General features: G+C 36.2%; 1 pseudogene; it reads left to right on the plus strand.

Annotated features, from left to right (window-relative positions):
• The first annotated feature begins 8773 nt into the window (after positions 1 to 8773).
• On the plus strand, positions 8774 to 38410 carry LOC101598800 (annotated as a pseudogene).
• Positions 38411 to 72089: the final 33679 nt, after the last annotated feature.

Raw genomic sequence — 72089 nt, forward strand, 5'->3', positions numbered from 1 at the left:
GTCCCTCTAACTCTTTACTTTCTCACCATTAATTCATGAATATGGAGTCTGTCTAAAGCCCACCTTTTGCACAGATTTATGATTCCAGTAAAATCTATATGAAAGATAGTCTCCAAAATTCATTCCATCCCCATCTCTTATCCATAAATGGGTTTCTCATTCTTCCAATAAGACATTAGATGTAAAACTTGTTTGACCACCACAATATGACTGAAGCAAAATCATGTCAGATCTAGTCTTAGCCCACAAATTTGGGCAACTTCTCCTTTGGCTTTCTTAGAACTCAGTCACCATGTCAAGAAATGCAAGCTAGTCTAAATGATGAGAGAACCCAGAGGACAAAAGTTGCATGCATAAGGAGTATGGGTCCTCAGCCAGTTACCAGCACCAGTGGCCTGACATCTGAAGGAATTCATTTTGAATGTCACAGCCCAGCTGATCGCACATTTGAGTGAAACCACAGGAGTCACTCCAAATGAAGTGTCAGTAAAGCAGAGCTGCTTGGCTAAATCCACAACTCTGCAGAGCTGTAAAAGTAATAAGGCACCATTATTTCAGATCACTAAATACTGAGATCATTATACAATAACAGATAACAAAGACAACAGAGTCTATTCATTCATAGACACAGGACTGAGGTGAGATTGTGGTAGAAATATCACCTGTGGCAACAAAGAGTCGATTGCCTGTGTCCTCATTAAAATCCCACCTCCTTGGGAGGAATAATCTTCAGGTTTTGTATAAGGTAAAGATTATTCACCAAAATTCACTGTGACAGTTCAGTTGATAAAGTCCACAGTGTCATCTCTTTTTCTTTCAAATACACACTTTATTTAATAGGTTTTATTTGACATCTGCATTATGAAAATTAAAGGATAAAATCTGAGTGACCTTTATTATTTTGCATGGAGCTGTTTCATCAGCTTATCTCAGTTTTTCAAAAGATCATCACCAGTTGTATTATGGGATCAGATAATAATGTATTAATATTTTCTTTGTAGACCCAGGGATTATCCACAAATCAGAACACATAAATATCATGAAAATAGAGTTTAGAACCATTTGTGAAGGAACTCAGATATATGGGAGCTATTCTTATACAGGCTTGTGGCTTCTCAGTGACTACAGCAGTTTATAGTATAAGTACAAGATGTATTCTCTTTTTTAAAATATTATTTATTTACTTATTTATTTATTTGAGAGAAAGTAAGAAAGAGAGAGGAATAGGCAGATAAAGAGAATGGGTGCACCAGGGCCTCCAGCCTCTGAAAATTAATGCCAGGTGCATGAGCCACCTTGTACATCTTGCTTATGTGGGTACTGGGAAATCAAACCTGGGTTCTCAGGCTTTCCACATAAGCACCTGAACTGCTAAACCATCTCTTCAGTGCAAAATGCAAACTCTTTTCATGTGAATCCCTGTTGAATAATGTCGTGTGGTGATGGTGATCCTGGTGAATAGGAAAAAAAAAAAAAATTCTCAGGCTGCCTGTATGGGTGTACAACTTCTAGCACTGTGAGAATGAAAATAAACTCTTGCATCTTTTGAAGCTTAAATTTCTCATGTGCAAATGGAAAAGAAGTGTCCTATCTCAGCTAGACAATTGTGTTTCTGTGAAAATCAATTTTAATACTGTTCAATGTGTGTGACCGGCAAAGGTCTTTATTTCAAAACTCTCTTAAATCTAATGTATATGCATTGTTCAATTTAATATAGCTACATATGATTTTCTTATTCACTTGATTATGAAAACTGTGTGCATGTGTGTGGGTCTGCACGTGCACTTGTGTGTGTGTGTGTGTGTGTGTGTGTGTGTGTGTGTGTGTGTGTGTCTTGATGGAACTGGTTGAACCCATGACCATTGATTGATTACTTGCTAGGATTTGGACTGTATTTTGTTTTATTTTACTCTGAATGTCAGCACTTTTAATAGCAGACTAGATTAATCTTTTGAGTATTGTAGGACTTAACTGGGGTTAGATGGCACGCAGAAGATTTTTCCATTTCCCTTACTCTTTCTCATATTTCTATGAAGTCTTGTTCCTCTATCAGTATGGCCTCTTCAGAGAGGTAGGGAGTGGCTCCCCATGTCCTGTATTTCCTTTTTGAGCTAAATAATGGGATATACCTACAGGAGATAGTAGAACGGGATGAGAAAGAGTTCCTGCCATTCCTCACTAGCAATAGTTGAATTCTTTTGAGTTTAATACTCCTAAGTTCCATCCTTTCTTTCTTAATTCTTGTTCTCACTATTCTCCAATACTAGCAGCCTCTTTTCTGTCATCTTATGGATGTTGAAGGCTTATCATTGACACAGATATTTAGCGTCTCACTAGCTCTTGTTTCTTCAAATATTTATATTTCTCTAACAAAAGTAAATACCTTCTTCATTTTAGATAATTTAATTTGAGTGTTCCATTGTGTTTTATTTTGTTTTGTGGATAGGTTCCTTAAAACTTCCAAACTTAGGCTCTTATCACATTTTAATGCTAAATCTATTTTGCTATCATGTTTTTTTTTTTCCTTTTTTTGGGTGGGGGGGGGGAAGTCAGCTGAAATCATTTTGTGGCTGGAGAAATAGCTTAGTGAAAAAAGTCACTTGCTTGCAAAGCTTGCAGACCCAGGATCAATTCCCCAGTATCCACATAAAGTAATATACATAAAGCAGCACATAAGTCTGGAGTTTATTTGTAGCAGGAAGATACCCTGGAGCACACATACTCTCTCTCCACCTCCTTGCAGAAAATAAATTAAAATATTTTAAAAACTAATAATTTCATTAAGGCAAAGCATATGCCCTGTTTGTAGAACACAAATGTGTAATGAAGAAATCAGATGACAATATTCACCTTTGAGAATGGATAGTGGTGTTTACCTCAAATGCTTGGTATGACTTGGGTGTAGAGATAACTGTAATAAAATATAATCTCAAGTATGATGAATTAACAATTTCACATTACTTCCAAATCAAATGGGGATCTTTGTAGTTATAACAAGAGTCAAACTCTATATACACACAAACAGACCCAAAGTGATAGGCTGTGAGGATTAATTACATGTTCTTTGATTCTACAGAGACATTAAATTTCCTTATATTTATTAGAACTATGTTTTGTATTTCCTTGAATCATGCTGGTGGTTTATTCAAAATATTAATTGTCTTCATAATTTTCCATATTCAGCAACACAATTAGAAATTTAGTAATTAGATTATGCTCATATAGGCATGCTGAAAATAAATAAAATGCATTTAGTTAGCTGCTGTGTTTGGTCTATAGATAGATAGATTGACAAGTAATAAACAGATGGTTAGCTGGCTAAACAGAGAAGATGGCAAAACAGTATATCTTCTCTTTGAATATCTTAAAATTCAAATGGCTTTTGATCAAAATCTTATTAATAAAAAAAGTAAGTATCCTATCTCAGCTATAAAGATTTTCAGACCACCACACTTCTGTTGCCATGGGTTATTCAATCAATGTTTTCTTTAGAAGATATAATTTTCAGCCTCTGAATCCCCACCCACCAATCCCCCAAATGCTCACTGAACATCATCTGAAGAAACACTTTATTGTGTTCCTTCTGTATCTCAGCTCTTTTCTTTTTGTTTGCATCTGAAATGGAGCAGACATCTTGTTTACCAGAGGCCATAGGAAAGTGAATTCACTTATTGATTGACATTATCAAGCAGGCAGACAGACACCGTAGCAGGTAAAATTGCTTTTTTTGTGTTGTCTGCCAAACTTTAGCAGAGAAAGTGATGTACTTTTCCAGGCAGGGCTACTATACACTCAGGTAATGGGTCTTTAAAATGTTACAAACATTAATGGTATTAGATCAATAATATTACTACCACAGGTAAAACACTACTACATATATTATTAAGATATTGCTCATAGTGAAGTGACTCAAAGGACTTTGAGAATGTATGAATAATTGCTATGCCATTAGTACAATAAAATGCTAATGGACGTCTTGTCATACAACATGCTGTGCATATTATTTCCTACAAGATTTCAGAGCTCCTTTGCTTTAATGCATGATACAGATACTCAATAACTTCATCACAGGCTCATCTTCCTTCTATATATCAATTACAAAGGCAAAAGGCAGCATTATTTCTGTGTTCATGCATTTATTTCATTTCTTTTTTTTTCAAAATATATCAATAAATAAAATCCAGACAAAATCATGGACTCATTTTAAATTATCATTTTTTCCCTAAATATAAAACATAGTAACTAAGTTACACTCATACTGATAGTATCTTCTGAATAGTGAGCATGAAATGTTAGCCCTAAAAAGCATTAAGTAAAGATATAGTCACAGGTTTCACTTATTAAATGATTTCAAAGATAAGTGAATGTGTTCTTCCAATGAGTTTAGTAAAATGAGAACTAATTGTATTCAATGAATGATCCTTGAGAGCTATTGTTTAAAATAACTTTGTCTTCATATATTCTATTTACAGAATATGTACACATAAATGAAGAGAAGAATATAGAGAACTAGATAGATGTAAGAGAGTGGATCATGGATTTCACATGCTGTCTTTCTCAACACCTTATATATCTCCCTATTCATTTTTAGTGCCTTAAACCTTTGCCTTTGGATTTGTCTTTATTTTTGTCTACTGCAATATGTCTTGTTGAAGAAACATTGAAAAACCTCAATGAAAGGAAAGAAAAACTGAAAGGCAAAAGAAAAAAAAATTGTGCAACAAAGGTAAAAAAGGAAGGATGAATAGAAAGGAAAGAGAAAGTAAAAGAACAACAAAAAAAAGAGGAAATCTGGAAAAACAAATATGTAGTTAAGATAAGGATAAAACAAGGTAACTTACCCATAAGAATGGGAACATAGGTAAGATATGGGTGAAAGTCTAGGGGGCATTAAGGAAGGATTTCTCACCCTAACATAATTTATTCTATTTGTAGCACAGCATTCCTGGAACCAATTTTAGCTTATGCAAAATATAGCTGTCTAATTGCTAACTGAGAGGGGAAAACACTTTTTTTCCTAGAATTTCTGATGATTTTCACTGGTTTATAAACTTGTCTCATCTTCATTTTAAAAGTTCAACCCTTTTGTCTTTCCTAGTAATTGGTGAATTTTGTATTAAAATAAGTTCCTATTATTTAAGTGTTCTTGATTTTGAAGCATATAATTCAAAAGAATGAACGATTGCATGAAGAAATTAAGAAATGATTTTGTTAAATTTCAGAGGTCTCATTTTATGAACTATTAATATGGAAAAATGTGTCATTTCTGACTAGTATCAGAGAAGAAAAATAGGAGCGTGAATGATTTGGTGGGGCAGGAATACCCATCTACACAAAGCTCTAGATATGCACGTGTGGGAGTGAGGGGGTATGCATGGACACTTATATACCACAGCATGTCTGTGAAGATCACAGGACTTCTTTGGGGTGGTCTGTGATCTTCCTCTGTCTTCCTGAGACTGGGTCCCTTGCTGGTGTAAGAACAACAGGCCAGCTGGCCCACCAACTACAGGTTTTTCTGGCTCTGCCTCCTGATGTCACAGTTAGTAAATTTAGGATGAAAGATACTTGCACCACTTTGCAACTGGGTTTACATGGCATTGGGGAAGCTGGCAATTGGGTTGGAGGGTATGGAGAACGAGCACATTTAACTGCTGAGCCATCCACCAGATGGTGCATGCTCTAGATTCTAGGAGTATTGCATGCATACAACACCCAAGTTAATAAAGAGGTGTTTATACATTACAAAGTGGAAATTTGGCCCAGCAAGGTGGCACACTCCTTTAATCCCAGCACTACAGGGGCAGAGGTAGGAGGATTGCCATGAGTATGAGGCCAACCTGAGATGACATAGTGAATCCCAAGTCAGCCTGGGCTGAAGTGAAACCCTACTTTGAAAAACTACAAAAGAAAAGTTGAAAATTGTAGTGGTAAGTGCAAACAGCTATGTCAAATCACAATGACATTTATGAAGTTTTAGGAGTAGATTGTAATGAAAGTTGTGTGCATGTGTGTATACACGCAAACAATTAAATATATATTTAGACATATACATATATATATATTTATATATAGCTAAATATATATTTAAACATATATGTTTATAAATAACTATATTTAAACAATATGTATGTGTGTATACATACATATATATATCTATAAGAGAGAGAGAGAGAGATAGGCAAAAAGAGAAAGAGAGAGAGAGAGAGAGAGAGAGAGAGAGAAGTTTGAGAGAGAAAAGTTTAAGAGAGCTAAACAGCTGAAATGACAAGGGCTACCAACACATCATATATATTTACATGCTCTGTGCTTACTAGAATATATCATGCTTGGAGGCATTTATAGAAATAGATGAGCATCAGACATTCTCTTCACATATCTGTTCGCCTTTCTATCTGTTATTATAGTTATGTATACCAGTTCAGTCCTTATCAAATTTGGAAGTGGAATACAATTTGATTACAATAAAATATATAAAAAAAATAGTCATTACCAAACCTGGATAAAGGATTTATATAGTAGATGGAAAAATGACTATGCTCATGAATTGTGGGTCAGAATTAGTAAGGGCACTTTTAAAGACACTGCCTGGAGATGCACAGGATGCCACACATATCTGGTGCACTTTTGTACTGGCTAGAGACCTGTCACTCCCATTTTCTCTTTCTCTCTCTCTCACTCCCTCTCTTTCCTTCATTCTGTACCTCTCTCAAATGAATAAATAAAATAAAATAGACACTGGCTAGAAGGCCAAAAGGAAGGAAAATAAGACATTATCAGAAATTAAAAGAAAACTTACAGTCATCAAGGGACTATCTTACAAAATGAATTACAGATTGAGTGATAAAAATTATGCTATCAAAGTATATGTTGTTCTCATGAGTACTGGGATGGGCCCAACAAACTAATAACAATGATGCTCAGAGCCAGTCTTTGTATATAAACTTTTACATTCAATTAAAAATCAGATGAGCATTAAATTTTGGGATGAATTAACAATTTATTTAAATATATATAAAAACACACTTCACATAACGTTTTGCTGAGCAGGAACTGAACCTACTGTGGTTGAGATTAAGCCACATGCCATCACACTTCTTCATATGTTCAATATATAGTGTACCTATCTTGATTCATATAAACAAAATTATCTGAATTTCTGCTGCTAAGTCATCTCTCTAGCCCTCAGGCTAATCCCATCAGCAGATTCTTTTTTTCTTGTGTGTGTGTGTGTGTGTGTGTGTGTGTGTGTGTGGTGTGGACTTGCATGTGCCACCGTGCTCATGTTGCACACGTACGAGGACAACTTTGGGTGTTGGTCCTCACCTAACACCTTGCTTGAGGTGCGGGCCTCTCATTGTTCACCATTGCATTTTCCAGGCTACCTGGCCAAAGAGCCACTGGGTGAATCTCCTCTCTCTGCTTATTTCCTTGTCATAGATATGCCCTCTTTAAAGATACTCATGCTTCATCATCCAACATTAAGTGGGTTCTGGGATCTGATCTCACATATTCATGCCCTAAGTTCTTTATCCTCTAAGCCATCTCCCAGCCTCTCAATTGAGGATTTAGTTTATGGACTAAAGACCAGGAATGTTTTCATATTTGTTCGAAAACAAATTTTATGTTATTGAGTAATAATTATATCTATATATTTCAACTTTAATATATTTTATAACAATACACATAGCTTATTTCTGGAGATCTATTCAGTATGCTATCTGGAGAATGGATATCTTCTCCTCTGTGTTCTCTACAAGGGGCTATTTTGGAGCCAATAATGCATTTAAGTGTTTGAAATTATTAAGTGTGTCCAGGGACAATTGCCAGTTCAAGCAATTGTTCTCTTTTTACTCTCTTCTAATGTTGATACTCATTACTTTAATTATTTTTGTAATTGATTTCTAAATTTTACAATTAGGTAATTCAATTAATGATTCCATTGTTAACTTCATGGTGGCTAAAGTATTTTTAAAACACCCTTTCAGTGTTGGTAAATGAACCCTACATTTGAATTTTTCTTAATTATTATGAATTTTTCCCAGAATACAGAAATTACCCTTGGGGAGTTTCTTGCTACTGTAGATAGCTTTGAAAGAACTCTGAGCATTGATCAAGTGGAACGGTTCTCCAGTGATTAAAGCATCAATAAAGGTAATTCTCAATTCCTCCTCTGTTGGGCAAAAAGGAAATCACAGATAATTATACACAAAGAGAGATCCTAAACATTAATTAGTTTCTTCTAAGTAGTTTTATATCTTGGGGTGGGGACTATCAGCCATGGTTTTCTTTTTGAAGCAAGAGTTTGATCAGTTCATTTCATTACTTACTTTTAGTGAATTGTTATTTCACCAAAGGTGAGGATGAAATGTTTAGTTGCCTTGTGAGTCTCTATCCACTGTGTTCCTTGTCCATGATTTTACGTTCATACCCTCTCTCCCTCTTTTCTGATAATAGTTCATAAAATAGGGAATATCCATTAGTGTTTCTTCCCATAAACCTCTATTTTACTGTTCTTATTGAAGGAGTTTATTTATCCTCTCATAGAGAAATCCATGAACATGCATATAATGTTAGAATGCTATCTTATTAATCTCAGAGAATTCTGAATACCACACTTAAAGCAATTAGTATTGTAACTTGACATATATATGTGTGACAATTTTATCAAAAGATGCTTCTCCCATAGGTCTGTGAACTTAAATTGGAATAATGCCCATTTCCATCTGTACTAATCAATGTGTTTTATGGATGTGATATAAAATGGTGAATTATGAGTATTCAAGAGAAGATGATGGGTGAATTGATGTGTGAGTACATGAGTGATCCAATGGTAAGTTTGCGCATTGCAGAAATGAAGTATAATAAATATATATGGATTGATCTAAAGGTTAAAACATGTGTTTTATGAAAGAATGCATCTGTGTTTGTGTTATGCCTCTTCAATTAAATTAGTCACACATATAACAAGGCTAATGGTATTTGGAACTATTTTCAGTTTATGAGTTAATTCATCATAGTATTTCAGTCATATTTAGTTAATTAATGAATAGCTATGAGCATATAATGTATTAATTTATTTATTCAAAATATACTGACCAAGTCCATATATGATAGCAGGCTCTATGCTGTTGGTTTTAAGCTCAACTCCTTAGAAGTAGTTTCATGACTTCACAAAGCCTTTCTGTTCCTATAGTAACTATAATGACATTTTATCGACAAGTAAAGACTCTCATAATGAACTGTATTTAGATCATAATGCAGAATGATTTTTGTTGTATACTCACATATATAGATGGAATAATATTTATTCTGCATTTTCTAATATTAAAATATTGTTATGTTCTAAGTTGTGGCATCTTGAGGCTTCAGAATAGACTTAAGATCAACAAACACAAGTGTATTACTACTGTCTCACAGTTAATGCTTGAATAATATTATTAGAAATTTACTTATTGATGCTAATACCTTTCTTCTAGCTCCCCTTCATTAAGCAACTGTACCTGGATTCTGTAGCCATTCACCAAAGAAAGAGAGAAGCTTAACACTAACAAAAAGCATTTTTAAAAGCTATTAAAAAATGACCAAGATTTAGACAGCAAAAATAGCAAACTATACATAGTGTAACAAATGTTCAGCTTAGAATCTGAGATAACTGATCTATTTAGTGCAAGAGAATCATATGGAAATAGGGTCACAGGATTTGCAGCCCATTTTGTAGGCTGCAACTTAACACTAGATAGAGACTCATTATATAACTGATATTTTATTCATTTAAACATGAAACGATTGTTCACATTACTTACAAACTAGGTATTTGGAAAAACTAATTATTATACATATAGATTTGTATATATGACAACATAAATAAAATTGTGTATATGTCAAAAGACAAATGATAAAAGTGATAAGTAGAATTTCAAACAGTGTTGAAAATGAGCTCAAGAATGGGAAATTTTGACTTACTTCCAGTCAAGATGGTATCTGCCTAAACAAACATCACCTAGTGGGGAAGGAAAGGCAAGATTGGTGGGGCTTTAGGGTCTGCAGGTACTAGCAGACCTCCAATGTGAGGGCATAGAGGAATAAAGTAGGAAATCAGCTGATTCCCATGCTTTCTGGTATCCTATCAGTACTGCAAACCCTCAAACAACCATCCCAGTCTCCATGCCAGCCACTATGCTGCAGAATAGGTTCACTCCAGCATTACTTGCAGGCTCCATGGATCCAGGCCAGCCACCTCACATTCCTCCCTCTCTTCCAAGCATGGATTTCCTCCCTTTCCCCACAACCCAGAACACTGTCCAATCCTACTGCCCAGCAGAGTCACCAGCCCACCCCATTCTATCCACCGCCCTGTTGCTGCATCACCAGACCCCACAGTCCCATCCCCTTCCAGCTTCATCACACCAGTGGACCCCACAGCATTACCACCACCCTACTACTTTATTGTGTCACTGGACCTTGCAGTCCTATCCCCCTCCTGCTTTTCTGCAATCCCATCCCCTGGCCCATGTCACAGGACTGTGCAGTCCCAACCTTACCCCTCCCCCACCCAACTGCAACACCAGACCACATTGTCCCATTCTCACAACCCCTGCCCAATTGGACCACCAGGCCATGCAGTCCCATACCCCAACCCACTGACCAATGAGCCCCTCCACCAGGTCTTTGGGTTCCCACCAGAGCTACATGGACTCTTGAGAAGACAGGCCCCTTTGCCATCAGATGTCTAAAGTAGTCAAAGATAAAAAGGGATTAATCACTGAAGACACTGAAGGGTAAACTACAGCTTCCTCCTGAAAGATTCCCACACTGAGATGGGTAGACCACAATGCAAAAGCAATAACATAAAAAATAAAATGAAGTAAGTCCAATAAGGTTGCTCAGTCCCACAATGGAAGTCCCTAATCAAAACCTAGAGAAAAGGACAGAATCAGAACCCCAAAATGAAGACACAGCTATGCACCCATGGCCAAACAATTACCAGAAGTTGTAGAAAATCAACAAAGGTCTAACAAATTTGTGATTGCTTTCCTAGCTAGATTAGATCTAACAGAAAAAAATAAAAAAGCAAGTCTTCCAAAGACAGTAAAGTGATCTGAAGGAGTGAGAGAAAGAGAAAGAGAAAGAAAAACAAACAACAACAACAACAAAAACTAGGACCTCTAAACTCAGATGGCTAAACTCAATAAAGACATAAATAAATACAAGGATGAATTCCAAGAAACATTAAGAAAATCAGAACATGGGCTGGAGAGATGGCTTAGCGGTTAAGCACTTGCCTGTGAAGCCTAAGGACCCCGGTTCGAGGCTTGATTCTCCAGGATCTATGTTAGCCAGATGCACAGGGGGCGCACGTGTCTGGAGTTCATTTGCAGTGGCTGGAAGCCCTGGCGTGCCCATTCTCACTCTCTCTCTCTCTCTATCTGCCTCTTTCTCTCTCTGTCACTCACAAATAAATAAATAAAAATGAACAAAAAAATTAAAAAAAAGAAAATCAGAACATGATGCGCAAAGGGAACTTGACAGAGGGATTGATACTATGCATAAAAAGGCAATAGAAAATACAAATCATATGGAAGACAGAGCTTCAGAACTGGAAAACAGAAGAAGCAGTTTATGAGTCCAAAAATTTTGAATACGTTAGATAGATAGATCATCCAATCATAAAATCAACAAGGAAGTAAGAGAGCTCAACAACACCATAGATCAATTAGACCTAATGGACATTTACAGAACATTCTACTCAAAATCTACAGAATACACATTCTTCTCAGAAGCCCATGGAACCTTTGCTAAAATAGATCATATACTGGTCCTCCATAAATCCTGCCTCCATATATTTAGGAAAATAGACATAATTTTCTGCATGATATCAGACCATAATGTTGTATTGCCAAAAATCAACAAGAGATGTACCAGGGACTCCATCAGCTCCTGGAGAATGAAAAATACACTTTTAAACACTAAAATGGGGAGTGGATGAAAATGAAATTGCAAAACTTCTAGAATTGAAGAATAATGAGAACACATTGTACCAACACTTATGGGACACAATTAAGGCAGTCCTTAGGGGAAAATTCACAGCACTAAATGACAAAGAGATCCCAAATCACCCTAACCAACCAACCTAAAAGCATTGAGAAAACAAGAAAATTCCAATCCAAAAAGCTCTGGATGGAAGGAAATAATCAAAATCAGAACAATTAATGAATTGGAAACTAAGAAAACAATTAATAAAATTGTTGAAACAAAGAGCTGGTTCTTTGAAAAACTAAACAAGGTACAGGGGACTTCTGGGTAAGATGACCACATAGGAGTCACACTAATCTACCCTAGGGAGGCATTTGAGCAAAACCCCAGCAAAATAAAATCTTCATCTGAAAAGTGAAGGCATATAGTTTTTGTTTGTTTGTTTGTTTCTGCCACAATAGAGATGCAGGAGACACTAAGATCAATCATAAAGGAGGAAATCAACCAGAATACTGCCAAGGAGCTTGCTGACCAGAGCCATGGGACTCACACAGATCTAAGCACCTACTCAGTGCTCAGCTGCAGGTAAATAGACCAAACAAGGGGATTTCCCAATCTCATCAGCCTCCTTGCAAAGTCAAGAAATCTGAAGGGGAGACAGGTGGACACAGTCAGGATGAGGAGCTGAGCAGTTCCACTTCAACTCCAGACTCCCTGTACCCTCCCATCCTCCAATTTACAGAACTATGACCCTCCTGAGAAAACATTCAGCTGTCAGCAGCAGCAGGGCATACAGCACAGATGATCAGAGCACCAGATTCACAGCACAACATGAAGGGATTGAGGTGGGCACTAGGGAGATTTGAAGCCAATCCCAAAGGTAATGAGGCTGACTGAAAAATAAAGCAGGTACATAGGCCTTCATGGGAAGTGCCAATCTCTCTTTCCACGTCATGTCAGGTTATGGATTACATATTCTTTGTCGCATTTACCATTTCCAATAAGCTGTATTTGAGGGTTTACTATTGTTGAATCTAATGCTTTCAGACTCTTAGGGCTTTTGTCTTTTTCTTCTGTCATTATTGGGGACAGGGTCTGATTCAGAACCAGACTGAACTAGATGGAATTCATTTCAGAGCAGAAATCTCAACCTCTCAGCTGACAAGGTTAAGGGTAGAGAACAACACACACCCTTAGGGATTGTGGCTTTGTAAAGTTTTCTGTTTGTTTCAATCCCCACACCTGCATACTCTGTGCTTGTTTTTATTGATTGTGTATATTGTTCATTTGAATTTTAGAAATTGCCAGTAATTTCAAGCCCACTAAAATACTTGAACAGCAGGCAAACTCAACATTTTGGATTACTTCTGTGGATGGATTGGAGTACAACAGCTCCACCTTAAACTGATACTCTGAAGGTGCATAAAGTTGGACTTCCAAGTCTAAAAACACCACAGATTATTAGAAAACCAAAGCATCAAATCAACTCAGGATGCAAAAATCACAACATTATAATACAAGATACATAATGCATCAAGACAATACAATCCAATAAAAAAATATAAATCCACCAGAAATGACCCTAATTAGACTCTTTTAGATAAAATGCCTGACAAAGATTTAGAAAAAAAAAAAAAGATTTTATTTATACTAAAAAAAATCAAAGAATAAATCAAAGGATTCAAAGAAGAAAACAAAGAAAACAAACAAGTCACATACAAAGCCCTTCAGAATAACAGCAAATTGCTCAGCACAAACTTTAAAAGCCAAAAGAGCTTGGAATGATATATCCAAGTTCTGAAATATAATAACTGCCAACCAAGATCACTTTATTCTTCAAATCTTTCTATCCAAATTGATGGAGAAAGAAGGACATTCCACAAAAAAAATAGGCTAAAGGAATTTATGACAACAAAGTCAGCTCTACAGAAAATACTTGAAGGAATCCTTCATGCAGAAGGGAAAACAAATCTTAACAAATACAGGAAAATTGAAATAATCCCCTGTACTCTATCTGAACACAATGGGATTAAACTATAACTCAGCAAGAAGAAAAACTACAGAGCATACAGAAATTCATGTATACTAAAGAGTAAACTACTGAATGGTGAATGAATCATTGAAGATATCAAAATGGAAATTAATAAATTCATAGAATCAAATGATGATGAGAACTAAACATACCCTAAACCTCTGGGACACATTGAAGGCAGTCCTAACAAAGAAATTTATAACTCTAAGTGCCTCTATTAGGAAATAAGAGGGTTCACAAGGAAACAATTTAATGTTTCACCTTAAGGACTTGGAAAAAGAAGAATAAGGCAAATCAAACATCAGTAGATGGGAAGAAATAATAAAGCTTAGGGTATAAATTTAAGTTAATTTAATTCTGAAATAGAAACCAAAAAATGCAATCCAAATAATCAGAGAAACAAAGAGTTGGTTCTTTGAAAGGATAAACAAGATTTATAAACCCTTAGAAACCTGACAAGAAGAAAGAGAGAAGAGACAAAAATTAATAACATTAGAGATGAAAAAGGCACCATTACAACAGGTACCAAAGAAATTTAGAAAATCATAAGGGCATACTTTAAGAAGACACAAACCTCTAAGTACACAAATATGAAAAAATGGATGATTTCCTTGGCTCATATGACTTATCAAAATTAAATCAAAATGAGATAAACCAATTCAATACATTTATTACAAGTATGGAGAGCCAAACGTTATATAACATCTCCCAACTAAAAAAAGTCCAGGCCCAGATGTATTCACTGGTGAATTTTACCAGACCATCATGGAAGAACAACACCACCGCTTCTCAAACTTTTCTAAAATGTAGAAAACGTAAGAATTCTACTGAACTCTTTTACAAAGCCAGTATCATACTGAAACAAAAACCAGATAAAGATAGAAAAAAAAAAAAAGAAAAGAAAATTACAGACCAATCTCCCTCATGAGAATAGATGCAAAATTTCTCAACAAAATATTAGCAAACAGACTACATGAACATATCAGAAAGATTATTTACCCCAACCAAGGAGGCTTTATCCCAGAGATGCAGGGATGGTTCAACATACAAAAATCAATTTTATAAATGGACTGAAGGACAAAAATCATATGATCATCTCAATAGATGGAGAAAAGTCTTTTGACAAAACCTAACATCTTTCATGGTAAAAGTTCTACAGAAACTGGTAATAGAAGGAACAAATCTCAAGATAACAAAGGCCATTTATGCCAAACCTACAGCCAATATAATACTAAATGGTGAAAAACTTGAAGCTTTCCCACTAAATTCAGGAACAAGACATGGATGTCCACTGTCCACACTTTTATGTAGTTTAGTACTAGAAGTCCTAGCTATAGCAATTGGCAAGAAAAACTCATAAAAAGGAAAACAAATTGGAAAGGAAGAGATAAAACTATCATTATTTTCACATGATATGATTCTATATATAAAGGACCCTAGGGACTCTGCCAGCAAACTGTTAGAGCTGACAAACACTTTTAGCAACATAGAAGGATACAAAGTAAACACCCAGACATCAAGGGCTTTCCTATATACTAACTACAAACATGTATAGAATGAAATCATGGAATCTCTCCCATTCACAATTGTCTCAAAAAACAATAATAAAGTATCTTGGAGTAAGCCTAACCAAGGAAGTGAAGGATCTCTACATTGAAAACTTTAAAACATGCAAGTGAGAAATAGCAGGAAAAAACAGGAAATGGAAAGATATCCCATGTTCTTAGATTGGAAGAATCAGTATTGTGAAAATGTCAATCTTACCAAAAGCAATCTACACATTTAATGCAATACCCAATAAAACTTCAAGGGCATTCTTCATAGAAATAGGAAAAAAAATCCTAAAATTTATTTGTAAGCACAAAGAAACCTCAAAGAGCCAAAACAATTTTGAGCAACAAAAATAAAGCTGGTGGTATCACCATATCTGATTTTAAGCTATATTACACAGCCATAGTAACAAAAACAGCATGGTACTGGCACAAAGACAGGCATGCAGATCAATGAAACAGAATAGGGGAACCAGATGTTAACCCAGGAAGCTACAACCATGTGAGTTTTGATAACAATATTCATTAGAGGAAAGTCAGCCTCTTCAACAGTGGTGCTGGGAAAACTAGATATCTATATGTAGAAAGATGAAAATAGATCTTTGTCTTTCTACATAAACAAAAATTTATCAGGAACATTAATATGAGACCTGAAATTCTAAAACATCTAGAGGAAAAGGTAGGGAAACCCTTCAACATATTGGCATAGGTAATGACTTTCTGAATATAACCCTAATTGTTCAGGAAATAAAGCCACTAAGCAACCACTGAGATTTCATAAAATTACAAAGCTTTTGTACAGCAAAGGATACTGTGAATATAGCAAAGAGAAACCCTACAGATTGGGAGAAAATCTTTGCCAGCTATACATTAGACATAGGATTAATATCTAGAATATACAAAGAACTCAAAAAAAAAATGAGAACAATAAGAAATCAATCAACCCAATTAAAATATGGGCTATGGAATTAAATAAAGAGTTCTCATCAGAAGAAATACACATGGTATATGAGCATCTTCTACATTCTTAGCAACCAGCAAAATGCAAATTAAATTCCATTTCACTCCTGTCAGAATGGCTCTCAATCAAGAAAACAAGTAACAATAAATGTTGGTGAGGATAAGGAAAAAGAGAAAACCTTCTACATTTTTGGTGGAAATTTAATCTGTTAAGGCCATTGGGGAAATCAGTGTGGAGGTTCTTGAGACACCTAAAAGTAGGTTTACCATGTGATCCAGCTACAGCAGTTGTAGGCATATATCCTAAAAATTCTTCTCACTTCCTTGGAGATACTTGCACAGCCATGTTTGCTGATGCTCTATTCACAATAGCTAGGGAATGGAAGCAGTGTTGATGTCCCTGAACATATGAATGGGTAATAAAGATGTGGTACAACTACACAATGGAGATCTATTCAGTGGTAAAGAAAAATGAAATTATGTAATTTTATGGGAAATGAATGGATCTGGAAATGATTATACCAAGTGAGGTAACTCAGGCCCAGAAAAGCCAAATGTCACATGTTCTTTTTCATATGTGGATCCTGGCTACAAATGTTTAGGCTTGTGTATGAGTTGGAAACAAAAAATTGATATCAGAGGCCAGTAAGATATAGAAAAGGCTATAAGAGAAGAGGGGGGAGAAGGAAGGACTGAAGGATATGGTATTGCATATATGTAAATTGACGAACAGATTACAGGGAGTGGAATGGCCTAAGTGAGGCCAGAGAGAGATTGAGTAAGAAAAGTTTGGGGGCAGGGTCAATAAAAATTCAAGATATTCAGAATAAGGCATATGAAAGCTGGTTCTGAACTGAAAACATTCTCCCTATAGTCTAGCCAACTGTAAGCTGGTAAAAGCTGCACTGCATGCATCCCTATGGGAGACAGAACTCATTAGTGGTGAAAACAGAGGACATTTATTTGTAAGCACAGAGAGAAAGAAGAGAGACAGAGAGAAAATGGACATATGAGGGCATATAGCCACTCCAAAAGTACTACAGATGCATGTCTTTGTGCATCCTGGGGAATCAAAGCTGGTTCCTTTGGCTTTACAGGTTAATGCCTTAACCGCTAAGCCATTTCTCCAGTCCTAGGCCAGCAAGCTAGAAAGGAGATATAAAAGTAATATAAATGGAGGGAAGGGGAATTCTATAGTATGGTATTGTATATATGTAAGTAGAAGAACAGATTAATGGGGGTGAAAATGCCTAAGTGAGGTCAGGGGAGGAGATTGAGTAAAGGAAAGGTAGAGGAGGGCTAATCAAAAACTAAGAGGATATAAATAAGTTATATGAAACCTACTTTTTTGGACAATGGAACACACAGGAGCCATAGATTGTTACTAGAAAATTTTCAGTGGCCGGAATGGGATACCTTCCAGGGAGTTGTTGGCCAGGGTGGTCCTTGATGCTTCCCAAACATTACAAGCCATTGCTGAGGCCCTCGGTTTCCCACCAGGAATAGATAGTAAGACCCTACTGCTGAAGATTCCACATACTTGGGCTGCAAGGTCATTGAGAAATCCTTCTGAAACTGAGCTGAAAACCCAACCATGTAGACCAGCTGACAGAAAGCTGGAAAAAGCCACACTACATGCAGTTGAATGGGAGAGATATATCACCAATGAAGATACCCAACAATGGACACCACAAGCCTTATATTTGGCCAGCCAGGCCAAATGAGCCAAAGAGTGCAATGGTGGCATGTCTGTTATGGGGGAAAAAAAAAACACAAAACAAAACAAAACAAAACAAAAAACAACAAAACTCCCTAATTTGACTGGAGGCCCAGTCCATGGGAGGGAATACATCTCTGATACTGAAAACCTACAACAGGGGTACTCATGAGCCCTAGGGTGTAACATCTGCTGCTGTCTAGCTTAATGTGTATACTATGCTCACCAAACTGCTAGTAAGTACTTCTCTTAATGTTCATGCCCATATATTAATGCTACTCTCACTTTTTTCAGATGGCAGTGACCTTGGGATGGCTCAGAAGGCACCATAGTGCTGAGAAGTGACAGAGGAGTGCTGAGCACTGAAAGGTCTCTATCACACCTTCCATGGATCAGGGTCCATTGTGGAAGAAGTGGCAGAAAGATTGTAAGAGCCAAAGGAAGGGTAAGACTCCATAAAATGTGCTCCTCTAGACACAAATTGGCCTGGATATCCATGACCTCACAGTGCCTGACACTATCATCAAAATAAAAGAGAAACTGATTGAGAGGGGGAGGGGATATGATGGATAGTGGAGTTTCAAAGGGAAAAGTTGAGGGAGGGAGGGAATTACCACAGGAGATTGTTTGCAATTATGGAAGCTGTCAATAAAATAAACAAATAAAAAATAAAAATAAAGAAAAATAGTGTCATGTCTTCTATGAGGGAAACCGACTGCTCTCTAAATGGAGTAGATGCCCATTCTATGGGAGGGAATACATGTCTGGTGCTGAAAACCTAAGAAAAGCCTATGGCACGGGAGGTCCTGGGCCTTAGGGGTATAAAGCCCAATTTTGTCTGGATAAATGCACATGTTATTACCACCAAAAATCCTCTGATAGCACTACACTTAATGTTCATATTCATATATTATTATGCTCTCACTTCTGTTTAGTGAAGCTTTTCTTTTCAGATGGTGGTGACCACTTGGAAGACCAAAACTCAACACAGGACTGAAAATAAATAACAGAGGAGTACTCATCATGCAAACATCTCTATCACACACTCCAAGGCTCAAAGGTCCACTGAGGAAGAGGTGGTGGAAAGAATGTAAGAGCCAAAGGAAGGACAACACTCTTTACAATGTAACTGCCTAGACAAAAATTGGCCTCAATATCCATGATGTCAGAATGCCTAGCAATACCTTCACAAGACCTTCCTAATAGGAAAAAAAGATGATGACCTCAAAATAAAAGAGAGACTAACAGAGAGAGGGAAGGGATATGACAGAAAGTGGAGTTGTGAAGGGGTAAATGATGAATGGAAGGGAAATATCATGGTCTATTGTCTTGAAGTATAGAAGTTGTCAATAAAGTAAAGAATAAGGTTGAAAAACCCTTGCCAATTCGATCAAGCAAAAATAAAAAGAGGTACTTCAAATTAATAAAATTAGGAATGAAAAGGGGAAGATCTAATTGGAAGAATCATAAGGACTTATTTCAAAAACCTGTCCTCCACAAATATTGGAGGCTCTGGAGGGAATGGATACAAGTCCTGGGCACATGCCTACAAAAACTAAATTCAGACCAGATTAATCTCCTAAACAAACCTATCACACCCATCAAGATTGAAAAGGTAATAAAAATCCTCCCCAAAAAGAAAAGTCCAGGACCAGATGGCTTTTCAGCTGAATTCTATCAAATCTTCATGGAAGAACTTAAACCAATTTTTTTTTTTCCCAAACTGGGCCACACAAATGGTGAACAGGGAAAGCTCTCCAACTTCTTCTTTGAAGCTAGTATCACCCTAATACCAAAACCAGGCAAAGATGCCACAAGAAAACTGTAGGCCAGTCAATTTCCCTACCGAAATTAGATACAAAGATTCTGAGCAAAATCCCCCCAAACTGAATTCAACAACACATCAAAAGCATTATCCACCTTGATCAAATAAGTTTTATCCCAGGTACACAGTGTTGATTCACCATATGGGAATCTGTCAATGTAATACTATATGAGTAAGTACAAACATGAAAATCACATAATCATTTAAAAAGATACAGAAAAAGACTTTGACAAAATATGACATAACTGCATGATCAAAACATTGGAGAGAATAGGCATCCATGGTTTATATCTCAACATAATAAAGGTTATATATGAAGCAACTAAAGCCCAGATAATACTAAATGGGGAGAGACTTAAGGAATTCCTATTGAGATCAGGAACAAGACAGGGGTGACCATGCGCATCTCTGCTTTCCAACACAGTACTAGAAGTCCTAGCCCAAGCAATAAAACAGGAGAAAGAAATAAAAGGGATGCAAATTGGAAAGGAAGAAATTAAGTTACCCTATTCACAGATGACATGATTCTATATATAAGTGATCCAAGAACCTCCATTTCAAAACTCTTAAAGGTGATTAATTCCTTCAGCAAATTGGCAGGACACCAAATCAATGCACAAAACTCAGTAGCCTTTCTATATGCAAAGAACAAAGATATAGAGAAAGAAATTAGTGACACTGTCCCATTTTCAATAGCAACAAAAATAAAAAATCTTGGAATAACACTAACAAAGGATGTAAAAGACTTATATAAAGAAAACATAAAAACACTCAAGAAAGAAATTGAGGAAGACTTGAGAAAATAGACCTCCCATGTACCTGGATAGGCAGAATTAGCATTGTGAAAATGGCAGTCTTCCCAAAAGCAATATATAGACTTAATGCAATACCAATAAAAATCCCAGTATATTTCTTCACAGATGTAGAAAAAAATGATCTCAAAATTCATATGGAATGGCAGCAGGCCTCAGATATCCAAGTATTTCCTCAGCAAAAGAAACACCTCTGGAGATATTGCCATACCTGATCTAAATCTATATTACAAAGCCATAGTAACAAAAACAGCATGGTATTAATGTAAAAAACAGATTATACATCAGTGGAACAGATAATAGGATCCATACTTTAGGTCAAGTAACTATAGCTACTTGATATTTGACAAAGGCCTTAAAAATGTAGACTAGGAAAAAGACAGCATCTTCAATAAATGGTGCTGGACAAACTGGATAACCATCTCACCATCCACAAAAATCAAGTCCAAGCTGGGTGTGGTGGTGCATGTGTTTAATACCAGCACTTGAGAGGCAAAGGTAGGAGGATAGCCATGAGTTTGAGACCACTCTGAGACTACATAGTGATTTCCAGGTCAGCCTGGGCCAGAGTGAGAACCCACCTTAAAAAACTAAAAATTAAGTCCAAATGGATGAAAGACCTCAATATAAGACCAGACATTCTGCTAATACTGGGGGTGGGGGGAAAGGAGGGAATTTCCACAATAGAGTGGGAAAGGACTTTCTTAACAAAACCCAAGTGACTCAGGAACTTAAATAATCACTCAAGCATTGAGATCTCATGAAACTGCAAACTTTTTTTCACAGACAAACATACAATAAGCAGAGACAATAAGACTACCCACAGAATGGGAGAAAAATTTTGGCAGCTATACAACTGACAGGGGCCTAATTTGTAGAATTTATAAAGAACTCAAAAACCTAAATAATAGAAAACAAAAAGCAAATAAACCACTCACAAAATGCAGAAGAAAACTGAACAGGGAGATCTCAGAGGAAGAAATACAAATGGCATACACACACTTAAGAAATTATTCAAGCCGGGCGTGGTGGCGCACGCCTTTAATCCCAGCACTCGGGAGGCAGAGGTAGGAGGATCGCCAAGAGTTCGAGGCCACCCTGAGACTCCATAGTGAATTCCAGGTCAGCCTGAGCTAAAGTGTGACCCTACCTCGAAAAACCAAAAAAAAAAAAAAAAAAATTATTCAACAGCCCTAACCATCAGGGAAATGCAAATTAAAACAACTCTGAGATTTCACAACTATGAGATTACCCCAGTAAGGCTGGCAAACAACAACAACAACAAAAAATGAAAACAAATGTTTGTGAGGACATGGAGAAATAAAAACCCTAATTTACTGTTGCTAGGAATGTAAGATGTACAACTACAATGAAAAACAATATGGCAGCTCTTAAATAGGTTGACTACAGAGTTACTAACTAACCTAGTTATTCCGTTTCTGTGCATTTACCCTAAAAGTTTTATGCCTCAGTTCAGAGATATTTATTCAAGCACATCTATTGCTGCTCAATTCATAATAGTTAACAACTGGAATCAACCCAGATGTCCATCATTAGATGAATGAATAACCAAGATGTGGTATATTTACATGATGGAATTGTACTCAGCAGTTAGAAAAAAAAAAGACAAAATGACATTTGTAGAAACATGGTCAAACTAGGAACAGATCATTCTCAGCAAACTCACCCAATCACAGAAAGACAATCGCCACATGGTCTCCTTAGCTGTGGCTCTTAACCTGGATCAGCCTGAGTTGCTGATATAGCTAATACCTATCTGGAGGACTGGACAATAAGGAGGGTGGGGCCAGAGGGGATAAGGGATGCACAAAACTGATCCCAAATGGAACTGGTACCATAAAATCCTATATCCTGGAAGACAGACAAAAAAGTTGAACCCTCTTCAGGACCTTGGAGGGAACACCTGAATCAAAGGGCCCTGGAGAGGCTAAAATGAAGCCTAACCTTCATTTTCTCCTGTTTGTCTCTCTCTCTCTTTCTCTCTCTTTTATATTACCTATCTTTTTTCTTTCTTCTTTTCCCTTGGTGCTGTCCTATAAGTCCCAGTACCAGGATGCAATTAATATTCACAATGAGCTGTTGATCAGAGAGGGCTACAAGTTTTCACAAAAGAAGAGAGACTTCTACCAGAGCACTTGATTACTCACCAAATGTTAGTGATAAGACCCTGCTGCCGAAGATACCATATGCTGTTCATATATAACATGGCTAGGATCTGGAAGAGAGCCAATTTCTAGAGCCTACACATATTAAATTCTCCTAAACTAACAATGGTTATCCGATTTAACCAGTGCTGATTTCACTTTTCATTGGAGAATCTGCTTGTCTTTTATCAGATGGACACAGAACCAGAAGCGAGAATCAGTGCAGTGCATTTCACCAGGGACCCAACTGAAACCATAGAGTAATTGGGGAAATGAGCAAGAGTGCTACTTTTTTTGTGAGCCTGATGTCTGCACAAGGGTGAAGGAGATAGACACAAAGAATATTAAACTCCTACCAAATCAGAAATCCAGAGACACAGAGGCTCCCAACTCACTGAACTAGACCTAAAATGGACCCAACATGATTCAGATAAATTTGGAGGAAGGGACAGAAAGGTTGTTAGAGCCACAGCTGGAGCATGATGCACAGAGACATTGCCTCTTCCCCATAACTTAAGGCTACCCCCATAATACAAAACCCGCAATCCCTATAGGGATAACCAGCATCCCCAATGAGGAGGTTCCCATTGGATGAGGGTAAAGATGGTACCAAAATGTGATGTTTACATTCTGAGTGTGTCCATAAATAAAAAGAAAAAGAAAAAAAGAAAGAAAAGAAAAGAAAAAGGGAAATATTTTCTAGTCAATTAATTGCATGAAAACTTTTTATGGGCACAGCAACCCTAAATTATTATATATGTATATTATTAATCACATTTTATGAATAAGGACATTACATCAAAAATATTTATTTATTTATTTCAGAGAGAAGATGGGCACACTAGGGACTCCTGCCACTGCAGACTAACTCCAGACCTATCACCACTTTTGTGTGTCTGCTTTTACATGGTTCTGGGAAATTTTTGCTGGCCATCCACTTTGCAAGAGAGTGCCTTTGCCCACAAGCCATCTATCCAGCCCTAAAATTGAGTTTTAAATAGAATCAGTTGCTAGGAAAAATCACATGTTTAATTAACTGCAAGGTAAATTACTTGTATGAGGAAGTGTATGAACATAAGATTCATGAAGCCAAATAATACTAATAGGATCCTGGAAAATAGATCTCTACACTGAGAAATATTACAGTCAGGCTTTTAATTACAAAGGCAAAGAAAGTTGAAAGCATCAAGAGAAAAGAAACTGATTGTGCACAAGGGAAGTGCAAGGAAACTAACAAGAAAAGGTATTTGTGTAAATCTTGCAGATTACAATACAAATACATGCCCTACACCCAGTGTCAAATGAAAAGACAAGCTGTCAAATATATATATATATATAAGAGAGAGAGATTTTTTCAAAGAAAGCCAAGGAACTTTGTCTTTGTTCTAATTTTCTTACCAGAAAAATTAAATTTATCTATTTAACATGAAGTGAAAGTATAATACCCTGCAAGATGAGATCATATCAAATATAAAACTCACTGCTAAAAGTAAATGTATATACTAAGCAAGAATATCATAATATTGCAATGTTTATTTTTCAAAGTCAACAATTCAATGATAGAGGGATGTATATTGGGATCAGCCAAGCAGTTTAGAGCAGCAGTGAGTAATTCTGAACCAAGGTAAGGCCTTACAGTAGTAAGACAACATTCATAAAAATAGTGTAATCAGTTAATAGCAATGAGCTCTTAAATAATTTCTTAAATTATTTTCTACAGTATTATTTTAGTTTCTATAAGCATATCATTAAATGCTACATAAATCAGCTATTGAATACACAAAATATGGTATATTATGTACTTAACAGAGATTGACTTAATTATTTTAGAGAATTGAGTCTATTGCTTTGAAGAAGGTCCCCTTTTAAATGCTTTATTATACCATGAAGCATTATTAATGCTGTTTGAATGTTTATTGTTTGTGGATCTTGTTAGGTAGCTGTCACTATAAAAACTGCTAATTGCACATATGGAATGAAAAATGAAAGAATAGAGAATGCTTAATCAATGCCAGTATATACACTGTGTTCTCTGGTATTTATTTTTCCCATGTTAATGGTATTGCTTCCAATATGATCAAGAACAAAGCTCAGAGTTAGAGACCTCTGTTCTCCTATCCAGACACTTACATTTTTAATCTGTATAATGATTGGTATCAAATTACATATGATATTGAAATATACTGGTTTGCTTCAAATGGTAGACTTCTGCTACAAAAACTTAAATGTGTTAATTTGTCACACTGAAACCTTGATGGATAGCTCAATGAATTTTGACACTCAAATCAAGGACATCACAGATGTTTCTAATGCAAATGTTTATAATTTTGAGATGATTAATTGGTTAAGGATGTCAGAGACATTTAATGAATAGTTCAAGGTAATAGACTATGTGGCCCTAAAAGACTTCTAGGAATCTTTCTACTCATAAAAGGTATTTTGTACCCTCTTAGGCATCTCCTTCAGTGTAGGATATAAGAACACTAAATAGTGGTGGGAAAGGTTTAACTGAAGAAGAAAGTCCCACCCTGAACACAGATGACATGATTCCATGGGCTGTGATACTAGAAAATGAAAAGAACAAGTGCGTGGTGTACCAACCAACAACCATCTCTCTCTTCTCCCTGACTAGGTCTACACTGTGACCAATCATCTCAGGCTCTTCCTGCCATGATGGACTACAGATTCATTCATGTACCAACAGAAACCCTTCTTCAAGTTACTTTTGTCAAGGATTTGATCATAGTAATGAGAAAGTTAGTGCAGTTCCTATTTTAATACAGTCTAATGAAATAGTCTGAAGTGGCTCAAGACCTTCAAAAGAGCTCAGATGCATTAGCCAAAACAAGTAATAGGAAGAAACTCAGAATCTATATGTGAAGATGATAAAAAAAAAATAAAATGATGGATATATTGAGGAGACCTAATCTTGTTCACAAGCAATTAAAAACTCATAAAAATTAATAATAAAAATATCAAGAATGTATTTAACTATTATTCAAAGGAATGTGTCAAAAGATGCCAAGGGCAAGACTGGACTGAAGGTTAATTTTATTTTTTTTAAAGTTTTGGATTTATTGCTTTTTACTTCTTTTTAAAAATTAATTAATTAATTATTTTTTAAAAAATTAATTTTAATTTTTTACTAACAACTTTCATAATTGTAAACAATATTCCATGGTAATTCCCTCCCTCCCCCCAATTTCCCCTTTGAGACTCCACTGTCTATCATATCCCCTCCCCCTCTCAGTCAGTCTCTCTTTTATTTCAATGTCATTATCTTTTCCTCCTATTATGATGGTCTTGTGTAGGTAGTGTCAGGCACTACAAGGTCATGGATATCCAGGCCATTTTGTCATCCCAAGGTCACTGCCATCTGAAAAGAGAAGCTTCTCTAACCAAAAGTGGGAGTATCATAAATATAAGGGAATGAACATTAAGAGAAGTGCTTAATGGGCAGTTTGATGAGCATAGTATATACATTTAGCCAGGCAGCAGCAAACGTTACACCCCTAGGGCTCATGATTACCTCTGTCGTAGGTTCTCAGTGTCAGGGATGTATTCCCTCCCATGGAGTGGTACTCCAGTCAAATTTAAGGGCAGTTGGTTTCCCCAAAACAGATGTGCTATATTGCACCCATTGATTCATTTGGCCTGGCTGGCAAAATATAAGGCTTGCAGTGACCACTGTTGAGTATTTTCATTAGTTATTTCTCTCTCTTCCATTAAATTGCATGCAGCATGGCTTCTTCCAGCTTTCTGTCAGCTGTTCTACAAGAAGGTGGTTTTCAGCTCAGCTCCAGCAGGATTTCTCAGTGACCTTGCAACACAAGTATGTGGAATCTCCAGCCATAGGGTCTTACCATCTATTCCTGGTGGGAAACTAAGGGCCTCAGCAATGGCCTGTAATGTTCTGGGGGCATTAGGGGCCTCCATGGCCAACAACTCACTGGAAAGTGTTTCATCCCTGGCACTGAAAATTTTCTAGTAGCAATCTATGGCTCCTGTGTCTTCCATTGTCCGAAAAAGTCAGCTTCCATATGACTTATTTATATCCTCTTAGATTTTGATTAGCCATCCCTCCACCTTTCCTTTACTCAATCTCTTTCTCTGACCCCACTTAGGCCTTTTCACCCCTGTTAATTTGTCCTTCTATTTACATATAGACAATACCATCCTATTCAGTCCCCCCTCCCTCCATTTCTATTCCCTTTATATCTCCTTTCTAGCTTACTGGCCTCTGCTACTTCCTACTTCTTCCTACTCAGACAGAAGGTTTATATTTATTAAGTGACTATTTATACTTAAGTTAATATTGATAATGAGACATTGATGATATTAATTAGCAAAGGGAAAGCAGAAGGATTGCCTTTACAATTTTAAACAATCCATCCTAAATAATATGTGTTTGAACTTTTCTGGTGTAGGCATTAGGAAGCATTTGAAAGAAAGAAGCAAATTTAAAACCAATATCATAACATGCAGTATACAAAGAGAACAATATAAATGGTTGCTTTAGCATAAATTTTCTCATTTTAATAGTGCAGTCAAGGTTCCATGCTGGACACTAAGAATGAATGTAAGTGAGTATATATATTTTTTTCCCTTGTTGGAATTTCACTTTAAAGCATTAAAAATGACTTTTAAATATTAAATAGAAGTTATATACACTCAGGGGTATGTGTAGAGAATTTGTAATAAAAATAGCCATAGCAAATGTACAAGGCAAATGTAAATTTCATCTATTCCATTTTGAATTTATTATTTTTTCTCTGTTCACATCTCCTCCATAGATGTTGAGAAATTCACAGACATACTGGAGGTATAAGGAGAACTAATTTGTCTATATTGCTGTCCAGTGAAAAGGGGGAATTTCTTGGAGAATGCATACCAAATAAAAAAAAAAAAAAGAAAAAAGATGAGTTTGAACTGGCCAGTGTGTCTTCTTTTCAAGTTTGATGAAATGGAAATGAAGCATTTGCTAGGTGCTAAACTATTTATGAATAAAGCCAATACCTTTCAATTTTCCCATCTAGAATCTTGACAGATGTGGTCAAAAGCCAATGTACAGTGCTTTGCTAAACATGAAGCATTAAATTAAATGTAAGCCCACATCTGCAGAGATAGGATATTAACATTTTACTGAGCCCCCAAATGCCTGATGCATACCGTAAGTATTCTCACTGTGTAGTGCAGGTCATATCTTATAGACATACAGATTAGTCAGAAAACTCTCATTTGAGAATGTTTTAATGATTAATCCAATGGTACTCTTTCTCATATCCTTCCATAAACTTATCTCTCCTTAACTAATATTTACTGAAGAAAAATTGCAAATTCATTTTAGCTTTTATAGGGAAGTAAGTCAATAATCTCTTTTAATGTTAACTGGATATATTTTTTTCAACCACAGACTGACTAACCACACTCATATGTAACCTCCTAGATGTGAATTTTTGTCATTCCACAACTCTGAAAACTTCGTTCTGTTTTTTAATTAATTTATTTATTTGCTAGAAGGAGACAGGGAAAGAGGCAGAGAGTGAGCGCATGCACGGGGGGAGGGGGGGGAAAGAGGGAGAGAGAGAGAGGAAGAGAGAAAGAGAGAAAGAGAGAATGGGCATGTCAGGGCCTCCAGTCATGGAAAATGAACTCAAGATGCATGCACTACCTTGTGCATCTGGCTTATATAGGTCCTGGGTAATCGAACCAAGGTCCTTTGACTTCGCAGGCAAGCACTTTAAATGCTAAGCCATCTTTCCAGCCCCAAACTTTTAAGTCAAAAGAACACATGTTCTTGAGGTAGGAAAACTATGCTTGGGTTAATAGTAAAGCTACTGGTCATGGTGGAGATGGGGGTTTAATGCCATAAAATTCTCAGTCAGAATTCTTTATTAATCCCTATGTGAAGAATAATATTAGCTATATTACTTAAGATTCATAGTCCAGGCTATGCATTATACAGTACCTGAGAAATAGTTCTGTATGCAAAGTTCCATTAAAATTAATGATGCCAGGAAGCAGACTCATAAAATGATGCGGTCGTGTTCTCGTAAGATCAGTGGTGATGGTGATCATGTTTACCGGGAGCTTCTTAGGCATAACTTAAGATATTGCATCTGTGGGGGATTGTTCAAAACAAGCCTCTGTAACATATCTGATAATAAAATTTACCTTCTGTATATTAAGTTCTCTATGTCAGTAAGTAGCCTCCCTTTAACAAGGCACTCATAGGGTCTTATGCAAACCTGTAAACTCATTAAACAACTTAGAAAGAGTGTTACAAGTGGTTAATGAATGCTTGACCCTTGCTCATAAATCCAAAGTGGATAACAAGAAAGGATAGCTCTAAAACTCAGTCTCAGGAAGTGATATTTTATATTCCTAGAATAGGAACATGTATAGCAAGACATCAATGACTGTTTTTAACCACTAATATGGATGGATTTTATATGAAACTATATCTCACTATGAAGCACTAGCAGACCTAAAACCTGTGATCGTCCTGCCTCATGTCCTTGAATGCAGGGATTATAGACATGTGCCATCTTTCTTGACATCAGAATTTCCTAACAGAAAACTGAATGATTAGTAAGCACTTGAAAGAAAAATACTCGTCTGAAAAAACTTTTAAGGTCCTCCCCTAGTATGGAGTTGAAGTATAGGGAAGATAGGGAGATTGGAAAAAAACCTCTTTTGGGGATTAATGTAAATGTCTCCCATGTGCTCATGTGAATTTTGTTGATATGAGGGAGCTGACTCAGTGGATAAAGTGCTCACCACACAATTCCAAGTACCAGAGTTCAGATCCCAACCTCAATGCCAGAAGCTGTGGTAGGCTTCTGTAACCTCAGTGTACCTATGGTGAGAAAGAAGGTGGAGAATTTCCAGGAAGCTCACAAGAGATGTTTTCTGAACTCAATGTGCATTTGAAAGTGTGTGTGTGTGTGTGTGTGAGTGTGTATGTGTGTACATGAGTGTGCATACACACACACCCCTGAATACACACCAAAAATACATAAACAGATGAATAAATAACATCATTATTTAAAAAAAAAAGAATTTCCTACACTCAAATGACTCGTGTTATCATAGTAAACTGCACAGATCAATGCATGGTTTATTTCACTGTTTTCTAGACTCTATGCCTTTTTTGCATCACCTGAAATAATCATAACTCAGGAAGAATCCCAAACCATTTGATTGCTTTTTATAGATTTCAAGTAAATCTGGGTGGTGAGTAAGCAAAACTGGCAGATGAACCACCAGTGATCAATTTTCTTTTGTTCCTCTATCATAAAGAGAAGATAATTATTAACTCAGTGTGATTTACTGGGCAAATATTTTTAGCACATGTTCCGGGTTAGGCGCCATGCTAGTATCCAGGGCAATAGTGACATTTAATAAAACTGATATGGTCTTTGCCTCTTATTTTAGACATATGGGCTGGCCCTTGGTAACTGGCAAATATTTTAGACATGGATAGCCTTTTCCTTGTTTTGTTTCTTCTTAGATGACTTGCTTCATTTTCTGACTGAATGTTTATTCTCCACGGAACTAATTTAGTGGATATTATCTACCTGAATCACTGTGAAAATGCCACTTCTTGTCTTATCCCATATTCCTTTTGATGTTTGTAACAACAAAAAGCCAACACTGAAATTTAAATGTAGACTTATAATCGGGAATAAGTTTTATCTTCCCCTCCAATGTAGTAAAGTCTAATGGTGCGTGATGCTGGCGTTACTCAAGCCATCCACATGGAAATAGAGAAGGCATGAGAAAAGGCACTGGCAGGGTGGGCAGATCAAGCAATTGGGAGAGCAACTGACTGTGCTTAACTCTGCATCCATCATCTTCTTTGGGCACTATAGCCATTTTCTTCCCTTTTGGTTCTAGCAATAATTTTGCTTTAGCCATGATCACAAACCACATCTGATATTAAAAAAAAAATATTTTTTATTCATTTATGAGAGGGGGAGGAGAGAGAGAGAGAGAATGGGCTTGTCAGGGCCTCCAGCCACTGTAAACACACTCCAGACACATGAGCCACCTTGTGCAGCTGGCTTACATGGATATTGGGGAAACGAACCTGGGTCTTTAAGCTTATCAGACAAATGCCTTAACTGGTAAGCCATCTTTTCAGCCTCCTTCTGTTTTCAAAAGTCTAGTTTAGACACTTTGTTCTCTAAACATAAATATCTATGAAGAAGAAAATAGCATAAGTCATTGCAGGAGATTTCAAATGTTCACTTTAGTATAGGAGTATACTAGTCTTCAGGGAAACAGTATACAAATGCTCTAAGCCAAAACTCTTTATCTCTAATAGCTTTGCTTTCTGGGCTCAGAAATTTATAAATAGAATGTGACTCAAGTAATTCTAACAATATATGGAGATTTGCTATTGTATACTTAATTAAAAATAATTGCAAGAAAAGTATGTGAAAAGGCCAACCTGGATGTTTGTATAATGAAGGACACCATTTTGATAATATTTTTGAAGTAAATGAGTAGAGGAGGGTTATTGATCAGCAGAGGATATGGATGTGGATTCTCATGTTGTGTCTGTAAGCACTTGGAGCCTGATGGTTATGGGGTAGTCTTATGCCAGGATTGTGTTGGTACAAGATTAAACTCCTATTGTGATATACACACAGCCCATCTCCAAAACTTACACACAGAGACAAGTACATGTGACTGTTCAATCAAAATAAACTCCAGACTGAACTATCTTCATTTGTGGTTGGCATATTATTCTGGAAGATCATTCTGCTAAGTTTCAGATAACAGGGAAATTTCTTTACCTTTTCTCACCTCTTTTTATAAAAAAAAAACAAAAACATGAAACAATTATTTCAGAATAAAAAGAAAAATAAATGCAAACAATATGAAGTATTTATCAGGAATAAAAAATAATAAAAAATAAATTTAAACTTAATCCTCCTTATGATAATTTCTTTCATTAGGTATCCTATTCAAATGATGACTAAAAACTCAAAACTGGGAATGCCTTAAATTGTTATATATCTACATATCCAAGCTATGCTTCTGAAAATTCTCAGTGATTTTTACATCTTGCAGAACTAATTGATTCAGGTCACAATCTGTTAATAGCTGCTCAAAACCCGGAATAAAATTCCACAGGTAAAAGTAGGCAATTGATGATTTTGTCTTAGATAGATGATCTGAATTAATATTCCCAAAAGGTTCAATTCCCTGATAAGATCAATTGTTAGGTCAAATATATGCAGTATTTCACACCTCATTCACTTCTGCTGTGCAAAATGAAAATGGGAAACCATCTAATATCAAAGATATTCCATGCTTGTTCCATTAAAAAATGGAACTCAATATAGAATGATGTGGGTCCCTTCTTTTAATTCAGAGGACAAAGAGAGCTTAATTAATGGCACAAGAGGTGTGAAAATATTGCTGTGCGATGGAAAGCACATGGAGCTTTCACAGTGAAACTGAAGATTTGGCAGGGCTTCCCATTTCCCTGCCAGCATTCTCTTCCCATTTTCCTCCACATCCTGCCAGCTGGAACGCACAGCCTGCATGTCTTTCTGCTTTCCCCCAAGTGGTGAAACTGGCTCCACTGTGAGACACCCAAATGAATTCACACCAGTGAACCCTACCTGGTTTCCAGAAATTCAGTAATCCGATGTGTTGAAAGTGGTGAAAAGCAACTCTCAGAATGGAATCAACAGGAATTTGTTATTAATTTATTTAAGCATCTTTCACTTGTGTTTTTCCCACCAGGAAAACAGACCCCTGCCGCAGCTCCATGGAAGAGCTTCACAGTTGTAAGCATTTTGTTTCCTGTTGGAAATGTTTTCCAATAATTTTGTCCAAAGCTTGTTAAGTTTTCTTTAGTTATCTATACAGGAATTTTTATATACTTTTTAAAAATTTATTTATTCATTTTTTATTAATTAGTTTTGTACCTAGTGAATACAGTCAAGTTGGTACCATTGTTAGCTTCCTCTAAGTCCTACCCCCCTCCCCTGGCCCCTCCTTGTTGAGGTATATGGGTCATGCATTGTGGAGTCAGCCCACAGTTATGGGTAGTAGAAATGTCTGTGTATCATGACCCAACATGTGGCTCTGACATTCTTTCCACCCACTCTTCCGTAAAATTTCCCTAAGCCATGTTGGGTTCATTTGGGGTCTGCTTCAGTGATGAGGTGTTGGGAGCCTCTAGGTCTCTGGATATCTGATTTGGTAGGAGTTGATTGTTTTCTGTGTTGATCTCCTTCACTCTTGTGCTGGTACCCGGTTCACCAAGAAAACAGCACCCATGCTGGTTCTACCACTTATTCTTAGTTTCAGCTGGGACCTTTTTGAGGTATGATGGGGTGGTTCTCTCCTTAGGATCTGTGTCTATCTGAAAAAGAGAAGCAGGTTCTCGAATGGAGAATAAAATTAGCATCAGACAAGTGGGATAACCCTTATTTTTTATAGAGTTTAATAGGTGTCGGGCATCTTGTAGCCCACACAGGATTTTTAAACTCCTACTTGTTGTGTTTGTTTCCTTGAGCATAGTGGTATAAGACATCTTAGAAAACTTCTATTCTTATGTCCTCTCAATCTCTTTTTTCTTTGATATTATTTTATTTTGCAGTAACATTAGATTTACTGAAAGCAAACAGAATCAACAATAAAGATATCTCTATGATGAGTACTGTGTACTAACATGAGACATTTGTCACAAATAATCAGCATTGCATTTTTATTATTAATTCAAGTTCATCCCAATATTCTCAGTTTTCATCTATACTTTTTTTTTCCATTTTATGATGTAATTTAGAATATGGCATGAGATTTTTCCATCAAGATTTCTTAGCCTTCTTTTTAGCTCTGGTGATTTCATAGATTTGCTATTTTTGGATTACCTGCATCATTTGAGGAGCATTGGGCAGGTGTTTTGTAGAGAAGCCTTCAGATAGAAGGATATGATGCTTCCCACACACATAGACAGTTATGATTGTTTGGGAAAGGAAAATCATGATGACAGTAGGCAGGCATTCTCTTCAAGCCTTCTCAAGAGCACATTTGATCAACACAAGTGAGCACTCTGATGAAATGTTACTTGGCTCACCTGACTATGAGAGTGTTTGTTGCTTTCTTCATGGAGAAGTTAATCCTTTTACTCTCTTTGCATATGTTGTTTATTTTTATTTTTATTTTCCCCAAAGATAGGTGGATACATGTCTACTAACCCTAGATAGGGCACCAATGATATGAATGAAAGAATCCTGGCCAAGTGTATCTTAGTGAGACAAGTGTATAAGGATTACTTCCTAGACCATGGGTGACTAAAAGGAAGCTGCATCACCATAGCCCTAACCCTAGCACAATGACAACTGATGAAAGCTACATCCCAGAAGTTCCTGGCTCAGCCAACAAGCAGCTCCTCTAAAGACAGTCTCCCCTCCCCAGTAGTTGCTGTGTTTATATAACCTTGGGGAGGAACCATAGAAGTCATAAATTTGTGAATTTCATGAAGATTTTATTTTTAGCTTTCTGGGTCTTATGAGCCTACAGGAATGAATATAAATTGGGGGGAAATTGTTATACAGCGATATGCTATTCTTTGGGAAAAATTCATTATGAACAATTCAAATGAAGGAATAAGGGGGGTGCTCACTTGTTTTAAGGATAGAATACATATATTTGGAGTCATTTTTCAATGTTGATTTTTAATTCTTCTCTGTGTATCCATTTGTTCTCTCATTCATGCCAAAATGAATCCTAGATATTTTAAACACAGCTAAATCTTAAATTATTGTGCTTATCATATATATTTGCTATTTTGTTATTTTATTGGGCTCTAATCAAATACTAATTATTTTGTCTCTCAAACTATTTGAACTTTGTCCATGGAAAGAGTTTTTCTTGACTTGTATTTCTTTGATAAAACCCATCCTTGCTGATGTTTTGCCTACTTATTCCTTCCTGGCACTAGAAGATGCTCCAGGCTCATTTGTAAATTTCCTGCCCAAGATCTAGAATCAGCAATATTTTACAATGAGTTTTGGGTTCTTTTTAAGGAAAAACAAAATTAAAATAAAAGCAAAATGTGGGTATTCTAAATTTACTTATTAATATACCATCACAGTAGCACTAGTCCTTGTGAGCCAGTGGAGCCAGGGAATATATGTATAATGTTGACACATGTATATTATACACAAATAAGTCTGCATGCTACTACCTGCATATATGTTATTTAGATCATGAGTTTATTATGCTATAGTCTACAGTGATTATACTCACCTCCACACTTCGGTTATTGGCAACCATCCACCCTAACTGTGCGAACCTGGCTCCCATGCTCTAATATCCTCTTACTTGCTTATTCAATTACAGTGTGTGCCCAATGACTTAAGTTATTAACTCATGCACATTACTGAGGAAAATGACAGTGCCAATGAATTGTTCCTCAGTTAGTTTGCTCTTTAGACTTATAGATTTCATACAAGAGTATTAACCCTCTACAAACAGTCCTTCCTGTGAGAGTGAGAGTACTCATGCATGTCTAATTCAGTTGAACATTTCTGTAACATTCGTAGTTTTACTTTTTTGTCCTTTGACCTCTTGCATTATCTCTTTTCTCTTTCTTTCCATTTCTGTCTTTCTCTCAGTATATCTATATGTATGTATCTATATATCTGTTCATTGTAATCAGAGTGATAAGCATATATATGATACAACAATGTTTATTCTTGGTATTGTTAAGTTTTGTGTGGTGTGATACACTATGACGTGTTTTCATCACGGCAGTATGCTACAGAACAGTTTCTGCACACGGACATTTCCCTTGGTGTCATCAATCCAAAGCCATCCTCAGCCCTAGCAGTTGTGATTTTTTTTTTGTTTGTTTCTAATTCTGCTTTTTTTTTTTCTTGAATAATATATACATGGATCCTTATAGCATGAAAACTGTTAAACTGACATCTTTCATGGAAATAATATGCAACTGAAATTCATCCATTTATTTGTGTCCCTTGGTATCTCATTACTTTTATATCATGTAATATTATTTTATGTATACACCAAGGGTTGTTTATCCAGCCACCTACTGAAAGACTTCTTATTTCTTAAGATTTTTGGCAAATAGGGAAAAGGGTGTTATAAATATTCACATACATGTTTTGTGTATTGACGCTTTCCAAATATGATGGACAAGTATTTATGAATGTGATTGCTGAATTAAAAAAGAACAGTATGCTTAATTTTTCAAGAAATTTCCCAACTGTTTTAAGAGCAATGTGGGATGTTGCTTCTTAGTAGCAGTGTGCAATCATCTCAAATGGCAATTGGCTCTGCCATTTAAAAAGAATTAGTCACTCATGGGCTGGAGAGATGGCTTAGCGGTTAAGCACTTGCCTGTGAAGCCTAAGGATCCCGGTTCGAGGCTCAGTTCCCCAGGTCCCACGTTAGCCAGATGCACAAGGGGGCGCACGCGTCTGGAGTTCGTTTGCAGAGGCTGGAAGCCCTGGCGTGCCCATTCTCTCTCTCTCCCTCTATCTGTATTTCTCTCTGTCTGTCGCTCTCAAATAAATAAATAAAAAATGAACAAATTTAAAAAAAAAAAAAAAGAATTAGTCACTCTTAGAAGGTACATAGTGATATCTCATTATTTTTTCCAATATATTTCTCTGATGAGATAGGATGTTTAGCATGCTTTCCTGCTCTTATTTTCATATTTACATTAATTATCTTTGGTTGTTATGGTAGTTTGAATCGATGACTGCCAATATGTTCAGTGTTTTATTAGTCTGTAGTTTGCATCTGCAGCCAGGTGGCTGAAGGCAGTGTCACCGAGTGGAAGTCAATATGTGGTGGTGGAAGTCAATATGTGATGGTGGGTTTGAGATTTCAATCTAAAGTTATAAAAAGTGTGCTTAGCTGTAGTTCCTGAAGTGTGCTGTGCTGTGTGGCTTTTGGTTTTTAGGCTGTGCTTGTCTCTCTCTGTTTGGACCTGTGAAGGCAGGCCAGCTTCTACTGCCATTATGGAACTTGGATCTGTAAGCTTCAATAAATCCCTTCCTCTATAACTGGGCCTGGTCTGGAAGTCCATCTCAGTGCACCTGAAGCTGTCTCCTACAGCTGTGTATTAAAATATTTCCAATTTGTCATTGTGTGTTTTCATTCCTATTTTGAGATGCAGAAGTTTGTTTTATCCAACATGACTCTTAAGATTTAAATGTAAATATTGGAGCTTCTTCTCTGATATCTTCCAAACTGTGTCATATTTGAGCTTGGTTCTGATAGTTATTTTGTCTGTTTTTAACTATTTTTATTTATTTGTTTGTTCAAAACATAGATAATGTACTGCTACAGCCTCCTCTGGTCACGTGCACCACTTTGTACATCTGGCTTTATGTGAACACTGGGGAACTGAACCTGGCCAATCAAAGGCCTTTAATTGCTGAGCCATCTCTCCAGCCCACTTTATCTCTTAAGACTATATTGTTTCTTGCCTTTGGCATGTCCTTAATTTTTCTTGAAGCCTGACAAGTTGCATTCTGTTACAGAAAGTGGGTAGAGAGGTGTTTTTTACTTTTGTGTCCATCCAGCTATACTTTGCAGTGTATGGCATTTTCTATAACTACCAGAAAGTTTTCACATTCTTCTAATGAGATTTTCATAGAATTTCTCCGAGAGTTCATAAGTTCTACTCCTCAGAGAATGTATATTTCTTGCAGCTAACTCATCTATAAGTCACTGTTAATATCCTGAATCACTATTGGTGCTGATGTTGGTGATCATTCTATGAATGTCCAATTAAATCCATACATCTGTACCATCTTCATTTTTGGTAGTTTCTCACACATTGTTCATACTCCACTAGGTTTTGGGAAGTATATAAATTAAAGAATAAAGTCATAGTGCTCTAAATTTAAAACTGACTCTGAACTCATATACAAAAATTAACTTTAAATATATTCTATTAGAAAGAAGCAAACAGGAGCAGTGTGAAGAAGAAGCGAGGACGACCCCCAGACAGACCAAAGGTGCACGCCTTGCATTCCCGAGTTCAGCACCTGCATCGCCACGCCCCCACCCCCACCCCCACCCCAGTATCCTTCCCCATGTGCCGCCTTGCGGAAGGAGGTGCTGAAGGAGACAAAGACAAGGCGAAGGACCAACCACAGACAAGATCTGCAAACTGCTAAACCTACTCCTCCTAAGCCAGAGTCCAAGCAGAAAAAGACCCCTGGGAGAGAAGGCACCCAAAGGGAAAAAGGGAAAAGCTGATGCTGGCATGGAGGAGATTAACTCTGCAGAAAAAGGAGATGCCAAAACAGACCAGGCACAGAAAGCCGAAGGTACTGGAGATGCCAAGGGGAGTGTGTGCATTTTTTGATAACTGTGTGCTTCTGGTGACTGTACAGTTTGAAATACTTTTTTTTTTTTTAATCAAGTCTTAAAAAATGCAGAATTTTGTTTTACTTTTATTTTGAACTATGTTGTTAGCACACAGAACACTTAATTGCTTTGGGGGGAAGGGGGTGGAACAAGTGTCACTGACAGAAGGTCTCCCTGCTAGTTTTGAAAGATTCCCCTTGGCTTTGGGGAGGAGGGACTCCCTTGTGTTGACACAGTAGCCAACCTTGGCACAAATGCCTCCTAGCGAGAGAAAACTCAAAGTCCATTTTTATGTTCTCCCCTCCACCATCAGCATAAGACTTAACTCCCTTAAGACTAGAGACTGTTGGGACCTGACCCCTTCACCCTGGTTCTGCCAGTGTGTGAGCTGACCTGGACTTTACAGTGACACCATTGAGATGACGGTGTTCCTCACCAGAGCTGTAGTACCTTTCCTAAAACATTGTGGATGTTTCAGATTAGTAATCCTTCCATTTTCATTTCATTTCCTGAAAGTTAGGGTAAGCTTGTGAAAAGGTGTTAAACAACATGCTCAACGTGAAATGTCAACCCTCACTCTAAACTCCCCTGTTCCGAGCACCACAAGAAGACTCCATTGGATGTTACAGTGGCTTTCTGATTTTGGTAGTCCATACAAGAAGGGAGTTTGAAAGTTCTTGAATACTACTGAGTGTCTGTCCATGTCCTTCCTAAAATACCATGATTGTTTATGAAAAGTATCTTTAATAAAGCTGGATACAATTTGGCTTGGAAAAAAAAAAGAAAAATAAACAAACAGCAATGAAAGCAAAATCAACTTACTCCAAGTCTAGAAGATGTCCATTTGCATTCATTGATAAAAAATATCCAAGTGTTATGTAGAGTCTGCCTTTTAAAAAATGACTAGAATTTTTAAATCCACTTATAACTGAGCAAATATAACATAAAGTTGATACATATTGTAATGACACCTTCTAGCCTTGAAACAAAATCAATTGTCTGGGATTTTTATAAGAAAATTTATGACTATAGTGGTGGCATTTCAGAAGAGAGAATATATATGTATATATACCACAATGATGAATTTCAAATTCTGAAGACATTATGAGGAATGATGTTATTCTTAAGAGTTCATATAATATGGAATTATATTAGTTTTTCATAGCTTTAACAATGTACATGAAAAACTTTCAACAATATCAGATGTATCAGCCAATGGCTGGCTTAGCTCTTCCATTACTGACCTATGTGAGGAAGACATGGTAGAATGGAAGAAACATTTTAACTTACCACAGCCGAGAGCAAAGAGAGTGGGAAAAAAGGTCCTAGACAGGCTACAATTGTCAATGGTCTGTCCCAAGAACTACTTCTTCTAAATTCTGCCTCATCTTATTCTTTTTAGGACCAATCTATTAACTAATTGAGGAAGGTAGTATCCTCATGATCCAATTGTTTCAGTAGCATCACCAGTTGGGTACCAAACCTTCAGCATATGAGATTTTTGGTATGGGACAGCACATCATATGCAAATCAAATAAGAATTAACCTTATAAAAAATCCTACCATGACTAAAATAATACTCTGTAATTTTCTCATTAAAATAACAACAAAGTCTCCAAGAGGAAATCTCAGAAAACTGAGCATTCTTTCTCTCCTATTCTTAAATACTAAAGTGATATTATTTTAAAAGATTATTTCAAAGAAAAGGCACACCAATGATTTAGAGTCAATCCTGAGTTCTGTTTATTCAAGAAATAAGGAAACTTGAATACCCATGAGTTTGTCAAATGCATGCCAGAACATAAAGGCAACTGTTTATTATCTGTGAACTGGTTCAACATTTGATGTTCACATATGCCTTAAAACTTGTTAAAATAAACTTAAATGATTAAATATTAATTAAATAAAAATTGTGTCATCTGTGGAAACCATTCCCATAGCAATGGGATTCAACACATATAATTTAGAACAAAAATTATGTAAAAGGTAATTAGCTTGTCTAAGGAATAATGAATATTTCTAAAAGAAATATATGCATATCAAAAATATCCCATATTTAACTTCATCTGCAAAATATGACATTAACATTAAAATTTCAAGCAAAATTTCCTAGGACAGAGCCTTGTACAAATGATTTATGAAGTACACTGAAAACACACCAGAAGTGTCTTAAGTGGAAAGTGCTGAGTATTATTGTCTAAGTGAGAACAAGATTAAACAAAGTTGAATACACTTGTCCCCATGACTTAGTTATAAAAGATGGCTTTTCATTTGATACAGGGAGTATTGAAGCCTGCCAAGGCGAATGCAGATATATGAGGCATTGTGAAATTGCACTCATATATTTTTCCATGCCTGTGATTATTTGCTGATTTACTGTTGTCAAACTCTGGTGCTCATTCATTTAATCACAAGTCCCTTCACAACATAATTTAAGGTGATCACTCATGAGAATCTGGATTGTGCCAGGGGCCTGAGGAACCACAGTGAGTTAGTGCTCTTGCCCATTCCTTGAGGAGCAATGAATTTCTCTCCTCAAATGGGTCCAACAGGAAAATGAGGCTGGGAGCCATGTGTGCTTGCAGATTTCCAACTGCTGAGATACATTTGGCAGAAAGAACTGGATTTCTTCTCAAGAGATTTCTGAAAGCAGAGTCAGTGGGTTGCGAGTCTCCATAGACTACAACATAGACTCAACCTGTAGCCAGGGCATTGACAGCAGCTGTCCCTCTGCCTGTCTAAAGGAGCTTCCAGCATTAGATTAATCTGCATCCTGGTGTGTTTCTTAAAAAATAATATTAATAATAATAAATAATTTCTTACTCTCAAAGATGACGGGCTGGAGAGATGGTTTAGCAGTTAAGTGCTTGCCTGTGAAGCCTAAGGACCCCGGTTCGAGGCTCAGTTCCCCATGTCCCACGTTAGCCAGATGCACAAGGGGGCGCACACGTCTGGAGTTCGTTTGCAGAGGCTGGAAGCCCTGGCGCGCCCATTCTCTCTCTCTCCCTCTATCTGTCTTTCTCTCTGTGTCTGTCACTCTCAAATAAATAAATAAAAATTAAAAATAAAAAAAGATGAGCTCCAAGTTCTTTTGACTTTGGATAAATGAGCAAAGTGTTATCAAAATATATCATGTAGAAACCAGAGTTTAAGTCTTCTGATATTGAAATTTATAACTGGGGAATGATGGTGGCAGTAAACTCCTGGGATTATCATATAATGTACTTTAGGTGTATCATTAAAATGTACTTATCAAAGTGCATTTTTGTTTATTCCAAATATTATCATACCAGACCTACCTTCTCAACATTGTAAAATTCCCTTATAAGAACTATAGAACCAATGTTTTTATGTCCATTAGCTTTAACACATATTTTTAAGGATTTCTTAATAAGTTCCCTAGCTTGACAGGGAAGAATGAAAGTTATAAGGAGTTTAAAATCCATGGATTTCTTGGGGAGATATTTGCTATGTAAATTTAAATTATTTCCATGTATAAGCTTGTAAAATCTCTTAAATGGTGCTATGTCTTCTGAAGGTTCAAGAGGAAATGGATGTACATGCTTAGGAAACTATTCTAGGGTTTATCTAGAGCTTCATATGACTAAGTATGTCTTCTCATGCCATCCAAGGGTATTACATCAAGATTTTCTGTCTCTAGCTTAATGATACAGCCATACATTAAATGAGATAGAATATGAAAAGTCACTTAGCATGTATCCAATGCATATTATATGTGGTAAATTTCATAGTCTTCTTTCAAAACCATTTTTAATCTCACTTGATTTCATTATGCTTAACATAAAATTTATAACTGTTCACTGTGTTTTGATCAAATCTTCCTCTCTGCCACCCTGTGCTTTCCTTTTCTCTGTGTCTTCTCCTTATTCAAGTTGTTTTTCTTTGAAGTTCTACAAAAATCTCCATTCCTTTCTGGTCTACTATTTTCCCACTGGCTCTGGCCTCAATTTAGAACTGTTCATTTGTCCAACCTTTCTCTACTCATGGTTAATCTTCATTGTGACTTTCAGTCTGAACTTGCAGCCCACCTCTTAATAAGTCTTTCTTAAATCTTAAGGATTTTACACAACCATCATTTACTTTTGTATATCTGTCTTCATGCCAATTATGATGAAATGAATGAGAGATGATTATGATCAAAATACATTAAGTAAATGTGTGAAAATTGCTAACAAAAATGTTTTAAAGAATAAATTATGGTATTCTTATGTGTTTATTTTTCTTCACGACTTTCTATAAGGGAAGATAATTTTGGAGGGTTTTCAACATGTATTTATCAATAGGAAAATTGACACACAGCAGCTGCTTTATAAATATTTGCTTAGTAAATAAACAAGCAAAACACAAGTAGGTTAACTGTTTAGCAGGGATGATTTAAAATAATTATAATTCCTGATTAGAGAGATAAACTCATATACTCTCAAGTTGGTTTGAAAGCTACAAAGCCAATATTCTAAGCAAACTGTGTTTTCATTAAAAAATTATCTCCACTCTGAAAATATTTAGGTGACACCATCATAACTCATGTGTCACTCATCAACTTTCGTTTTACCTGAATCAAAAGTCATCTTAGTGTACAAATAGGTACTTGTTTTAGTACTTTTAGTGCTGCAAAGCTTAAGGGGGATCTGCCTCTTTTTCCTCAGTTATGCTTATCAGTTTGCAAAACAATTTCTGATATTTTCCATCAATTATATTTCCATTAATATTTCCCATGTGAAATGTCTCCTTGTTTGTGATGACTTTGACTCCTCATTTACTCTTTCAATTTTTTTTTTCCACAAATGCTTAGGGAAATCTATGCTTTTTCATTTGAAAATGTATTTTATGTATTTAGATAAAAGTTCTTTTGTATCTCCCACAGAAAATACTGTATTTCCTTTTATTCTGCTTTTGAACTTTACACTTGACCTCAAATCTTTTTTCTGAGAACACTGTTCAGATCCATTTTATCTTGTTTAGGAAATGATAAAGATGTTCTTAACCCTTCTGAGGACTCCTTTTGCTGTTGTTGAAGTTTAACTGCACAGATTTTTGTATCTGATATTTGAAATCTTTTGTTTGTCCATGTGTGGAGAACACATACTAACCCAGACCTTCTTAGCCTTGTCTATTCACACCTGCTTCTTAACTGAAAAAATTTTATACAATCTTGGGAATCAGTTGAATATACAAATTTAAATATGCACAGATAACAAGTCATAAGTAAATTTATTTTAAGATGAATCCTTGATGTACATATAAGTTTACTGTTCTTGAAAGACAAAAACAAACTTGCATGCCAATGAGATGGATATGTTATACTTTTACATAAAAAAAATAAATCAGGACTGAGTATTTGCTACTGCAGGATGGAAGAATATAGATCCTTTTCAATGTTTTATGTGCTAATCAAAATTTTGATTTTACTTATTTATCTTTAAATATTTTATTATTTATCTATATGTATGAGAGAGAGAGAGAGAGAGAAAAAGAGAGAGAGGCAGTTAGAGAATGGGTACACCAGGGCCACCAGCTACTGCAAACAAACTCCAGATCCACACATACCTTGTGCATCTGGTTTATGTGTGACCTAGAGAATCGAACCTGAGTCCTTTGGCTTTGCAGGCAAGTACCTTTACCTCTAAGCCATCTCTCCTGTCCAATATTTTGATTTTACAATGGTGAATGTTGAGGATACCACTTGGCCTAAACACAGTACAAAATGGAAGCAATATGTCTAGGGTCATTTCAGAAGTGGTTGAAGTTTCTTTGCTAATCATTAACCAAACCTAATTTAAAGATTTTATTATAAAGCTCAAGTCAACAATTCATATAAGGTTTTCAAAATCAAACATAGTAACACAACACAACCTAAAGGCATACATGTTTATTCTTATAAGCAGAAAAATGATGATTGAAACATAGAAAAAGACTTGGTTCTCCATAACTAAGCCATTATATTTCTATAAGTGAAGAAAACTATGTATACAGAGTTAAAACCCACTGTAATCCATAAAATAAAGTAATCTTAAATATGGGCAGAGAGATGTCAGGAAAAGCATTGAGTGGCATGATGGCATGCACTGTGTAAAATGCATGTGTGTGCTGGTTCCCAAGCCTGCAGTGATGTCAAACAATGTTACATGAGCAGCGGTGGCTACCTTAGAGTCATTACACTGTATCTTTGCATTAATTAACAGTCATTGCTCATTCAGAAACCCTTCATTGTTGTGACTCCCATATTTAGTTTTATGGCTCTTTATATGCTCGTCATGAAGGCTAAAGAATCTGGATCCTAACCCATCCCAATCTGCATAACAAAGATGTAAATTCAGCTTCCTTTGGGGCCTCACTGCTAGCATCTACAGGTGGCATTTATGTACTGAAAAGGTAATCTTTTGAGAAATTACCCAGAAGCCAGATTGTGTGGACACAGCCTCAGGCTCTTTCCACAGTATATCTCTGCCTGGCAGACTAGATTGTACATGTAATTTCAGAGAAAACATTACCTTGACTAAATATTCAGAGGAAAATATTCTACATCACAAATCCTACCGCTGGTTGCTAATAATGAAAGCCTAGTAACTATTAATAAAAAATAAAAATATTTTAGGACAAGCTTAACTCATTTTCATTTTAGATAACGTGTAAAGCAAACATTTATTTATTTGTAAATATAGATCATAAGAATAAAAATGAAATTCCATAACCTACATAACTACCCACACTGCTATTTTGGATACACTTTTTTGAAACAGTATATCACTTCTTCAACAGACTATATTGTGCTCATGGGATTTAATATCTATGCTCATGAATTTTATCTTATGGATCTTTCCTGATATAAAATAATTTACAGAGTTATGAAGCAAAAAATTTAGTGCCCAAATCTACATTAACATAAAATGCCTCTGTTTATGACTTACCTAAGTACCATTTTTTACACCTAATTATTTATTCAATGTAAGAAATTTCCACATCATTTTTATCTTTACTAAGTATTTTAAAATAAAAATTGATTTTTGAAAGACATCATGTACCAAAGTTAATATATATATATTATATATATATTAGAAAAAAGGTTTTAGAAGTATGAAATGAAAGCATTAACATTAGCTTCTCATCAGGCAATGGATGTTTTCATATATAGAAAATGTAAGTAATTACAACCTTATTGTTTCCAAACACATTTCTGAATACTTAAATAAGCCCTTACTGTATTAGCATCATAAGAATTTCTAACTCTGCATAATAATATTATACATTTTGGCTTATACACATTATAAACAATTATTGTGATTATTTTTATATTTAAAAATAGTGTGCATATCAAATTTACATCATACCTCACTTTTAAATAGCTACAACTTAAGTATTTCAAATCCCCATGTGGTCATTGGTGAATGTATTGGATAATGAACATTATTTAGTGGGAAGATATCTGAATAAGAAAAAAACAATCTGTATCAGGAACAAATATTTGAAATTAGAGAAGTGAACCTTCCTTTTTGCTTCAATAGTATGTTTTAAAAACATTTTATTTTTATTTATTTGAGAGATACAGAGCCAGACAGAGGGAGACAGAATGGGCATACCAGGGCATCTAGCCACTGAAAACAAACTCCAGATGCATGTGCAATCTTGTGCATCTGATTTACGTGGATCCTGGGGAATTGAACCTAGGTCCTTTGGCTTTGCAGGCAAGTGCCTTATCTGCTAAGCCATCTTTCCAGCCCCTTCAATAGCATTTTTTTTTATGAATAGTAATTTGGGTATCATCATGTCTCTAAGTGGTATTGATGTTTGAACTGGATCCCATTTGAAGAAGCTAATTCATTGTAAAATACACATGCATGGGGCATTTTGTTGTTTATAATATTACTCTCTAGCTATTTAAAATATCTAATAAAACTTCTTATTGAAAGCATAGATCACTAACTTATTTTACAACTATTTTGTGTTATTTAAACAATACAGCCTTGTGAACTGAAATGCCAAGATATTAGTTTCAAAGAATCATCATGGAATTAAGATCTGCTTAGTTTTATACCCCAAACAAACTGCACATTTTAAGAAGTAAACAATACACAATATGTCCAGAGGTCTGTAACTATTTTATGGAAATTTGCAGGAGTGGATATTGAAAATCAAGTAGAACAAAATATTCTTTTAATTAAGGAAACATAATTTTAAAAGAATGAGTAAAAGGTAATATGAATTTTTCTTTAGGATGTGGTTAGTAATTTTAATAGCTTAACAAATTTATTTAATGCTTACAATTTCTCTGACACTAAGTTTCTTTCTTTTTTTTTTTTTTTTTTTTTTTTTTAGGTAGGGTCTCACTGTAGTCAAAGCTGACCTGGAATTCACTATGTAGCCTCAGAGTGGCCTCGAACTAACGGTGATCCACCTACCTCTGCCTCCCGAGTGCTGGGATTAAAGGTGTGTGCCACCACACCTGGCTTCAAGTTTCTCATTTTTAATTGTGATTGTTACTGCCTAGCTAACAGCATGGCAGAGGAAAATTTCACAGACTTACAGACATTTATTTTTAGTTTGTATATAATTACTGTGTCTTTATCTAAACTTCCATCTCTCTCTCTCTGTCAATTGGCATCATCATGGTCATAATTATTTTTGGTGTATGTAACTTGACTCTTGACTATTCATGTACTATTAATAGATATTAACAATAGTAATCATTAATATTAAAGTGACTATAATAATTAAAGGATAACTCATTATGTTCCATATATACTTCATTATTTTTAATTTACTTATGTTTTATTTTATTACTAACATGAAATAACAGCACATAATTATGGAATACAATATGTCATCAATCACATATGGATGGTATAGTGATCAATTCAGAATAATTATCTTACCTATTACCTCAAACGTGCATCATTTCTTAATCAGGTCCCAATTAAAATCTTTGTTAGCTACCTTGGGATGCACAGTAAGTTATTTTCAGCTACAGTCACACTTTTATATGGATACCTAAACTTAAGAGGATTCTAACTATATTACTACTAGCCCAACCTGTTCCTATTTATTTTCTACTCTTCCCAGCCTCTGATAACCAATATTCCACTCTATTTCAAAGTGATCATCTGAATGGTTTAATTGTCTACATGTAAGGCCATGGCTAGATATATTTTTTTTCCACAAGCATACACATATATATATTCACATATATGGTTCATTGGTTTATGGCAGCACTTAGTAGAGAATCAACCTATCTGGCAATAAACAGCAATTGTTTTTTTTTTTAATTTATTTATTCTGGACATACTTAGTATACATACCTCATTTATTGGTACCATACTTTTCCACACCCCTGCTTCCATTCCACTGGGAGCCCTCTCAGTGGGGTTGCAGGTATTCCCCATATGAGTTGTGGTTTATGTGTTGTGAGAGCAGTAGTCAGTTGTTTGTGGGCAGCATTGTCTCTGGCATGTCACATTAAACTTTGGCTCCTATAGTCTTTCTTTCCCCTCTTTTGCAATAGTCCTTGAGCCATGGTGGGTGTATTTTAAGTCCCCTTCAATGATGAGCCTCTGGATCTCTGCTTTGGTATGTGCTGAGTATCCTCAGCATCTGTCCCTTCACCATGGCTCTAATTGTCAGGCTCACAATAGAACTTACAGTCTTATTCATCTCCCCAATTCCTCAAAAGAGCAATATTTTTAATAATGGGCTCTTTTCTCCTAAATTCAGGAGATATTCCCAATTTTTGGTCTCAATTTAAATTTAACTGTATGAAAGTAATGATTCTTCATATAATGTTAGGTTCTATTTCTTATAGGAATATAATGTGAAGACACAGCACAATTTTTAATACTTATTTAGTTGAAAGGAAGGAAAGAGGTAAGGAGAGAGAAAGAGAGTATGAGAGAGCACTCCTGGGCATCCAGCCACTACAAACAAACTCCAGACACGTGTGACACCTTGTGCATCTAGCTTGTGTGGGTTCTGGGGAATGAACCTGGGTCCTTCAGCTTTATGGACAAGAGCCTTCACTGCTACTTCATCTCTCCAGTCCAGCACAAACATTTTTTGATATATAATGTGTTTTTTTTTCTTTTTTTTAAAAGAGGAACATTGCACTGTAGAGATAGATGGCTCATTTAATGAGATGTTTGGCACTCAAGCATGAGTACCTGAGTCCAAAACTCAGACTCCTGTAATAAACTGGAAGCTATGGTGGGCTTCTGTAATCCCAGCACATTCACAGCAAGATCCCAAGAGAAACCCTACTTCAAATGATGTGGAACTATGAGGATGGACCCAAAACTCTGTTCTTTGACCTCCACATATGCACCATGGCACACAGGTGCACTAGCATGCTTGCACACACAAACATACACGTCAATACATACATGCACACACACAATATGAACAGTATCTTTATAAAAAAAACTAGGCTCTCATTTGAACATTAATGAAAAGCCTCTTTACTTCTGCCTTTATCTTTAATTTCCTTCCAGTTGGGTGTGCTGAACTCTATTTCTGATTTTACCCAAAGAGCACAACTGAGGAAGTGATTCCTGCCCCTTGGATGACTTTTTGCTTTTCAGTAGCTGATATTCAGAGGCTTGTATGCATTACTGGTCTGTTCATAGTGATTAGTATTAAGGTCTTATTCAAAATGTTCTTGTTGGCAAAGCATCCTGTTAATTTCTGTCTTATTTGATTTTCAATTGATTTCATTGGAGGTAAAATAATTGCATATAAAGAATTTTACCATCAGTTGTTTAAGTAGGTGGTGAAAGGTTTTTATGGAAAATAATTTCCGTTCAAATTTGACTTTGGAAATGTTACAACAGCCATCTGTTATATTAAATTGTGTCTTTGCACAGCTAGATCTCAATACTTCTTCCTTGTGTAGAGAGAACAAAGGAGTGCCTGAGCACTCATCTGTATATGTTTACAGTATACAGTCAATTTGCATTAATGAAGATTTAAAACTAGCAAATTAATTTGTGAGGTGCCTTATTTGAGTGAAAGGCTTTAAATATCCTCTGGAGAGCTATTTTGAAGTCACTGAACACAGAAGCTGTTTATAGTGTGTGGTGTCCTTGATAGCTCAGCTGCAGTACTAAGTCTGTTCATGCAGAGAGATGTGCCTCCTTGAAGGAACTCCATCGAAAGAAGACAAGGACAAGTTCTGAGTCATAATGGCAGATCTCAGTGAGCAATCACAAAGCAGTACCAATATGGTCTTCACTAAAATATCATTTCATTAACAAATATTTAATATGCATCTACTCTGTACCTGTACATGCTCTGGGTTCTGGATATATAGTCAAATCAATACAAACCATACTGTTTGCCCATTGAATTTGTAGCATAAAAGGTATTCTTGTGGGATAGGGACATGATTCAGTGGGTAAAACACCTAACTGCATGAACATAAGTAAAAGCTTTTATCCCTAGATCCCAAATAAAGCCAGTTGCTGTAGTGCTATCGGCAGTAATTCCAGAACACCTACAATGAGATGGGAGGTGGAGACAGGAGAGTCTCTCAGAAGATTGCTGGCCAGATAGTCTTTAAAATGCAGTAGATTAATAAATACACAAAACAGAGAGAATCTGCCTCAACTAAGGTGGAAAGTGAGAAGCACCACAAAAATTTGTCCTCTGATGTCCATATGTGTGACGTGGCATGTATGTGTCTGAACTCACACTCATGAACACACACATACAAATAAATGCAAAAGTGGTATTGCTATGAGTAAAATTGAGTGTGACCTTACAGATAAATAAGATAAAGAGATGGCATCATCTGTAAAGAGAGATGCTGGATATTTGTGTTGTATTTGTCAATTACAGCTTCACTGAGAAGATATGGATGTTAAGAACATGGCAGATAAGCAAATAAAGACTCCTTGGGAAAGTGTTCACAGCAGAATGCTCAAGGTTAAAGGTGGGGAAAGATGCTTGCAGATTTGATGATCAGATGATGAGACATCATTTCCATCATAGTTTCAAAGAATTTCAACTTTCAATAAAAATCCCATGGGAGGTATTTTTTCCAGAAATAAATGTTTTTCTTGGTATGATTTCTTCTATATGTGTTGGATGGTTTATTGCAAAGTTGGAAGACAACAAGCATCAAGATAAACCTTATAGTTAATATTAAACTTGTACAAATTGGTATCAGTAGTGTCTTGGATTGAAGTAGTAGTAATGAATGTAGCTCAGTGAAAGATTTCAGAAGGCAACTGGAGCAAATACATATGGAAGAGGATGTGGAAAGATGAAGAAAGAAGGAACATAACTCCCAGCTATTTTGACTTGAGCACAAAATAAGTTGAAACATATTGATTGGGTGAAGACTGGGGAAAGAGCTACATGGAGGCTAGAAATTCAAGATGGTTTTACGTGTATTGATTTTGTGATAACTATTTTATTACCCCTTCTGGCTGGATCACTAAGTTTTGAGTTCATCAAAGAAGGAAGTAATCAACATAGAGGACTCTGACATTAGTCATGTTCACTAGAGAAATATGTGTTAATTGTCTGCAATTAGCTGCACAGGTAAAAATTCTATGTATATGTACTGGTAAATACTGAACTACATTATGGGCAGTACAAACTATTAGTAAAATGCAAGTCTGTCAATTTCCTAGGAACAGTACAGGGAATAAGATGAGCTCTCTCTTTCTAAGCAAAGCACTTACTAAATTCTGAATCCAGGCAGCTACTACTGTCATGTCACTGTCTGGCTCAGAAACAGACACACTGCAGTGATTTTGAAAGCACCATTCAATTTATTATGTTAAAAATAAATCAATCAGGAATGAAGAAATGGCTTAGTCGTTAAGGTGTTTGCCTGCACAGCCAAAGGACCCTGGTTCAATTCCCCAGGACCTACATAAACCAGATGTACAAAGTGAAGTATGCATCTGGAAGTTGATCTGCAATGGCTGATGCCCCAGTGTTCCCATTCTCTCTTCCTCTCTCTCTCTCTCTCTCTCTCTCTCTCTCTTCCTTTTCCTCACTTTCTCAAATAAATAAATGAAATGAAATGTTAAAACATGAAACAATTAAATAAAACTAATAAATCCATAAATCAACACATTAGTAAGCAGGCCAACCTCCAGTAATGATGACTGAACCATGATGACTTTCCTTTCTTCAGAAGGAAAAAACGTATCAGGCTCAAAGTATATTAAAACATAGATATGGTCGTGAGTGGCCATTATTTTCAACAACAATGGTTATTTGAAAATATAGATTGGAGTCTGTGAAAGCAATTACCTAAAATGAATTCACTGTTTGGCAATAAATACAATCAATGTTAATAGTTTTCAAAAATTCTGGACAATTCTATGAATAGAATAACTGAAGGGACTTGTATTTTGCAGATTTTAAATGTATTTTAACTTCAGGAAACAATGTTAGTAATATTTTTCTGTCTCCTGATTGCTTTCTTAAGCATCATACTCCTGATCTAATGATATTGACTTAATCCAATAGTAAGGCCTAGTGTCAGAGTGTACCAGAAATTTCCCTGCTGTTCCTGATCTGACATGCATTTGCTGTCACACTGTCTTTCAGAGAAAAAGCCCCTGGAAAATTGATTAGTTCACATGCTCTTCATGCATGTGCTGGGGCTGGGGTTTTGCTCTTTCCAAAGAGGTAAATTGAGGTCATCACAAAATATGAATCAGAATTCTTTTTTTTTTCTCAATTTTTATTAACATTTTCCATGATTATAAAAAAAATACCCCATGGTAATACCCTCCCTCCCCGCTGAATCATAATTCTTATGGGCTCAACATCATGAGCATATCCGTCTCAATCAGTCCTTCGTGTCAGAGATGTGCACACCACGTGGATGTTCAGGATTTAATGCTAGTGTTCTAAGTGTGCAGAGCCACATAGAGCTCACCCCACGCTATCTTATGCCTGCTGCCATTCACTAGACACCTAGAAAATACGATACCTTTCCCCAGAGTAGTTTCTCACGTGTTTTGAAAAAGTGGTGAATGAAATATACGCAGATGAGCCCTAGCCTCAGACCCACTGCCCCTGCCTTCTGTGGCTCCCAGTCCAAGTTTAAGAGAATGTGAGCAAAATCAATCCCTCGTCCTTAAAATAAAATGGCAAGTTCTGTTTCTGTTGTAATTATTATTATGAGCATTAAAAGCTTATATAAATAGGGCATTAGAAATTACATCCCAATACAACGGCTGACAGTCTGTGACAATCTAATTGCATTTCTGCCATCCCGGAGAAGCTATTTGTTGTCACTTATAATGATGCCATAAATTAACAATCAACTGCAAAGAGACAGTTTCAACTGAAGCCTCTTCACAACTTACAGCAGGTCTTTGGTACTCAGCACATTACCAGAACAGCTAAGGTGTTCCTGGAAAGCAAATGTGTTTCTCTCTCTTGATAAGGACCACCCACTTGTGAGGACTAAAGGGGAAACTTTAAGGCAACCCATGTACCTCAGGAGTACCAGCAGAGAGGCAACGGTGGATGCTATTATTTTACCATCTCAGCACTGCAGATAGGCCCATTTGTGTCTGAAGTGTACCAGAGATTCTGAGTTATTAATGGAATATCTCAAAATAGGGTTAGGGTTGTTACTCTTTTTCTTTTAAAAAATCTACTGTAGAATTGCTTTCATGTTTTGAAACATGAAAAACATGTCAGTTTGATTCTAGTCTGTCACTTTCTAGAGCTGATGGCCCAATAAAGAAAAGCTTAGTCAGGTGTGGTTATTTAAATTTAAATGAATTAAAATTGAATGAAATTGAAATTAGTGAGCTATTGGCCACATGCCGTGTGTTCAGCTGTAGAATATTTCTGCCTTCACAGGGTGCTTTATTGAATAGCACTGTTCTAGGGTCATTTTCAACCCCATGGTTACCTATACTTTGACCCATCTCTATCACTTGCCTGTACTAAGGTTGTAGACTCCCTTCTTCCTGGCTGACTTCCATATTACTTTTTTCTTCACTTACCTACCGCTGGCATAGCTGCAAGATGCAAACTAGTCTTTTGTATCTTCTTTCATAGCTTCTTTTATACTCCATAGTGAGATCTAAGCTCATTGCTCTCACCCACCAGACTTCATATAATGTGGCTCATATCCACACTTCTTCCCTGTGTCCTTGTCATCTCTCCTCTCCTTTTTTATTTTCAAGGCACACATGTTACTTTCTGGACTTTAAATGCTCTAAACATGACTTCCCTTTGGTTGGCTAGAAATCATATCACTTAATATACTTCTGTCCTATAGTATCATATAACTTAGTTAAGTTCTGACTGATCTCAAAGTAAGCTTAAATTCCCAAGGAATACTGTATACTACCACTTTCTTTGAATGTCTCATAGCAATTTCTTTATATAGCTTTCTCATAATCCTTCACCTTTGTTACTCCTATATATTCTAGTTTAACATATGCCATTATCCTCTCCATCACAGGTAACCCTACATGTTTCCTTCCTACTATGTTGACCCTTCATTGTCCATAAATCATGTGATAAAGAGAAGTGCTCAAAAGAAATTTTAAGTGACTGAATAGGAAATAGAAAGTTGAGCCCTGTATGTTGACTCACAGAGCCACTGAAAATTCTAGATACATTCATTATTTAATCTTCACAATTTCTTTCTGAAGATGGTACAATTTTTATTTTCCACATGGGAAAAGTGCTTAATCAATGTTCAGTACCTTTTATAATTATTTTTAATTTTCAACTATTTATTAAACTGACATTTAATAAATGTGTAGACTTATAGGTTACAATATATGCTTTAATACATTTATATACAATTCAGATCAGGTGAGGGTGCGGGAGAATTGTGAATTCTTAAACTGGTAGTGGAATTTGAATTGGGACAGCCATTACAGAGGATATTATATAGGTTCTTCAGAAAGTATGAAATTAGTCAATCATATTACTCAACATTTACACTTTTAATAAAGACAGTGTACAATTACTTCTGTGGACATCTTATCTGACTTAATTGTTAGACATTTTGTGAATGAAAATCTGGCATTTGATAAAGAATCAGAAATGGATGAGTATGAAGAACAGCCTATTAACCACTCCTTCCCATGAATTATCCATCTCAAAGTTTTATCTTATTTCCCCCATGCCTAAATTACATGTATATGGTATCTGCTACTACATATATTTGTCACAGATGTGGCTAAAGTTGAAGCCCAGCTAATGAGATCTTGAATACAATTGTTCCCAAGAGAAAGTTGAGTATCACAGATCAAATCAGTGCTCTCAAGTGGGCAATCCAATTAAAAAAAAAAATTATGGAACATTATGGGATGAGAAATTGTACTACATCTCTGAAGGTCTCTCCTCATGTGTCTCTATTATTATATGATTGTACATATGTACTATAATGACTGGATCACTCATTCATAGATGGATTACTTACCTGTACTCTGAACCATTGAAAATATTATGGGTTACCTGGTACAAATAGCTATGAAGTGATAGAGACTATTACAAAGAATACAATACATAATTGAGTGTTTTTAATATAAATATCCCCCATGCCAGTCTCTTTACATATGCAAGAAAATACTTATAAAGGTAAAACAACAACAAATTGCTGACTAAAGTTGATTTTCACCTCTACAGTGGCTTACCCATTTAGCTGCACAATGTTCAATATTTTACTTTTGTAGGTTCATGTGCACAGAAAATGATTTGGATACTCTATCTGATTTTTGTCAGTGACACATCTGTTTTTCAGTTTGTTTTTATTTTTTGAGGTACAGTTTCACTATAGCCCAGGCTGACCTGGAACTCACTATGTAGTCTCAGAGTGGCCTCGAATTCATGGTGATCCACCTACCTCTGCTTCCCAAGTGCTGGGATTAAAGGTGTGTGCCATCATGCCTAGCTCCTCAGTGACACATTCTTACTCAGGAAGTATGCATTCTTAAATGGTATTGGTAACTCTATTGGTTCAAACACCTCTAGCAAAATAAGGATGGAAATGACCAGATTTGAGAAAAGTTAAAGAAAAACAAATGATCTGGATATTGACATGCATAAATTTACTTGGCTTGACTACATTCTTTCCTAAAGTACACGTAACTATATAACATCACCAAGACATGTCTCAACTTTGATGAAATGTATAAGTCCAAGAGAAATGAAGTTAACAGTGATAGAGAGAGACATACTAAAAAGAAATTAAGAGAAGAATAGTTGAGTATTTCTGCTTTTAGAACTGAAATACAGGAAAAAACAAAAGTGGCTTGCTTAAAGTGATAGAAAGAAATAGTGGGTAACATATCTAAAACTTCATTGAAGTCACAAAAATACTAGTCCAGAGCATTAAGTAAAGTTCTTTAGCACTGGAGCTGCAAAATTAAATACAAATCAACACAAGTTAGATTTTTCATGTACACAAGTGTTTTATTTTGTCATTTAAGAACTTTTTTTATTCTTTTAAAAATGATTTATATGTGTGTGTGCTTTTGTGTACATGTGCTTGCATGTGTTCATGTGAGTGTAGGCATGTGTACGCCACAGTGCATGTATGGAGGGGTGAGAACAACTTTCTGTTTGGTCCACACCTTCCAACCTCATTCAAGGCAGCTTTTCTTGCTCTGGATTCTAGTTCTATTGTTCTTTGCTGCACTTACCAGTAGCTTCCTAGAAACTTTTTTCTGTCTCCATTTTTCATCTGCCACAGCCATTGTCAGTATTTTGGGATTTAAAAAGCCTACCATGGCTTCAGGTTTTTCATATGGGCAGTGGAGATCAAAGTTCAGTACTCCAGCTTGAGTGGCAAGTGCTTTCCATTGGGCCATCTCCCTAGCCAAGGCAAGAACATTTTAAGGGAAATAGACCTCTATCATTTAAACAGATCACCAAAGAAAATTTAAAATTTGCTTATGATGACAAATTTTTCTATAATGCTGTATATTGCATTATGTGTAGAGTCAGGACATGCCTTTTCCATAGCTTTTGATTCACAGAGTCTCTCATTCTGATAGTTGTGTATTGGCGTCAAAAAGAAGCAAGAGATTTTTGAAAGTTAGAAGATGTGTCATTTAATGGTCACAAATGGTACTTTCATTCCATATTCATCTCCTGATACTATGGTTCTATATTTGACCTCACTCAACCAGATATTCCCCAACCCCTAATCCTAAATTTTCCAGTATGCCCCAAATATGTTTACCTTTTTCCAGTTTTCTACTTTGCTGAAGTAATAACCTATTGCTTAGATTTTTATCTTTCTTTCTTTTTCTTTTCTTCTTTGGAATTAGGGTTTCACTGTACCCAGGCTGATCTGAAAGTCACCATGTAGTCTCAGGCTGGCCTCAAATTCACAGTGATCCTCCTATGTCTGGGATTAAAGCAGTGGATCATCATGCCTGGCTCAGTTGATTTATTTTTTTTTTCTCACAATGGTAGTTAAGGTGAGCTTTAAGATAAGTTACATCTCAGTGTTCAGAGGACACAGGGAGAGATATATTTATTCTTTACTTTTAACATAAAAATTTGTTGTTTTCAACTTTTCTATAATATAATGATGCCAGCCTTCCTCTTTACTCAATTTAACTGGTATTAAATGTCCATTAGATGTTAATTGCCTATCTAATAATAGAGTAATGTGCTATGGAGCCTTACTATTACCTCAAATAACTCAATATATCCATAGAAACATATAAATTTATGAAGGTCATGGGCTATATTCATTTTTTTGCTAGTGTTGCCTATAGCATCTAGTGCCATTCCACTAACATATTAGGGGTTCAATGCTTATTGAATAAACCAGAAAATGATCCATCAGATTGAAAGTGATGTGTAAGCCTGAAGGAACCCAAGAGTACATCTTGACAAAAATGGAATAGTTCAAATCCACTAGACTATGACCAAAACATATGCCTCATTTTCAGAAATATTGAATCCATGTCACACATTGGGGGAAAAAAAATCAGGCATAAGGAAAGTAACTCACTATAAGACATCTCCCCTGGAGGTTTAAGCTAGGACAAATTGATTTAGGTACCTGGCCAAAAACAGGCATTCCTGTGGGGTAGGAGGGGCTGGTATCTTTGCAATGACTTTGATCAGCAGGAGTCTCCTCAGGAAGGAATTGAGGGAGGAGATAATGTCTGCTAGGCAATTTGCAGATGGATGAGCAGCCAAATGGCTTGATGAGATAAGAGGGAATAGGAATACTTCTAAGGCCACCTTCTACAAAAGCAAATTTCTCCATCTACATGACAAACCTGGACTACTTTTCAAGGGCTTGATGTAGAAGACTATATGCCCTTTGATTTCTGTATGGGAATATACAAATGCTAAGATTCCAAATAAATGCATATATAGATAACATTGACAATAATGGATTTATAAAGAAATAAGTACATCTATAGATGTAGATATAGACAATTTTGGATTCATTTTTTCTATTTAGATATGTCTCAACATACAATGAATACATCGAAATATTTATGAATTTTTACCGTAGACTTCATATGGTGACTGATATTTAAATTTCATAGAGTCTGCATTCTAAGGAAGTAATTGCAGGTTTGTGTGTGCGTGTGTGTGTGTGTGTGTGTGTGTGTGTGTATGTGTTTGCATTTGTCCTTCCAAATAATCATGTAAGGAAGTAAGTCTTTAAATGAAAACTATTTTCTTCTTCATTTTTCTCAAACACTTTAATAGATAAAATTATGTTTCACATCAATCATTGTCTTTTATTATAAAAAAATGTACTATATCTTTACAGGCATGACATATATAGCTATGCAATTTCTTACTGAATATTTAACAACCCCCCACACACTCATATATACATAGTTAAATCTATGTATATACATTGTATCTTTGAGTATTTCATACATCACTAACTTGAAAGTTCATATCTTATATATACATATATTTGCAAAGACCTTATTTGTCATATTATATGTATAGATTAATCCAGCCTGTTAAGCTTACTAATTTTTAAAATTTTATTTAGAACAAGCTAATACTGTTTTCCACATGCTAAATATTATAAAAATTTCCCAGTCCCTCATCAAACAATATATCCCATCTTCTCCAGCTTATATATTCCCATTATAATATGAATTGTTCATAAAATATTATACTAAACCATAGTAGAGTGTCAAAATTTGGCTTCTTTATAAACTGGAAGGCAATATTTTCCCATAATTCAACATAATACATGTGTAGACATCTATGATACTAAAATTGTGAAGTCAGGTTAAATATTTTTTAATATTTATTTGAGAGAAAAAGAGACAGAAAGAGAAAGAAAAAATGGTCATGCTAGGGCCTCTAGCCACTGCAAATGAGCTTCGAATACATGTGCCACCTTGTGTATCTGGCTTATGTGGGTACTAGGGAATTGAACCTAGGACCTTAGGCTTTGCAGGCAAGTGTCTTCACTGCTAAGTCATCTCTCCAGTAAAGGTTAAGTATTTGCAATGCTTTTAAGCTATGCAATTAACAGTAACAAAGGAGTTTCAGACTTTGTCCAGTTTGAAGAGGGAGTCTAAGAGGGTTTAGAAAATTCAAAATAGGGTTTAGACCCTAATTCAAACTAAAATAATCAGATTTTGTGTGTGTGTGTGTGTGTGTGTGTGTGTGTGTGTGTGTGAAAGAGAGAGAGAGAGAGAGAGAGAGAGAGAGAGAGAGAGAGGGAGAGCGATTAGCTTACGTTTGTAGAATTTGTGTTGGGCATGGTGTTAAATGTCTAATCTCAGCACTGGTGAAACTGATGTAGGATGATCACAGATTCCTACATCCTTTGGGAAATCACAGTGAGACTGCCACAAATAAACTAAAAACAAACAACAGCATCATAAATATAGGTCATGAGCTAGAGATATTCTAAGATGAGATTCTGTGATATTAGAATGTCATATCAAGGCTTTTTTTTTTTACTTGGAGCTACTTTTTACATTTTTAAAATATTTATTTATTTATTTATTTATTTATTTATTTATTTATTTATTTTTGAGGGCTGGAGACACGGCTTAGCTGTTAAGGAACTTGCCTGAAAGACAAAGGACCCAGGTTTGATTTCCCAGGACCTATATAGACCAGATAGATGCACAAGGTGGCACATGTGTCTGGAGTTCAATTGTAGTAGCTGGAGGCTCTGGCAGGCCCATTATCTCTGATTCTCTCTCTCACTCACTCTTTGCCTCCTAAATAAATAAATAATAAAAATTAAAATAAAACTATTTTTGAGGTTAGCATAACATATAAAATAATCAGCTTCATGACATTTTCATACATACTTTGTTCTCAAATTGTTTCCCTTTCCTACTGGCCTCTGGGCATGCTGTTCTGCTGTGGCTGGTTTCTTCCCAAGTTAGTCCACATATCTGATTTCTTATTACATGTGTATCATCATCCCTTTTGCTAGCCTCTAAATTCTCTTCCTCAACTGTCTTTATACTCTTTCTTATTTCTTTTTTTTTTTTAATATTTTTTTTTAATTTTTTATGTATTTATTTGAGAGCGACAGACACAGAGAGAAAGACAGATAGAGGAAGAGAGAGAGAATGGGCGCGCCAGGGCTTCCAGCCTCTGCAAACGAACTCCAGACGCGTGCGCCCCCTTGTGCATCTGGCTAACGTGGGACCTGGGGAACCGAGCCTCGAACCGGGGTCCTTAGGCTTCACAGGCAAGCGCTTAACCGCTACGCCATCTCTCCAGCCCTACTCTTTCTTATTTCATCATCTACCCACTCTACCCAACAGACAATATATATATATATATATATGCACATACATACATATGTGTATATTATATATATATAAATCTACCTTCCACATACTACAGAAAGCATGTGGTATTTGTTTTGCTGACAATTTACTTAACTTAGAATGGTCTAATCATATGGGAATGGGATAAAGTGTTTGATTTTAAAGAAAGTGGCACCAACAGTTTTTCCATACTGTTCCCCTTACCATTCTTTGTTTTCTGGGTAAATACCACAAAGAGGGACAGAGGAAGCAATACTTCTAAGTAATAAATTATTTCATGTAAATGAAATTCAGCATAACTTGGTGATTGATGGATGGGATGTAGTAAGAAAAATGAGAGAGCCAAGTATTCCGTCTTCTGATGTGAGTCCTTCAAAGAGGTGCGCTTTTCTTTGATATAAGTAAGCAACATGGTTGCAGGAAGCAAGTACTTTGACCAGGAAATGACCTCAGTGTCTGTAGACACAGTATCCTGAAAGGCTTTTCTGCATAACCACATTTACTGCACAAGGGAAATACGTATACATCAACACTCCAGATTTAATCCTTAATATTATTAAGGCTGATATTATTTAACCAGGTTACTATTTACATGAATTATATAAAACCTTTTTTTTTTTTTTAGGTCAAGTTTTATTGGTGGTGAAACAAATAATTGTCAGTCATTACTCTTGATGTATTCACTATGCTTTCCATCTTTGAATCTGGGCATTAAATATTTAATAATTACTGAATTACTTTATAACATATTATTATTTAAGTTATGCTATTGTTTTAAGTACAAGGCTTATTTACAGATAATTTATTCATTTAGATGTAGTAATGACTGAATTGTTAAAGTAGGTTGACTAGCTCACTGCAGATTCAAAAGAAGGCTTAATATTTTAGAAATAGGTTTCATTATGGCATTTTTTAAAGTTTATGAGTAGAGAGAGAAAGAGAGAGAGAATGGGCACACCAGGACAAACTACAGACACAAGCATTATTTTGTCCATCTGGTTTTAAATGGGTACTGGGAATTGAACCTGGAGCCTTCAAGCTTTTCAAGCAGGTACCTTTAACCACTAAACCATCTCTCTAGATCTTGCTCTACTTTTCATTTTATTTGTTTATTTATTTGACAGAGAGAAAGACAGAGAACAGGCATGTCAGAGCCTCTAACCATTGTAAACGAATTCCATATGTGTGTGTGTGTGTGTGTGTGTGTGAGAGAGAGAGAGAGAGAGAGAGAGAGAGAGAGAGAGAGAAAGACAGAGAGAGAGAGAGAGAGAGAGAGAGAGAGAGAGAGCGGGAGAGAGACCTTGTGCTTCTCGTTTTACATGGGTACTGGGGAATTGAACCCTAGGGAATTGAACCTGGGTCCTTTGGCTTTACCATCAAGTGTCTTAACCACTAAGCAATCTCTCCATCCCATTGTTTTACTCTTGAATCTATTGCCCTCATTAGAGGATCTTGGATATCTACAGGTTTATCAACTTGTTAAATACATTAGATTGACATGCATCTACTCTTTATTTTGATTTTCCCTTTTCACATATGTACCTGTAAAACAATCCACAACAAAATCAACAGAAACATACACATAGACAGATATGCAAAATTAGGGCAGAGACCAATTTAAATGACAAACACAGAAGGAAACACAGGTAGAAGACAGACAGATTGGAGATAGATAACTTATTGTTTCTGAAGACATGTATTTCTCTTTTGATTTGCGGTAAAGAATAACACAGAGATGGAAGGTAGAGAAAGACAGGCTTATGAGATATATTCTGACTTCTTTCATTATTGGTATCTCTGAGATCTTATGACATATCAAAGTGCCTCCATAATTATAAAATGAATTTACAATGTTTGAGGAGAATGAAAGGAAGGTTTGTATTCTCATCCATGTCAATTTGATGTATGCTTCATGTGAACTGTGGCATTTAGAAATGATCTGACACTTGAGATGCTCAGGGATGCTTAACTACAGTTATTTAATTATCAGAAAAGAAAGGCTAGTCTCTTTTATAAGAAGTAATGAGTTCATTTTCTTTCTTTTCTTTCTATTTTCTGTTTCATATCACTTTTATTTTTCTAAATTATCATCTAGACATTCTCTTTTTGACAGACTTAATGAGCTAGCAACTTTTCTTGGCAAGGGAGACAGATGGGGAGATGGGGGAGGCCCTTGGGTGGTAACTATATTCTAACCTAAGATGGCAAAGATGGTGATCCCACTTTCTAGTTCTCTCTGGCCTAAGTGAATTTTCCCACCAGTGAGCTGACTTTGCAGGCTTTCGGTGACCTGTGCAGTACTGAATGAGAGGTGAAGCAACCAGCACCTTTGTCGTTCTTTAAGCTGTCCAATCAGGGAGTCTGGAGTGGTGGGCTTTCCTAATTAGATAAAAGTCCACCTCCCACTGGGGCAATAGATTTTCTGGCTCTTGAATCCCCACTTTCATGAAGAAATTGTGTTCTATTTTCTTTACCTTTTTCTTTGATATTAAACTTAATATTTTTTCAAATACTTCCCCCAGCATGGATGTTATGACTTTTGTTTCAAATATTTCTATCCAATTACAAAGGCAAATGGTAGACATATATGTATGTATATATGTGTCCTCTGCCAGCATATATGGTTCCAACCCCACTGTGGCATTTTCATACATATGTGTCATTAGACTAAGATTTTCAGGCAGGATGTATCAAGGAACATTGAGATTTGAGATAGAAAAGGTGAAGAAACCTAATACTCATTGGCTATGTATTTTAATATTCAGTATTATAGAAAACTTACATAAAGTCAAAACGTTGAAAACATGGTAACTCTTTCAGATATTAAGGTGAAGATATTTGTAAAGTACGTGTAGGTTTCCCCTAACATTTAATGGCCTTTCTTATAAATTGGGTGTGCTACACCATTGATAATTAGTCTATAAAATACACAAGTGGTCCGGAGCAGTTCTTACCTTGGCATAGTCTTCAGTGACCAACAAGAACATATAGTAAAAGCAATACTATGTCATTATTGATGTTGTAGAACATAAAATTCTTTTCTGCCAGTATACTCACTTGATGTACCCATTCTTATTATCTGGCTTTTTCTTTCCTGTTTGGGTTATTGAATGTTGGAGAGCCCACTGAGAAGCTGAGTAGAGAAATTCGCATGAGGAGGAACCCACCCACATGAAGGATCTCTTCTAGATGGCAAGGAATGAGTCCCTTGTGACTGGTCCTGTGGTTGAACATAGAAGCAGCTTTTCTAGCTTCATTTGAATCTTATATGACTATAGCCCTCATCAACAGCTTAGCTCTACCTTCAAGAGAGATTCTAAGCCAAAACACAGCTAAGCTCCTTTGGGACTTCAGAACTTCAAAGCCTAAGAAATAACAAGTGGTCATTGTTTCAAACTATTAATATGGAACAATGTGTTATGCAGCAATAAAATTGCTCATGCACATATAAATATTTCATTTTAGCTTTATAGATTTTTGTTATAGCTGCTAAGGTTCTCATTTTACAGAGGTTACTTAGACCCATAGAAAGAAAGCTATATATTGATGTTTTGAATTGTTCAGGCTGGCTTGTTCCTCTTATTATACCTGAATACCTCCTGGCAATAAACAGCAATTAGGACTAATTGTGCTAAGACTCATATTTAAGCATTCTCCATACCCTTGCTTTCACCTGCAACCATTTGCTGATCCTTTTCACAGACAATCCAGATATATGAGTAGGCGTTTATGTATCCCACAGCTTCTTCAAACAACTTGCTGCCTTGGCTGCAGCTGGGAACAACTAAGTGTCCCAGCATGCTCTGATTAGCATTTTGATCTGGACACTCTCTTCTCTGAATTCCACTGCAGGGCTGACTGCTGTCAGTGCCACACCTTAGGCTTCTGCAGCATCGTGTGGTTTCCTCTGCTTATTGCAAGCATGATTGCTGCCCACAGATTCAATGCATGAGTTAGTTACCTTTGTGATTTTCATGCAGAATTTGGTGGCTCAGGAGGGTTCCCCAAGTTTATACACCCCAATTTTGGATCCTGTTCTGTTCTTAACAACGAACTGATTAAAAATGACCTCAAGAAGGATACACTATGAATTATTAAGTTTAGTTAGGGATCAATAACAAATTGTGGAGTTTGTTTAAGGGAAATTAGGATCTAGGAAGAAGTCTAGAACAGAGTCATATACATGTGTGAAGTAGGAAACACGTACTCAGGTGAAAAACACTGAATTGTTTATATGGTTTACTTAAGAGAAATTGAGGTTTTGAAGACTGGAGTACAGCCACAAGTACGTGGAAGATAGTTCACAAAGCTCATGTAAAAGAAATTGAGATTTTCAAACTGAGTGTGGTGGTGCACTGCTTTAATCCCAGTACTTGGGAGGCAGAGGTAGGAGGATCACTATGAGTTTGAGGCCACCCTGAGACTACACAGTGAATTCCAGGTCAGCTTGGGATAGAGTGAGACCCTACCTTGAAACGCAAACATACACACACACACACACACACACACACACACACACACACACACACACAGAGAGAGAGAGAGAGAGAGATTGAAGTTTTCAAAGGAAGGACTGGAGTAGAGTCACAAGCATATGGAAAATATACCTCTCACACTGAGTTTAGCCATGGAAGAAAGTAATTAGGGCAAATGATGGTGGCTTAAGGAAGAATAGCAGAGAGAAAATGTCAAGTAGAGACCAAGAAATTTTGAGGAGAAATGGGCAGTAAAGAGAGTTATGCCCATGGTTACCCAAATTTACAGAAATTATACAAGTAGTAGGCCTATACTTAGGTGAAGCCCCCACATGGGGGACCTGGAGTGTCAGGGAAATATAGCTGTGGTAGATTCACTGATCAGAGGAAAATCATACATATACTTAAAATGAGATGTTACGCCAAAGTGTGAAGCAGAAGCAAGCAGAAAAACTACTCAGACCAAGAAACAATACTCTGCTCCCCACCTCCACCCAGACTCACGTTGTATCTCTGCGACCAGAGTGAAAATGGTAGAGAAACTGGAAAACAGCACAGATAGGTTTTCTTTTCTTTCCCTTTTATCTCCATTTGTTCTTTTTAAAAATTATTAATTTCAGCCATACTTAGTATGGATATACCATGAGTTGGTACCATCCTTACCCTCATCCCTCCCCGACCCCCTTCTACTGGAGGCCATCTTAGTGGGGATGTAGGAATGTTCCATAGGGTTGTAGAATATGCATTGTGGAACAGCAGTCAGTTTGGGGGGGAAGACAATGCCTCTGGGCATGATGTCTCAACCTGTGGTTCTTACAGTCTTTCTGGACCCTCTTCAGCAAAGTTCTGTAAGCTATGTTGAGTGTGTTTTAAGTCTAATTCAGTGATGAGCTCTTAGGAGCCTATGGGTCTCCATTAGAGAATCTATATTTTCTCTTTCAGCAGGTAGCCAGACCCGAGGAGATAAACTACACCTCATATTTTAGCCAAGCCCCAGCTGCAACTACAGATGAATAGGGTAAATGAGCAAGAACACAGGTTCCATGGTGAGCTTGATAGCACTACAAGGGTGAAGGCTACAGATGCTGAAGACACTCAACACCTACAAAAGCAGAGACCCAGACAAGTCTTTATAGATGATTGGAAATGGATTCTTTCAGATTCAGGTATGGAAGGGGAAGACCTGATTGGTTTGCAGATTTGAATTGGCAGGCTTCAGGGCCAGCCCACCTGAGTAGTGAAGGCCTCTGATCTAGGGAGCATGCTAGACTGTGGACAGAAGAAGGCACTGTAGCTGTTGTAAATGAGTCCCAATCAGACATGAGTTGCATTCCTGCCAAGAGTTCCATCCATGCAAAGGTGTGTTGGCATGTGGGATGGTATCTCCAGGCTTTCTCTTTTGGACTTCTGTTTCTAGTTGAAACTGCCTAAAAGAAGCTAGCTATTTGTCCTTCATTTAGATGCAGATGCCTTTAGTAGGAGAAATAATAGTTGCAAATTGTGCTAGGTATGAAACAAGAAACTATTGGGGTTTGGAATGAATCTGTAGGTTTGGAACTGGTATATGCAAGTCCCTATGGTCCTTAGGATATGGCAGCTTGTCTGATACTTACTTGATGAGGCGTGTAGGTGGATAATGAATGGTTCATAGTAGAGAAGATTGACAAATCCATTTCTAGAATCCTGACATGAAGTTTAGTTTTAAATAGAAGAAGAATTGCGGCAAGGGGCATGGCATGGCGGGGTTCATTACTGTCTATGGGTTCTTGCATTGTTTAAAGGATCCATCTAGTTCCTACTTGATGTTTAGTTTGGCTCCCGGGTGTGTCTTTGCCATCACGGAAAATGTCTTTTGTCTAAGATCAGAGATGTGTCTATCCTAGCATGGCTCTGCCATTCTTGGAACCAAAGGCAACTCAAAAGGGAGTGTGAAGGCCATTCTTTACCTCTGTGCCCTCTGTGCCCTGGTAGTAGACTACCAAACATGTGGCAAGGTTTCATTCTGCCTCTGTTGTCATGTGGACACAATTGAGGTCCTGTGATTTTTAGAAAAGTAGCTTCTAGGTGCATGTCTCATGATTACTAATATTCATAATAAAAGTAAGAAAAATTAAAGTCAATATGCACAAAAAACAGCAGAAAGAATGAAACCCGGGGAAAATTTCCATATCCAGTAAAAGGATACATAATTAGTGTTCATGAGTGAATTTAGCAGAGGGTTCCACAAAAGGAATAATATGCATACCATAAACTTTATGTAGTAGTAGTCACATACATTATTCATGTAATGATAATCCTATGCATAATTCAGGAAGTAAGAATCATGTATATAACCCAGTTACTAATAATTCTGTTCATCATTTGGTAGCAATATGCATACCATTCAGGTAGCAATAGTTATAAACCTAATTCAAGTAGTAATAATCCTGTACATAATTTGGCTAGTCATAATCCTTCACATCATTCAGGTAATCATATTCCTGAACATCATTCAGGAAATAAAAATCCCATGTGTAATTCAGGCAGCAATAATCCTGTATAAGGCTGAGGACCATGCACCAGGTACTTTGCATTGAGAGTTTCTCCAGGATTGAAAGAACTAATATGTACTATGGTTTGTTAGGGATTTTTTGTTGTTGCTGTTTTGTTTTGTTTTTATGTCTGTTTTACATAAGAAATACCCCAGGCTTAGAAAGGCTATGTAACTTCCCAAGGATGTAAAGTAAGACATTGGAGGATAGCGGGCATGGAAAGTAAGCTCAGTTTTCTGCCACAACTTCCATTACAAAAAAACAAACAAACAAAAAAAAAAAAAATACTACTGATTGCACCTGGAAGGGTCTTTCTAAAGGTACAGTTATTTAGATCTTGAATTTAAAATAAATGGCATTAGGAAAATCTGAGGAAATGTGGAAAAGAATGAAGAGAAGTACTTTGAGCGTTTTACTGCAAAATTTTTTTTTTTCCTCACAAAGGACACATGATGGAAAATATAATCATTATGATGTTTAGTACAAGTGAAGTCTTTTGTTGTATATCTTAATATAGCATATTTTAATTCAGGTAGGGATATGTATTTATAAAATATCAATAAGCTAAAAAGTCAAAAAATAAAATTGATTTAGTAATCAAAACAAAAAAAATAATATTAGGCTTAAAAATTTTAGGATATTTTCATAGATATATATTAGTTGGATTTTTCTATTCATTAAATACCATCATATTGCCTGACAGAATGGAACACTTTAGTCATACACACCAGAAATAACAGGAGATAAAAAAAAAAATGTCATCAGAACATGACATGGAGAGAAAAGCACAGGGTCTTCAGTGTGTCATTAATTCTCCATTTGACATAGACAGTGTTGATTAGGAAAGCATGCCAATGGATTTTCCTTGGGTGGTTGTATAAACTATGTATCTTGATTAGCTGTCTTCTTGTGGCTGGGGATTGCTGTAGCGTGTCAAGGAAGGAATTATACTGGGTTTGAAATCCAAAACCTTAGTTTTGAATTTGTAACTCTGTGTGGCCTATGTATAAGGCTTACCAGGTAAAACACCGGACTCTCAGTTAAGTTAAATTTCATATTATAGTTGGATATTTATATCTGCCTGTTTTAGTATATCAGTATTCTAAAAATGCCTCAGATTGTCATGTGGATATTAAACTACTATCAATTTGTTTTATGAAATTAAAATTTTAATGGGCATCCCCTGTTTTTGTTTGCTAAATGTGAATTTGGAGAAAAATATCTATAGTAATTTTTTTAAGCAAATGTAAATACATGATAGTTTCTTGCCTGCTGTGGTGGTTTGGATGACTGTCCCCAAGTAGATTTCAGGATGTTTATTCAAGCTTGTAACTTAGATCTCCAGCCTCCTGGCTGGAGGAGTTGTCTCTGTGGGCAGACCCTAGGGTCCAGGCCTAAGATGTGTTTGGGAGTAGCATACAGAGAGCAGTCTGAGTTCTGCCTGTGTTCTCTGCTGTTTTTGCTGCTGATTTTTTTCTCTTGCTTTTGGTAGTGGGTTGTCTTTTCTGCCATTATGAAACTTCCCCTGGATCACTAAGCCTGAAGTCAATTTTGTACTTCCTATAAGCAGTGCCTGGTTTGTAGGTTTATCTCAGTAATGTGAATCTGACTCTGACACCTACCTTACAAATTGTTGAAAGAATTAAGAACATAAATTAAAAAAAAAAAAGATCAACAACTATTTGTGTCAGTGCTGAATCAACAACTTTGAATTAATTTGAATAAATCAAATATCTCATAACATTTAACACTGTATCAAATAACCCTTGTACTTGACTATGACATTTTTCCACTAATATAGCCTTTGACTTAATTTAGATAATTATTTCTACAATGTTCACTCCTCTGTGATGACTGCATGCTTCAAAAAGAGTGAAATGTGATCAGAATGATGCCCTTTTTGGTTGACAGAGACTGAGGGAAGTAAGAGTCTCTACATGCTTCTATTTATAAATAAAATGCCTTGCACATAACTGTATTTTCATGGGGTTCCTTTTATCATGGCTAGCCATATAGTAGTGCATACCTGTAAACCCAGCACCCCAGAGACCAAAGTAGGAAGTCATAGAGTGTAGTTGACATATGTAGTGAGATCTACAATAGACTGGGTTACATAGCATGATTCTGTCTCAATAAAAAAATAAAATAAGTATCTACTATGAAACACAGAGTATAATTTATGTTCAATGGTATAGATAACAACAAATTGGCTATTAAATTCCATCACATAGACAGACAGAAGTATGATAGTTCCCAAAATTGTTGTGCTGAATCATCTAGGTCTTATTGTTGTTGTTTTTGTTGTTATATGCTTATTTTAAATCTGGAGAATAAGAGTAAGTTGGAGAGAAGAATGTCAATCTGACATCCTGAGCCATCTACTCTTAAAAGTGACAGCAAACCAGGAAAAATCACTTACACATCTAGAAGAGAGGCAACAGATAGACTCAACTCGATTTCCTGTGATGATTCAATTAGTCCATGTTTACATAAATAGAATCAATGGACGGTGCAGATGTCAGCAAAATATTAAATAGTCTTGGATATGCATTTCTATCTCTGTTCTCATTGCAAAATCCTGGCTCTGATTCCAATACCAATTCGTAATGGCCACAACAAGCATCTCTTAAAAGTCTATCAATCTGAACTATTTTGCATACAGTGTAAATTTAAACTTAAAGATTTCTTAAGGAAAAAAAAAAATATGGTCAATACACATTTGGAATTCTGTGAAAGCCAGATGGGTAACAAGAGTTTAAGTTACTTTTCCAGTGGAACTTGCCAAAATTTAAATAGTCGAATTTTATTGTCCTTTGATGAGGAGCTCTGCCTCAAAGTTGCATGTCAGCTGAAATTTATTTTCAGAGTGGGGCAAAAGACCAAAAAAGTGTTATTCATTGCCATAACCATTTGAACATTTTTCAAGCATATTTGTTAAACTACAGAGCTAATTCAATAATTTATTGAAATTATCATAAAAGTTCAGCAAATCATGCATTGCATACAGATCCTGATATATGCTAGATTTCCTATTTTCACTAGTCAGCAGCTTTATAACTATAACCATTTGAATTTCAAATGATAAATTTATATCTAGCATAGCCCTAGAATGCATAAAAAATTATGAGAGGGCACCCTTTAGAGAAATTTAAAAAGTATTGTACATTTCATATTTTGATATATGTAACATAATCCATTATACACCAGGGCTTATGTTGTGCCATTAAAAGGAAATACAAACTCTGGTCTGTGCCCAACACAAGGCAACATAGGAGAGACATGTTTCCTTGAGTTATGAACTGCTGGCTTGCTATGTGCAGCTTTCTTTGTTCTCTGTTGGAAGGGGTGCTTATGTAACACACTGAAGGGCTCTGTGGGCTTAATTACTATGCTAGAGTTTGGCAGAATGAGAAAGAAGAAATGCCAAGCAAAGCGAGAAAAAGAACTCTGGAGCCATCTTTACAGGGCTAGAGAATTCCTAGAAGTTTTTATCCTACCACCGCAGGGGCTACTTTCCTCATTGCTATACCAGACACATGACAAGAGGCAGCTTAAAGGCTCAGTGATTCATTCGGTGCATAGTTTGAGTGAACAATCCAGTGTGGAAGGACTGTGAGGCAACTGATCACATTGTTTCCCCAGTCAGAAAGGAGAGAAAAAGAGAAAAGAGCAAGAGGGAGAGAAAGAAATTCTGGTGTTAAACAGTCTTTCTCCTTCCTCATTTACTTAGTCCAGATGTCCAGACCCTTAGAAAGTGCCACTCACAATTAGGGTGTCTTCATTCCTCAGTAAAACCTTTCTGGAAATGCCCTCAAGGTCACATATAGAATTGTATCTCCTATGTAATTCTATACCCAGTCAAGTTAAGACTGAAGATTAATCATGTTGTGCAAGAAAGAAGGCTATAGTTTTGGTCCTTTGAAATGCCTTCTCTTGCTTTATTCTCTCATACCATTTCCTATGCATATAACCTTTCTCTCCAGATATTTACTGTTATCTAATTTTTCATGGAGCTATCTCCATGTCCATACTTTAAGTCATGTATATATGATAAATTAAGAAAAAATTACACATGGAGTTCTATCACAAACCTGTAGCATAATATTTTATAAATTGTTAGAATATATAATATTATTTTATAATAGTTTATTAAATTGTTCACCAATAATGTTTTACAATTAACAATTATTTTATAACCATTAGAAATAATTCATCTGTGTTTTATTACCAAAGTGAAGAAAACATATTTAGCAACATTTGCATAACAATGAAACAGGCAGTTGTAAGTTTCTTTGGTTAAAAATACTGTTTACTCATGTGGAACTGACAAGGTATATAAATGCATCATAAAATCCTGTCATCACTTCCTTCACTGGGTCTCCTTTACTTGGTGGCATCTGTTTACCTCCCTACAGGCCATTATGTCAATTACGCAGTGCCCTGCATCCCCATGGCCCTTATCTTCTTGTGGCTGGGACCAAAACACCAGACCGAAAGCAGCATGTGGAGGGAAAGGGTTTATTTTGACCTACTTGTCTTACAGTCCCAAGGGCAATTTCATCATGATGGAAATAGTATGGCAGAACACTGGCTGGGGTTCACATCTTGCCCTATAGCTTGGAGGTAGCAACAAGAATACGCTGGCTAGCTGACACCCAGATGGGCTGGGCTATGAAACTTCAAGGTCCTTCCTCAGTGTTATATGTCCTCAAGCGAGGCTCCACCTCCCTAAGGCTTTGCCAGCTGAGGATTGAGTAGGAAGTTTACTCACAAGCACATGACAGTATGGGAGACATTTCACATTTGAGTCACCATAATCCCTCTTTCAAGGCTAAAAACTCTGACATAAATCATTGTCCTAAAACTACAGTTATTTGGAAATCTAGGAAACATAAAATCGCATAGGCTAGGCCACCCCTCAGACC

The sequence above is a fragment of the Jaculus jaculus genome, chromosome 1 (assembly GCF_020740685.1).
Source record: "Jaculus jaculus isolate mJacJac1 chromosome 1, mJacJac1.mat.Y.cur, whole genome shotgun sequence".
In the NCBI taxonomy this organism is placed as follows: domain Eukaryota; kingdom Metazoa; phylum Chordata; class Mammalia; order Rodentia; family Dipodidae; genus Jaculus; species Jaculus jaculus.